Source organism: Neovison vison, chromosome 10 (genome assembly GCF_020171115.1).
Source record: "Neovison vison isolate M4711 chromosome 10, ASM_NN_V1, whole genome shotgun sequence".
Lineage (NCBI taxonomy): Eukaryota > Metazoa > Chordata > Mammalia > Carnivora > Mustelidae > Neogale > Neogale vison.
The window spans coordinates 63730101-63799804 of record NC_058100.1 but is presented as its reverse complement, the minus strand read 5'-3'; the positions used below and the strand labels follow the sequence as shown (position 1 = coordinate 63799804).

At 53.1% G+C, this 69704-nt stretch overlaps 2 protein-coding genes across 7 annotated transcripts in view; one reads left to right on the top strand and one right to left on the bottom strand.

Moving 5' to 3' along the window:
- The window catches only part of CAMK1G (calcium/calmodulin dependent protein kinase IG), a 27721-nt gene extending 5575 nt beyond the window's left edge, over positions 1-22146 (top strand). For 2 of the 3 annotated variants that reach the window (XM_044267491.1, XM_044267493.1), the window contains exons 2-12: positions 4955-5075; positions 9896-10024; positions 13127-13201; positions 15659-15797; positions 16455-16578; positions 17906-17981; positions 18998-19110; positions 19884-19962; positions 20783-20870; positions 21115-21530; positions 22022-22146. In XM_044267491.1, the coding sequence (XP_044123426.1) occupies positions 4984-5075; positions 9896-10024; positions 13127-13201; positions 15659-15797; positions 16455-16578; positions 17906-17981; positions 18998-19110; positions 19884-19962; positions 20783-20870; positions 21115-21530; positions 22022-22112 (1422 nt within the window). In that variant the 5' untranslated portion in view covers positions 4955-4983 and the 3' untranslated portion in view covers positions 22113-22146. Of the gene's footprint in view, positions 1-1097; positions 1142-4954; positions 5076-9895; positions 10025-13126; positions 13202-15658; positions 15798-16454; positions 16579-17905; positions 17982-18997; positions 19111-19883; positions 19963-20782; positions 20871-21114; positions 21531-22021 lie in introns of those variants that run through there. The other variant, XM_044267492.1, reaches the window with a different exon arrangement.
- A 2161-nt stretch (positions 22147-24307) lies between these two features.
- Positions 24308-63605, bottom strand: LAMB3 (laminin subunit beta 3). 4 transcript variants are annotated; one of them, XM_044267487.1, is made up of 23 exons: positions 63588-63605; positions 61489-61573; positions 60197-60351; positions 48650-48764; positions 48058-48131; positions 44151-44342; positions 42801-42864; positions 42304-42497; positions 40081-40201; positions 39135-39323; positions 37847-38002; positions 37311-37507; positions 36845-36956; positions 35654-36032; positions 34306-34466; positions 33956-34176; positions 33477-33674; positions 32995-33139; positions 29660-29867; positions 29099-29240; positions 28493-28669; positions 27616-27769; positions 24308-24811 (listed from the first exon to the last, which is right to left on the bottom strand). In XM_044267487.1, exons 2-23 carry the CDS (start codon positions 61514-61516, stop codon positions 24675-24677), a joined length of 3519 nt encoding a protein of 1172 aa, XP_044123422.1. In that variant the 5' UTR covers positions 61517-61573; positions 63588-63605; the 3' UTR covers positions 24308-24674. The 4 variants fall into 4 exon arrangements, with proteins under 4 accessions (XP_044123422.1, XP_044123420.1, XP_044123421.1 ...); XM_044267485.1 differs by lacking the exon at positions 63588-63605 and adding an exon at positions 62893-63137; XM_044267486.1 differs by lacking the exon at positions 63588-63605 and adding an exon at positions 62893-63128 and having other exon boundaries at positions 61489-61594.
- Between the last annotated feature and the right edge of the window lie 6099 nt (positions 63606-69704).

Below are 69704 nucleotides of genomic sequence, written 5' to 3'. Positions count from 1 at the left end.
TACGACTGACCTCTGCACGGCTTTGGCCCCAGGCAGAGAGCCGCGTGCATGTTCTTTTGAGAAATGTCCGCGTTTTGTCCAGTGGGGAACAAAGGAGTGTTATCTCCACACCTCAAAGATGGCCTCATGAATAAGGTCGTCTCCTTGGCCGGGAGTCATTTCTGCAGAATGTCCTCAAGGGCCTTGCCCTGTTGAGGAGTGGAGGTCACAGGTGCCAACGCCCACGGCGTCTCCTGAGCTACACCTGTGAAATCAGCGGTATCTCGGCTCTTCCTGCGCCTGGAAGCCCAGTGGAAGTGGAGGCCGGAAGGAGAGAAGTGGGAGTACTTTGGGAACAATGACAGCAATCTTGGGGCTGCAAGCTGCTCAGAATGTGTTTTCTTTTCCTCTGAAAGAACCTAGATTACAGGAGTCATGGGAGCAGGGGGGAGGACTTTGACAGAAAGAAACAGGATGCAGAAACACTGTGGGCTGCCCCTCTGAGAGCCGATGGTTAGATCTCCACCGTGCTGGGCGTGGGGCCTGGGGACCTCTCTGAGGTCAGGGAGGGGTGGGAGTGACTGGGGGTTTCAGATCTGGGCCCCCGAGTTCTCCATGTTGTTCTGAAGATAGAGCTAAATTGTTGGTACTGAGTGTATGGGAGGAGGGGTGGGCGGGAAAGATGTTTTCTTATAGCCTAGCTTAGCTAAGAATACTATGTTTTTAAGCTATTTAAGAGAGATGGGAGAGAAGGAACAGTGAGTACAGAGCTGCTAATGAGGTGGTCGTGCCTTCAGGAGAGCAGCCCGTCATTCCATGGGGCGCCAGCAGGGGGAGTAATGAACAACCAGCTGATGGTCCCCAAGCTGGAAAGAAGTCTTGGCGGGGTCCTTACCTGGAAAAGCGTCATCTGCAGCCCTGCCAGTCTGGGGGGGGGGGGGAGAGACAGAGTGGAAGAAACAGTGGGACACAGACTGACCCTGCTGATTTGACTTCTTTTAACGTCCACCCCTGTGCCCCCGATCCCCTACATTCTTCAAGACTTCCAGCTGCAGTGTGTGCGCGAACAAGCACTTGGTCCAAGCGCAGATGCCAGCCGCACTGATAAGTGGACATTGCCAGATTTGGGGCTAAGAATCTGCAGAATGGTATCTGGCTAAAGGTAGCCCTTGATTCTAGTATTTCGTCTTCCTCAAAGCAGTCTGCCAGTCAGGGTTCATTTATCTGTGCCTCGTGGACTGCGCCCTCCAAATCAGGGCTTAGGCTGCTGTGGCCTTGCCGGCAGGTCCTCCTCTGGCTAGGTCACTGTGTCGCTCTGGGCCGCCACCCTCCCACGGGAGCAAATTCCACAAACGGGCCTGAAAAGACAAGCACAAAATGCCAGAGCTGTTCTGGAACATACCAAGTGCTAAGGAATTCGTAACTTTTCTCACGTTTTTCCTAATATCCACCCCCAGTTAGTATACAGCGAGGTTGCGAGTTTACACGCAATACGGAAATGAACAAAGAGAATAGAGCATCTTCATCTCCTATAAAATCTTTCTCATTAAGTCCTACCCTCACCAGGCAGCAGAAAAGGGAAATGGAGAACTTAAAATTTGAACTCGATCATTATAGCACCTCAGGTTCCACAGAGTCTCATTGAGCTACTTCAGTTTCTTCAGGAAAACACACAGCCTTGAGATGGCTTCTCCTCCTCTCGTTCTGCTTCAAGGGGGCATTTTATGTTATAAGGTGCTTACTCGACTTGGTTGTCGATAGAGGAGAAGGAGGCCTCAGACCCCTCGGGGACCTCAGATCTCTGTTGTCTGGGAGCTCACCCAAGGATGACTGCTGGCCTCAAGTGGGGCTGGTCCCATCTGGGCTACGGTACAGCCTGCTGACACCCTCCACTGAAAGCCCAGCTCCCAGCCACTTACTTTCTCCTGAGAAGCCCTGATCAATGCTGTCTTCTTCTGGACCCCAGGGAATAGGCCCTCTAGCAGCTCTGTGTCCCCTCACCAGGGCCCTGGGCAGAAGTGAGATGATAAATATTTAAGGACAGAGTTTAAGGATGGGTGGGGCAGAAGCCTGATTGTGGCATTTACTCCCACTGTAGCCAATTTCAAGCTGACAGCGTGAGACCACTCAGCACAGAGCTGGGGAGACCCACACACTGAGCTACCGTGTTCTGGAACCAGCAGGCTCCAGCCCCTCACAGGCCCTGGGGAACTTCCGGAATCTTGCAGGTCAAGCCACCCCCTCTCACTCACCTCCTCCCTCTAGGCCTGCCCCGTGATTATGTCTTGCCCTGTTCAGTGTGGTTGCAATCCGAGTTGCTTAGGGCTTCTCCCTAGCAGGGTCCTGAGAAGCCCCACCCATCTGTATCACCAACCTCCCCCATTCCTGGATGGGTGCAACCAAAGATGTGTGCACCCATCTCCCCTATCTCCTTCCCAGGATCCACTCGGACCAAAACTGTCAGTCTGTCGCCACCTGTTCCTGCCCAGCAAGGCCCTCCCTCAAGTCATGTTCCTCTTACGCGTAGGGACTTACGCCTCACACTTATGTCTGAATGCAGAAGCGGTTCCCTCTATCCCTTACAACCTACGTATGCCATGAGTCCTCCAGACGGGGCTTACATAGACTCCGTATCCCCCCAAATATTATCTCTATCACAACTGTACAGTACACGGGAGGCAATGTGCTGAGTCTCTATGTCCCCATTTTACAGATGAGTTAATAGACTCTAAAAGGTCAATAACTCGCCTACAGCCATTCAAGTGGCAACTAGCTGCAGCAGAATTTGAACTCGGGTTGAATCTGCTCTTTACCCAATGCTAAATTGTGGAGGCACAAACCCCTTTGTGTTGAGGCTATCAGAAGACCATGGATTCTACAGGTGTTTTTTGGTTCGTTTTTTGTTTGTTTGTTTGATGGGGAAGGAAGGGCATTGCCTAAAAGTTGCATCTGTTGGACATATTTTCCTACTTCTTAGTTCCAAGGAGAATGGGGAAAAGCTTGTTGGCAGAAATGTTCCCGCACCCCTCCCAGACACCCTGTGTCAGCCTGTAGCAGAGACTATTAGGGCAGAGAGGGCCCAAAGGTACAGAGAGTCCCCCCAACCCACCCAACCACCCCCAAGAACATGTTTCTGTCGAGTATTCACTGACTCACTAAGGGCAACACCCACCCACCCCCCATCCTCCTACCAGAAACAGGACAGCTAGCCTAGACCCCTATCACCCTCTGTGGGCAGATCGCCTGATTCCATATAATCAGAACCCCAAACTCCTATAATCAGAGTCCAAACTCCTACCAGCCTCTGAGCCCCCTTCTCCCCCTCACTGCCAGCATGATCTAAGCCACCGCCATTTCTGTCCTGCACATCTGTCCCCCACCCATTTTCCATGTACCAACACTTAGCCCCCGCCCCATTCTCCTCAGAGCAGCTGGAGTGAGCTCTGAAACATCAGGGGTGTACCTGCTCTGCTAAAAATCCTTCCGCGTTTTGTCATCTCCTTAGAAGAAAACCCAGTATCTTCAGCAGAGCTGATAAGGCCTGTGGTCTGTCCCCTACCTCCTTCCCTTTCCCACTCACCGCCCGCAGTCATGCAGAGCATACCCGTCCCCTCAAGCTCTGTTCCTGCCCCGCCTCCACGCTGACCTCCTGTATTTCACTGCGTCTGCCAAAATGCTCCCTCACACACACTCTGTCCTCGGCAGGCTCCTGCACACACTTCCGATCCCAGCTTAAACATGACCAACTAGAGGCCCTTCCGTGACTTTCTCTAAAGGTGACCATCCCCATTTTTCCCTCTTACAAACCAAGCTTTTATTCTTCCACGGTTCTCCCACACCCCGTCACTGCATGTGGGGTACTTCCCTTGCTCATGGCATGCCCCCTGGAGCCTGCCGGTCCCAAGACAGCACCATCATTGGTGCGCCGCCGGCACCCGGCGCGTCACAGCTGCTGACTCGGGTGAATGAATATGGCAATTCTGGAACCCCGATACAAAGAAGACAAGGTTCAGTTCAGACATTAATGAATAACTGTTTCTCCAGCCCTGTACTCATGTTGTGGGAGTTTGGGAGGAAACGATGCTCGTTCATTGAATGATGCCTTTCATTTAGCCCAGAATGGACAGGAGAGAGGTAGCAGTAAGCGTCACCAGGGAGGTGGGAGAACAGTTACAACAGGTGGTAACCGACGGGACGTCAGGCTGATTCCGGGGTTTGAAGCAACAGGTTGGCCATCTCCTGGAAACACAGGAAACAGCTCAGCTCAGATCCCCCCAAGGTGGATGTTCGTGTACTAATCCATACGTGTGTGCGTTATTGCCCTTATATACATACATATATATACACATATACATATGTATATGTGTATGAAGTGGACTTTGCACCACTAGACTCTCAACTCCTTGAGTGTTCAGCAAGTACAGTCGGCAGGTAATAGACATGCAACACATTTGTTAGAGTAATTTTAGATTTTTTTTTTAAGTTTTTTTTTATTCATTTATTTGACAGACAGATGCAGAGAGGCAGGCAGAGAGAGAGAGGAGGAAGCAGGCTCCCCACTGAGCAGAGAGTCGATGCAGGGCTTGATCCCAGGACCCTGGGATCATGACCTGAGCCGAAGGCAGAGGATTTAACCCACTGAGCCACCCAGGTGCCCCAATTTTAGATTTTTTTTTTTAAGAGAGAGCACCCAAGTGCGGGGTTGGGGGCAACTTGGGGCTCGATCCCAGGACTCTGAGATCATGACCTGAGCTAAAGGCAGACACGTAACCCACCGAGCCATCCAGGCACCCCTGTTGTAGTAAATTTAAAAAGCAACTGGAGAGAACAGTGTTATTTTTGCCCATTATCCAGGTTTTGCTCCTCATCCTTCGTTCTAGTTATTACGTAAGAGATGTGCTTTCTATTCTTTTTGCCATGTTCTCATCCTCTCTGAGACATTAGTTGATCAGGCCTTTTCTCCCCTTCCTCAAAGCTTCCCCCAAAGCTTCAACTCTGGAGGCGATGGGTCGAAAGGAAGACGATGACGGCAGCTCCTGGAAGAAACAGACCACGAACATCCGGAAAACCTTCATCTTCATGGAAGTGCTGGGATCGTGAGTCCCGGGGCTGAGAGTCGGGGCCGTGGGGCTGTGCGCTGGGTGGGGGTGGGGGAAGCCTGGGAAGAATTGTTCTGGACCAGCAGCCGCTGACACGCTGGGACTGAGGCTACTGGGACATCATCTCAGCAGCTCGAAGGGACTTGGCAGGGAGAGCAGAGGAAGCTGGTTTTTGTACCCTGGGGCCCACAGGGATACCAGCCCTTTCCCTAGGCTCTCCACCCTGCCCCACCCCGAGGGACCCTGCTTCGAGGTCGGGGACAACCTGTGGCTTCTTGCCCTAGTGGCAGGAAGGAGGCATTCTGGAGCCCTTCCAGAGATTCAGTGGCCCTAGAACTTTCCTGGCCCTCCTCCTCCAGCTTCTTTATTTCCTCTGGCAGCGAGCAGGTCAGCCAACCCCACTGTCTTCTGTAGACAGAGGAGAAGGGGCTTCTGGAGCCCAGAGAGCTGACGGGACACACGCCGCAGTCCGCTCCCCACCACCCTCCTCTCTGCTCTGTATTTAAGTGCCATGTTGGAAAAATAAAGTCACGCCGTAGTCCAAACTCCTACCAGCCTCTGGAGTGTCTGCGCCTGCCCCTTGACAACGATTACACGGCTGGAGGAACAGAGACAGCCTGTCTGGAGCTGACTGTCCGCTCAGTCCTGCCTCTCCTCCGGGCGGGCGCAGGCTCTGACGCAGGCTGCCAACGGCTCCAGGCCCCCGGCTCCGTAGCCTCGGGACCCCAGCTGGCCAGCTAATTAGTCTGGGCTAATTGGGCCCCAGGAAGTGAGGGGCAGGGAGTAGGCTGTCCATTCAAGCAAGCTTTCCCTTGAGCCAATTCGGGCTAAGTTTAGCTCCCTCTGCCTTGGCCAGGAGTCAGTGACCTCGGGCAGGGACAGCTGCCCACACTCTCACTGTAGACGCAGAGGAGCCAGGCCCGGCCCCAACACAGACCACCCCAACTCTCCCCGCTCAGGCAAGTATCGGAGTCTGAGCCCCCCAGAAGGATCTCGGCACTGGTGCTGGTCATCACAGTGTTGGCCCTCCATCAAGGACCCTTGCCAAGACGGGGGTGGCTAGAGGGGATTTTTGGCAGGAGAGAGGGATAAGACTCATGCGTGAATCAGAAATGATTTGCTAAGAATCCCGAAAACCAAGAGAAGGACGGGAGAATGCCCAGGTTGACAGGCGCTTATTCATGGTCTGCTCAGACGTGGGCTGTGGGATTGGCAACAGCCAGACACCTGCTGCTCTTGTGGAGCTCGGCCACAGAGGTCCTCTACCTGGAGGGACATCAGAGTCACGGGGGCGCTTAGCTCTCTAACTTGCAACTGTGAAAATATCTAAGTTAAAAAAAAAGAATAAGTGAAATAATAGTACCTGAACCAGCAATATACTCGCCACCTCAATTCAACAATCGTTGACATTTCACTATATTTGTTTTACATACACACGTTACACACACACACACACACACACACACACACGACTTCCCTGAACAACTTGTAAACAGTTGCAAACATCAGGACATGTCACCTTGGAATCCTTCTGTCTGCGTCTCCTAAAAATAAAGGCATTTTCTTCTGTACGCACAATGGCACTACCACACTCAAGAGAGTTCATAACAATTCCCTAGTAGCATTTTAGCCTATGTAGGTCCTCCCAACCCACAAAAAAATACAGATTCCCAGTCCCAGACCTACTGCCCTGGAATTTGAGGAAGGGGACGGGGGCAGGGCGGGGCAGCCAGGAATCTCTATTTTACATGCTTTCAGTTGCTCTAACCTACCCAGCCCCACCCTGATATGGGGAACTCAGGGGACAAGACAGGGGAGGGCAGGTGACCGCTGTTGCAGCAGTTGAACAAAAGCTAAAGAGTAGGCACACCTGCAGTGCCCAGGAGTGGGCCAGGAGACCCCAGGCTGCAGACCCCATGTCGTTACTAAGGGGAGGTGCTGAATGGAAGGGAGCAGTGGGCAGAGCAGACTCCCCTGAACAAGATGTCCCAGAATCTCAGGACAAAGGCTCCTTCTCTATAGCCCTCAGCTCTTCTGGAACAACCCACCAGGGAGAGAAGGCTTTTACTGACTCTGCCCGGAGGTCACCCACAGTTCCAGGGCCCTAAGGGAGGGAGACTGGGCAGGGCTAGTCTGTAGCAGGGAGAATGTCACCAGCTGCCAGCCCTCCTCCTTCCACTGGCAGGAAGAGGCTTTTCTCCTCGAACCTCCGCCACCTCTCCCAGCAAGAGGGGAGAGCTTCTCAGAGCCGGAAAGGCCGACCAAGTTCTATGGCAGTAAAGCTCTCCTGGCTCTAGAGGTTCTACCTGTCTTGCCTTCTGACCCCAGCAACCTTAACTGCTCAAAACTAGCTCTCCGCTCCCTCTGCTCCCCAGTCTGACCAACAGCACAATTAAGTCTTGTAATTGCTCTCCCCTGTCCCACCGCATGTGCCACATGCAACACACACACACACACACACACACACATACACTCGCACACACTCGCACTCACACTATACAAAGCAGCCTGAGGCAGAAGGGCAATAGCACCATTTTGAATTGCCACGACACTGCACAACTCCAGGCGGCACCGTTCACACACACTGAAATATAAATGACACCCCCAGGAAGGCCTCAATTTGATCTCATTCCACAAGAGGACCCAAGGTGGGTGTCAGCTTTGAAATGGGGGGGCCACCTATGTGTACAGGTGAAAGGGGGCCTCTGAACATGGGTCCCGGAAAGTCACAGCCAGCAGGAACCTTGAAGGCTGTGTGGTTCACTTCTCTCCTTTCACACTAGGGAAAGGGGGATCTGCAGATGAGTAGAACACACGGCTAATCCCAGGCCAGACTTCTCCCACATCCAGCCTTCCAGGCTTCCATCCAGCCATCCACCACACATTTCTTTAGCATTTTCCGTATGTGATCAGGCAGAGGACCGGGTTCTCCTGCACATTCATGACTCTCCCCCTTGTTCCCCGTCTCATAGTTCACGAATGGTGCTGGGCCTCAGTAGCCCCATCCCGCCCTGCTCTCCTGTGCCTCCGTGCTAGTCCCTCTCACCGCCACCTGGGACAGCTGTTCCAGCTCTTCACTGGGCTCACTCCCATTCACCCCTTAAAACTGGGTTCAGGGCGCTCTGAAGCCCGAAGGCCGGGAATTAATTACGTGCTTCTTAGCTACGCCAAGCGACCACGTTGTACACACTAGGAAAAAAGCGCCCTTGTTTCCAGCTTGCTATCTGCTGGGCAGAAGTGTTGTGATAATTATTGTATGAAGATGAGCAGTGGCTCCAAGGTGACCGGCATCTGCTGATAGCAGAGCCGAGCAGAGACCCTGTCTGCAGCGTTCATTGTCTGTGGTCTCCCAACACCCCCTGCTTCTCCGTCCGTGTCCATCTCACACACCAGACTCTGTGCTAGACTGATACTCGACCGAGGGCTAGCGCAGAGGGTCTGTCAGCTGAACAAGCATTCACTGAGTGCTTAATAACAACTTTCACATCAAATGTTAATGGCTCATTTGTCTGTGTTCCTCACTTGTCTACAGGCCTCTTAAGACCCGAAACACTTACCTTTTTATTTCCAGTGTCTGACTCAGTAGGTGCTCAATAAATCTTGATTGAAGGGATGAGTGAAGGAATGAATGACTGGATAGAGGAAGCTCTGAAGGCTCTGATTAACTCAGCTGAGTGCAGCTGGGGGAAACAGGAAGCTCAGACCCAGGAAACACCAAGTATTTTCTAATGCAGATTCTCAAAGTCCTTGCACAAGCTTCACTGCTATTGGGCCTCCATTCTAGAATCCCCAGATGGCCTGGGAGAGGATGGTTCAGCTGTTTCCTCCCTTACACGCTATGGCCTCTTGTCACTACCAGGTGTCCTCCCTAATGGTATTCAAATAATAATAGTAATAACAATAATAGTGTCTGACACATGCAGTATAGCAGATGTCAGCAGTGCTTTTAAGCACTTTACATATGTTAATTCATTTAGTCTTCTAAACAACCCTGTGAATCAGCTACTATTGACACTCCCCCTTTTCAGATCAAGAAACTGGGTTTATAGAAGTTAAGTGACTTGTCACCCGCAAAGCTGAGGTCCTCACTTACGGGCACTTGGGCTCCAGCAACCACTGCTAGCCAACTACAGCTCCAGCTCTAGCCTGGCCTCGGAGTCCCTTAAAAACAAAACAAAACAAGACAAAACAAAAACGCTGTTCTTTGGAATCTTACCCTGTGTTTCCATTGGATTCCAGCTTCTCCATCTTCAGGAAACCTGCCCAGAGCTGCTGGGGTCCTGTCTTTCTTTCTCACAGATCCTACTGAATGAGAGGGTACTCAGCTCCCCTTAGGATCTGATAATGAGTTCAGGGTAATTATCGCCATCGAAAACAGAGATTGGAGTTTTTTTCCATCCCTGCCTGAGCCCTGTCCCCAGTGCTACCTCCAGCTGCCTTTCCAGGGTGCCACACTCCACCGTGCTGGAACAAGCAAAGTAAATTGGCTCTGCAGTGGCCCCTTTTTAATGGTTCGGCCAGATGGAAATTTCTCCATAACCAAAGCCGAGTCCCTGGGAGTCCTTCGCAAATTATAGGATCAGGAAATAGCACCCGGCTAGTCTCTGTGTCTGTAGTAGAAACTTTTCCTTCTAGAAAGAAAGGACCCAGGGCTTGTCAGATGGGCTCTGCCCTCGATACAGCTCCTCAGGTCCCCGCAGTAACAATGGAAACTAACTACCAGCCACGCCCTCCTTCATCTACCCCTCGGTTTTGCTTCTGATAGTGTTCCAGAGCCAGCCAGTACTAATTGTTATTTCTTGGTGTCTTCTACGTAGAGGAGCTTTTTCAGAAGTTTTCCTGGTGAAGCAAAGGCTGACAGGGAAGCTCTTTGCCCTGAAGTGCATCAAGAAGTCACCTGCCTTCCGGGACAGCAGTCTGGAGAACGAGATTGCCGTGTTGAAAAAGTGAGTGGGTCCTAGTATTGGCCGGGTACAACTCTGAGATCACAACATTTCCTTCACAAATTACCTTCGAGAAGGACTGAAGCTGATTTCCACACCTAAAGGCATTGCTTTCTTTCATCGCTTTGATGGGCCTGTTTGATCAGTGGGCTAAGTTTAGCCAGACAGGTGTCTTGACTGATTTTGGAGGGGGAGAGGTGGGCACGGTGGGAAAGGCATACAGCAAATTGATTAGCAAACCAGCTGGCGCCAGACCTGGTTTGTGCATGTACACCAGAGAGTAATTAGCTAGAAGGCACAAAAATCAATTGAGGGCCAATACCAGGAAGAATCAGTAATTAAGGAAGCAGAATAAGATTTGGAAATTAGCCTGGATTGTACCAAAGCAAATGTAGGTTCAGCACCCAACCGTCATGACGGAGGCCACACTAACAAACCATCAACTGGTAACAGCAGGACCCATATAATAAAGCCTTGTGGTCCCCCGTAGTGTGCCAAAAGTGTATTGGGCATCAGGAGCACAAGAATAAGGCTGCTAAAATCCGTTACCTTCAGAAGCTCACATTTTCTGGGCATGGACAGAAGTGCCCATAACAAATTCTAATCCCACTGAGCATGAGCCAGCGGTAGCAGAAGGCAAAGTCTAGAGAAGACAGATTTGTTTTGCCTACATTTTTAAAAAAATAAGTATGGGGTATTAGGTACATTTTCAAAGAAAAGAAACCTTGATAGATGAGAAGAATTTGATGGAGACAGAAGAGACAATGCAGGAAGGGAATTCAGGCTGAGGGTAACATAAACTTTAACATAGAACTGTGAAAGTACAGAGGACGTTAGGGGAGAGTCAGTGTTGGGACCCCCTGAGCTTAGAGTGAGGACCCTCAAGGGGCAGGAGATGGAATCAAATGAGACCTGATGATGAAGGGTCTTGGATACCATGATAAAGAGCGCTGACTCTACTCTGTGGGCAAAGAAAAGTCATCAAAGGATTTTAAGGAAAGGCTCACATGATCAGATTTCTATTTTAGAGCCATTCCTCTTAAGGATGGTGGAACATGGATTTGATGAGCGCCTAGAGAATGGGAGACCAATTCTAACACTTCCTCAAGTGACTGGGTTCAGGTAGACCAGTAAGAGTATAAAAGATAAAAGTATTAAAAATGATGCAGGTGGTTCAGTTGGTTAAGCGTCTGCTTCTTGATTTCGGCAGGTCATGGTCTCCTGGTTTGTGGGATTGAGCCCCATGTTGGGCTCTATACTTGGCATGGAGTCCACTTGAGCCTCTCTCCCTCTGTCCCTCCTACGCCCCCCTCTCTCAACGAAATAAGTCTATTAAAAAAAAAATGAAGCTGAGATTGAGCAATTCAGTGGATAGTGATATCATTGCTTGGGAAAGGAAACCAAAAGGAGGTGTAGGCTTGGAGGAAATAGAAGGACATTTGCTGGAACATATTGAATCTATGTATTCCCCAGTCACTACAGGGAGGGTGCTGGGGATACCAGTTTGGGCTCCAGGGAGGTTAGAGCCGAGACAGATCATGAACTCATTGAGAGCAAGGACTATGGTGGTCCTGCTTACCACTGCATTTATCAGCATCCCTAACAGCACAGGTGCCCCGTCAGTATCTGTTTGTAATGAACCATTGATAAACTACGTTAGCATTGTCGGCTAGTGAATGTGGTTGAATCCATCAGGTAACCATTGTAATAGGTCTTTAATTTTTAAAAATTAAACTTAAACATGATAGCTACTGTTTATTATGTGTTTGCTATTCCCCAGGCACTGTGCTTAGCAGTTTACATGTATTCTCTTTTTCAATCTTGATATAACCCTATGAGAGAGATGGACTTTACAGACCAAAAAGTGGGCTTTAGAATATTTGAGAAAGCCAGCCAAAGTCACCCAGTTCCTGAGTACCTTAGCTAGATCCGCACTCAAGCCCAAGTGACCTTAGAGTCCAAGTTCTTCACCCATGTGCTGCACAGCCATGAGTTAAACTTCCTAGAAATGTTCCTCCTGGGGCACCTGGATGGCTTAGTCATTAAGCATCTGCCTTTGGCTCAGGTCATGATCCCAGGGTCCTGGGATCGAGCCCTGCATCGGGCTTTCTGCTCAGTGGGAAGCCTGCTTCTCCCTCTCCCACTCCTCCTGCTTGTGTTCCTCTCTCGCTGTGCCTCTCTCTGTCAAATAAATAAATTAAATCTTTTTAATAAAGAAAAAAAAATGTTCCTCCTGGAAAGGCATGCATAGAATTGCTACCTACGAGGCTAGGCCCACCCCAGTTAATATGATTATTCTGCTTACCTTAGCCCCTAAGTAATCCCAGGCAGAGGGAATCTAGAGCAAATTTCCCCGAACACTGTGCTACTGATATATTAGCCGAGATAATTCTTTACTGGGTTGGGGGGCTACTCTGTGTGCATTGTAGGATGTTTACCAGCATTCCCACCTCTACCCACTAGATGCCAGTTAGCGCCTCCTCCCCAGTCACAACCACAAAAATGTCTCTAGATATTGCCAAATATCTCCCGGGGGTCAAAAGAGCCCCTGGTTGAGAATTACTGATCCACAACATCCCACAGAGCTGACCCCAGAAATCAGCACCTTCCTTGCTCCTCACAATATTCCGGAATAATAATTTTACAAAAACTCCTTCCATGGTCACCCATGAGGAGGCTTAGCTAACTTGATTCTCTTCTGTTGCAGTCTGCTTTCTTCAAGGATGTCTCTGAAGGAAATCCAATACCCATTTTGTAAAATAATTTCATTTGGGGTGTGTTCGTAGCCTTCTTCGGTTCTTTTAACTTTCTCTTTTGGTAAAGTCTGAAGAGGTTTCTGGGGAAGTGACAAAATGTTGGTTCCCTGAAGGCAGGATGATCAATTATCCATTCAAAAATAGGGATTGAATACAACCCTGGGATCTTTTCTCTAGGATTTCTTTGTGACTGCTTTTTTATTGAGAAGGCTTCACAAGGATCTGCTCTTCCTAAACGTTGTCATCAGAAGTCTCTAACAGAAGTAAAAGTCCGGTGGGCTGGGTGTCTATTCCTTGTCTGACCCCCTACACCACATACCACTCACCATGAGCCTTGGTGTCCCCCCAGGATCAAGCATGAAAACATCGTGACCCTAGAGGACATCTATGAGAGCTCCACTCACTACTACCTGGTCATGCAGCTGTAAGTGAAAGGTGACCCACTTCCTCCACAGGTGTCTTGGGGGCCTGGGAGGCCTAGAGGTGGTGGGGAGAATATGGGCATTCAAAAGATAAGATCAAAAATTAGCTAAGGAAGCTCTCACATGCCAAGAGTTCTCTCAGGCTAAGTATGCTTCTGGTCACAAACATGTTCTGTGCGGACTGAGGGGTAGATCTAGGACTGATGATAGAAATGGTCTGTACCAGTACAGCCTTACCAGTTATTAAAAAATATTTTCTACAAGTCAGTGAGTAGCTGTGACTCCATCTCATTCATTTACCCCTGCTGTCCCAGCCACCCCCATCAGACTTTCTGGGATAACCCCAGCAACAACCCCACAGCTGAAGGGATATGCCTGGCATGGCAGGGCACCTCTAGAACCCTTCTCTGGCACCATGGCTTGAGTCCATTTTGACCAGTCTGTCTGTGTCCATCACACTGAATATTAAGTGTCTTAATGCCAGGGCACCTGGGTGGCTCAGTCGGCTAAACGGGCGACTCTTAATTTCCGCTCAGGTCATGTTCTCGGGGTCCCGGGATCAGGCCCCCTCACTGGGCTTCATGCTCAGCAGGGAGTCTGTTTGAGGATTCTCTCTCTACCTCTCTCTCTGCTCCTCCCCCTGCTTGCTCATGCTCTCTCTCTCTCCCCCTAATAAATAAATCTTTAAAAAAGAAATAAAAATAAATGTCTTAATGCCACTCCAGGGTAAAATTACTGTGGGATTAAAAACCATAGGTACCTAGATTTCAATTTGATATTTAAAGAAAAGACCTTCTCGAAAGAGATCCATTCAATGTTAAAACAAGCTGTGACCGTGTGTGTGCCCATCTTTGGGACAGAGATGGCACCTCACTAGAAAAGGCTGCACATCCCCATCACGTATAAATAGGAGTTCTGCCTGGGAGTGAATGCTGTAGGAATTGGTTGGTGCTTCTGAGGGCTCAGCCTTGGACTCAGAGAAACTTCTATTTATAAAGTACACACACACACATACACACACACCGCTCTGCAATCTCTGTAGCTAGATGCAGTATTTTTGACCGACAGGCTGATTTCTCAGATACTCAGATGAGCTAACTCAGGCCTAAGCAGCCTTTTAACTCCTCAGCTCACCTGAGGCGCAGTGACTAGAGGGAGCAGGTGGCCAAGGGAGTGTGGTGAGGGGAGGCAGGGAGGCAGAACAGCACTAACAAGTGAGCAGGGACCATGTGGCACCTTAATGAGGCCAGTTCAACAGGATTAGCCCACACTGAGACAGTAGGGGAGGCAGGGAAGCAGGCAGATTGAGCTGTCCCCAAAGAGTGGCAAAGCCAATGAGAGTACCAGCGCTAGGACCCAAGCTGTTCCAAGTCAGGAACTCCACCTTGTGCATAAAGACTATCTTTCCCCTGGGCCTCTAGCTCCTGTGGCAGAGCCCAGAGCTTTCGATAGAAACAAAGGAGTGGGGTGGTATGCCTTTTGATTAGAGAAATTCTCCTTCTTCTTTACCGCATGGTCCTATCACACACGCATGTCCGTAGCCAGTGTCCCGGGACAGTGAGAAGGGGTCCAGGCCTGTGACAGAACTGGAAGCCCTGGTTCATGGTTGACATAGGCTGAAACGTTTGCCTGGAGAGGGCCTCAGCTGAGCCTTCCGCTGCCTTCACGTACTGGAAACGATTCACGTGAAAGGATTGTATTCTTGTTCTGTGTGGCCCCATGGGTGGACGTGTTGTCCCCAGGTAGAAACTGCAAGGAGTGGATTCCATCATAATATAGAGAAATACTGAGAAGGTGGTGAAAGATAAAGCAGTCTTTCTTAGGAGGTAGTGAGTGGTCTCCCTCTGTGGTGTCCCACTATGGACTACAGAACTTTTTGGCCAAAGCAGTGTAGATGGCATTCAAGAGACAGGGGCAGACTGGATCTTAAAGCCCCTGAGTCCGAAGGTGCCATACCACTAGAGTCTCCAAATACTGCTACAGCTCCGTCCATGATTCCGGCTTTAGGTAGCCCAGCTTTCCACGATGAGAAAAGAAATCCCGACAGAAGCACAGTTGGTCTCCTTTGTACACCATCTCTGTCCTGCGTTGGCCTGATTTCAGTCTCACCTCTCCTTTTCATCATGATTCCCTGGGTCCTAGGGCCAGGAGTGTAGGCAGCTAAGAATGTGTTCCCAAAGGGATTATGGGCTACTTGCTTGACTCTCACCAGGAGCATTTTGCATTTTAAGGAAGGGTCCAGGGAGAGGGCAATGGTTGGCTCGAAGAAATGACTCCTTCTTGATATTACTCCAACACCCAAAGGAGTTATTCTCAGACTAAAGTAGACCTCCCTGCCCAGGCCATGGGCACCTGCCTCTTCCACCACAGCTGTGTCTTCATGGCTACAGAGCAACACACTTACGTCCCTTTGACCTGAAATAAGACCTGGATTCCTGCGCTTGCCCCTATGCCCACAGTGTTTCTGGCGGGGAACTCTTTGACCGGATCCTGGAGCGGGGTGTCTACACAGAGAAGGATGCCAGCCTGGTGATCCAGCAGGTCTTGTCAGCAGTGAAATACCTCCACGAGAATGGCATCGTCCACAGAGACTTAAAGGTGCCAAAGTGGGAGCCCTCAGTGGGACACAGAGAATGACCCTTTAGGAAGCTTGCCTGGGTCATGGGCAGCCTAAGCCTTATAAAATGAGAGAGTAGGAGCAGTAGAATCCTAAGGTCCCTTCTGCCCTCAGATTCCTTAAACAAAACTTAAATGACTGAAAAATCATTGCTAAGTTTCATCTCACCCTTTTCCTGAACTTTTCATGGGGCCTCACCCTAGCAGGATACCAAGATAATCCACATGTTTCTCAAACCTAGCCACAGTCAAAATCAAATGTAAGAAATCCTTAATGGGGGGTGTCGATGTTGCACCAAGCATGTACTAGACTTTAGAGAAATCAGAGACAATTAACCATGGTTTGATCCCCTCAAGAAACAGTCTTAGGGTAGTTGGGGATGCGGGGAGGGTGGGTGTAGTAACTTAATGGCTAAAGCTGACCAACATGAGGGCCATGAGCAAAATACAGAGTGATTGGATATGGAGTAGGGGCTATAGATAGGAGGAAGGAGGAAAGAACTGGGGGAGAGAAGCCTGACCTTGAAGTCAGAAGCCCAGAGCACAGCTTCCTAAGAAATTATATATCAGGAGATGAAAAGAAATCTGTATTTCAGATGATTATATCCTACATTACATGATATCACTCTTCTCCCACAGCCTGAAAACTTGCTGTACCTAACCCCTGAAGAGAACTCGAAGATCATGATCACAGACTTTGGTCTGTCCAAGATGGAACAGAGTGGAGTCATGTCCACTGCCTGTGGGACCCCAGGCTATGTGGGTGAGTCTGGGAGGAGGACGAAGGTTGACCAGTTGGCTGTGTTCAACCTCATGGATATTATTTCATGGGGAGGGGTGGTTATCGGGAGACAGGGTTCAACTTCAAAGGCAACCCAAGTAGAGCACTAACTATGAGGTTTAGGGTAGATCATGTATCTCTGGAACTACCCCTCCTGCTCCCAAACCCTGCATCTTTAGAGACAGCCTACCCCTGAGCCATCCACAGCCCCTGCCTATACTTAGCTGTCATTTTTACAGACAGACATCCTGCTTTGTCTTTCTGGCTAGATGAGGGGCAGAGACAAGAGCATAAAACCAGAGATGGTTAGATTGCCAAAAGGTTGACACTAGGCACCCCTTTTCCTTTCTCCCATGCCGAGAAGAGACCTCAATGCCCCAGTTGTTAGTATCCTGGAGGAATAGTGTTGAGCTTGAAGCTGAGGAACCCAGTGTGCTCCCCCAAATATATTCCCTAAGAAACTGGTAGAGATGGGGCCTCCTCCCTAAACAGGAGGCTTTGAAGGTCCCCCCAAAAGTAAAAGCCATCAAGTTACCAGGTGAAAACATTCCTGAGATCCATGGAGAGAAAACTAATACTCAGAGCATCCCCTCCTGCCTACTTCCCTCTTAGCCACTCATCACCTGGTTGAGGATGGCACACAGAAAGGTTACCTCTAGCATAATAGAGGAAATACCTACTCTCACCCTCAAAAAGAGGTCAGTCAGTAGGTGTTGAGTCCTACCGAGTACAAAGCCCTGGTATCTGAGATGAATTCAGAAGATAGCTCTCTACGCTCCCAGTCAGGGGAAGACATGGCTTGTTTTCTCATGGAGCTCTTGATCTGATACAGCAGAAGTTACCTGAGATGGATAGGACAGTTATCACTTCCCTCTAAGGGCTCATCATTTGATGTGGAAGACTCTGTCTCTTCCCTTAGGGAAATCCCAGTCTAGTGGGAGAGACTGCCTCTACTTCACATATGTCCCTGTCTGAACAGAGACACACAGCCCCAGCCCTGGGACACACTATCTGCATGGGGAGACAAAGACCTGCCTTCAGAGAGTACTCAGTCTGATGGGAGAGATGTAGCCCGGTCTGATGTAAGAGTCATAGGCCCTATCATGGGAACCTTCCAGGTTGACAGAGGAAGATTCAGGATGATGGGAGAGCCCTAGTCCCTGCCCTGGGAAAGCTTTCATTCTTACAGAAACACTACCATCCCAGGAGCTTCCTCGTCTGCTTCTCTAATCCTCTTCCTGACCTTTGACCCCACCTCTCAGCCCTCTCTTCTTGTTCCATCCCTGACTCTACCTTTTATTTGCTGCAGCTCCGGAAGTGTTGGCCCAGAAACCCTACAGCAAGGCTGTGGATTGCTGGTCCATTGGCGTCATCACTTACATATTGTGAGTAGAAGCCTGCATTGGCTCAGTTCCTGGGAAATCTCAGAACAGCTCATCCTTTTTCTTCCCTCCCCTATCTTAGCTCCTCAAGCAACATCCACCTTCAAAGCGTGTGCGTGTACACATGTGCATCCACATACGTACACACACTCACGCACACACCCACACACTCACACTTACCATGCACACAGCTCCAAAGGTTTCCGTCCTGGTCTCCACCAGGTTATTACAATAGAGCTCAGTGTGAACCCACTGTTCAGCCATATGGTTCTGTCTCTTCCTGCACCCCACCTCCATTTAGTCTCTATAACTGCGTTGAGTCCTGCTCTATGGAACGAGCAGTGAAGAAAGGAAAGGTCAAGCCAAGCTTAGAAGCCAAGTGGGCACAATGTTCCCATCTCAGATTGGGCAAGTCTGCCCAAGGCAAAGTGATGGCCTGAATGAACCGGGTCATAGTTCCTGTTCACATCGCCTTGGCCTCTCCTTTCCAGACCTATTCATCACCCTCCCCCACCATCCCTCCTCACCTCCAGATGACTCTGCTCTTAGGAAAATACCATATCTGTCCCTTAGCAGGGACTCAACTCCTTATTTACTAACCTTATGTTGAATAACTACTCTCATTTATTCATGTACCCAACAAAAATCCATTGACCGTCTCTTCTGCGCTAATCACTGGTGTAGGTACTAAAGAATAAAGAACAAAATAACCTTAAAAATCCCTCACGAAACGTACATTCAAGCAGATGTTCTGTTATCTCTCTTAAAGGTATTTTATACATTCTCTAAGTGTCGGGGAGGTATAGCAGGGGCAGTGTGGCTTTGGGGGGGGGGGAAACAACGCACAAAGGGGCCCTCCAGAGTTGCTTGATGGGGCCTGCATCATTCCAGAATCAGGCAGATCCTGTTCCTACTGCTGGTTGGGGGTCCTGTTTCCTGCCTGTGATCTGCAGTGGAGGCCGGGCAGAGGGGAGAGACTGGGGTTGTTAGCAGCATAGCTCCTTCATGTTTCACTGCAGGTTGTGTGGGTATCCCCCCTTCTATGAAGAAACGGAGTCGAAGCTCTTCGAGAAGATCAAGGAGGGCTACTATGAATTTGAGTCTCCATTCTGGGATGACATTTCTGAGTCAGGTAAGGCTAGCAGGTGTGAAGGACAAGACAACAGGCTCAAGGCAAAGGCTGCCAGGAGAAAAAGAGCTTAACAGCGGATGACAGTCCTGGCTCTTGAAAGTCCCCTGGGAATGTTCTAGAACAGGCTGCCAAGGAGAGTGGAGAAATCTTCATCTGGCTCAAAGGCCAAATAAATTATCCGCATCTCAGGTTCATGCTTTTGTTTTCCTGGAGACAGAACCACAGGATGCAAGGAGAGGGGGGCGGAGTGCGGGCGAGTTCAGATGAGGAGCCAGGAGGGCAGAGCCTGCCCAAGGGAGTGTTCCAGGCACGAGTGGCAAAACCAAGGCCAAGTTTTGCCTTTATTATATAACCAGACTGAGAGCCTGTGACATCTGCGTGTGTGAGAGGAGGCAGTCGTTACAAGTCATTGGGTCCATTAAGTGGAGATCCAAGGAGGGCTGCGGCTGCACTCACGTGTGCCCACTCGTGGCTGCCGGCACCTGGATGGTGCAAAGGCAGACCCCCGCGACCTGCAGGCACGGCGGGGCCTCGTGAGAAGAGCTGTATCTGCAGTGCTATGTGGGGGAGGCCATGGAGAGTCTCTCCTTGGTGGTTTATGGTGGGCTGCTGTTAGGTGGTTTGGATTTTTTTTTCCCCTCTTTTAAGAGTCTTAAAATTGCCTCTTTGGAAGATTAGCTAAGGATGCATTCTCTGCCACCCACCAGCCCGAAAGTGAGTTTCCATCAGTCATGAAACCTGGTCCCTATTGTGTCTTTGATTTCTCCCCTTAGCTAAGGATTTTATTTGCCACCTGCTGGAGAAGGACCCGAATGAACGGTACACCTGCGAGAAGGCCTTGAGGCACCCGTGGTGAGTGAGGATGGACTGAGCTCCGGCCACTTCCGGCCCCTAGCCTGGTGGTTCCAGGCTGTGGTTATTTATAAAATACACATAGAATTGGTCCTGCAGGCCAGGCTCACCTCCTTACCTCCCTCTGGCAATTACACAGATTACTATGAATTACTCAAGTTCATGGCATGGAACAAGGTTCCACAGCTCCACTGGAAGACCCCAGGGATGAGGGCCCCATCTGTTACTACTCTGTGTCCCTAGTATCTAGAAAGTCCTGGACCATGTAATGGCAAGTATCTGAGGAGCACGTAGAGATGGATGATCAGGAAGAAGGCGGCCTGTATCGGGAGGCCTCACTGAGGAAGTCTTCCTGGAGGAGGTGCATTCTGAGGAAAGTTTTGAGCTAAAGGATAGTGATAACCCAAGCACCCTCTGACACAGGGCCCAGAAAGCCTACTCTCTGAGAAGCCAGAAAATAAGTCTTTTAGGCTTAGCTGGCCGTACGGTCTATATGGCAACGACTCGGTCTGCCCTTGTGGCATGGAAGCAGCCACAGCTCCTACTTGAATGAACGGGTGTGTCTGGATCCCACTGAGACCTCGTTACAGGCCATGGGTAGATCTGCCCCACAGGTCATAGTTTGCCCACCTTCTATAAAATAAGACTTCGGTTTTGCCAAAGCATGGAACCCGTAATGACCTGCCCAAGGGGACAGAGGAGCCCTGGTTCCAGCCCATTCCTGCCATGGGCCACCCTTCCTCTGAGGCACGGCACTCAGCTTAACCTAGTCCTACACGCACGGCCCCCAGTGAGCCAGGCTTCCCTTCTACACCCACAGGATTGATGGGAACACAGCCCTCCACCGGGACATTTACCCTTCAGTCAGTCTCCAGATCCAGAAGAACTTTGCCAAGAGCAAGTGGAGGGTAAGTGGCCCTTTGCAGGAGGCAGGTGGGCTGTTCTGGGCCCCAGGAGGCTGAGCTGGGGCAGGGCTGGCTAGGGGCTTTCCCTGGGCCTTTCCGGCAGCCACTGGGCCTCCCTGGACCCTCTCTGAAGTAAGATGTGAGCCCATCAGTTTCAAGAGGCCGAAGCCACAAGGCGGAGGGAAAGCTTGAGCCCCGTGGCCTGCAAGAATGCAGAAGGTCAGAGGTGGGTCTCGTGTCTCCTCAGCAAGCCTTCAACGCGGCCGCTGTGGTCCACCACATGAGGAAGCTGCACATGAACCTGCACAGCCCAGGCCTCCGCCCAGAGGTGGAGAACAGACCACCCAGCACCCCAGTCTCAGAAGCCTCCAGATCCAGCTCCTCTGAGATCACCGTCCCCGAGGCCCCGGCCCTGGAGCAGAGCGAGGCCCTGACGCGGCTGCCCTGCCAGCTCGGTGCCCGGCCAGCAGCTCCCGGGGGCCGGTCCCTCAACTGCCTGGTCAACGGCTCGCTCCGCATCAGCAGCAGCCTGGTGCCCATGCAGCAGGGGCCCCTGGCCGCTGGGCCCTGCGGCTGCTGCTCCAGCTGCCTGAGCATCGGGGGCAAAGGGAAGTCCTCCTACAGCTCCGAGCCCGCGCTGCTCAAAAAGGCCAACAAGAAACAGTACGTATCCTCCGCCAGAGACAGAGGCCTCGCCCTGCTGGGGTGCTGGGGCTGAAGGGAGCCGGCTCCGCAGGGCGGGAAGAGCTCTCAGCCGGGGGGTTAGGGCAGTGCCCGCAGTCCTGTCCCTGCCCCTAGCTGTGTGGCTGCTGTCGGATCAGTGGATGTCCCCATCTCTGGTTTGCTCATCTGTGAGAGCACGCTCGCCTGCTCCGCCCACCTCACAGAGCTACCTAAAAGCTTAGTGAAGCAACGGGAATTACAAATGTCTGCAGAAAACTGCGCACGTGTCCGTGGTGGGCAGTCGATTTCTTGTGTTTTGGATGGCGGGGGGGAAGCGGGGCTCCATTGTCATCTCCATCCTCTCTGCAAGGGCATGTACTTTGTGAACCTGAGGGAGGGAGGGCCGAGCGGAGGCCACAGGCACAGAGAGCTCCCCCTGCTCTTGTCCCTTCCCCGAACACGTCACAGCCCCCACCGCGCTTGCTTTCCAGGAACTACAAATCAGAGGTCATGGTGCCAGTTAAAGCGGGTGGCGGTTCCCACTGCCGGGCGGGGCAGACTGGAGTCTGTCTCATTATGTGATCCCTGGAGCCCGCGTCTGGGTCGATTTTCAGGTGAGGCGACACAGGTGGGAGGGCCAAGGCAGGGGGCTCAGGGAGAGCTGCTGTCCCAGAAGGCCAGCCCCCTCACCGTCTGAATGAACAGGTCTGAGGGCCCCCGGGAGCCACAGGCCCACAGCCACCCTGAACCCCTTTCCTCGGCAGGAGAGGCACGCGACTCTTCTCTGCCTTCCCAGCCCGGCGTCCACCCAGCAACGGGAGGAAGGCGGAGCAGGCAGAGCAGGGCCTGGAGGGAGTGGGTGACGGTGAGAAGCAGCAGGCTGCTGCCGCCTGGGGCAGACCCTTCCAGAAGGCCCAGGAGCGAGCCCCCAAGGCGCGGAGGCCTCGTTGAAGCTGTGGGCAGGAGGAGCCGGCGGCCACCCACCCCTGGGGTCTCCCTGGCCTGCCTGCTCTGTGCCCCCACACCCTACGTGCCGTGGCTCTGTGCAGTGAACTAGGTAGCTCTCGCCCGGGTCTGTGTCGTTTGTGATGAGAAGCTTCCTGGGCTGGCCAGGCTGTGTCACCTTCTCTGAGCAAAGCCATATGGAGCCTCCACCCCCGACTCCTGCTCAGCACATGCTCCTGCCTCGAGGCCTTGATGCCCGTGGCCAGCACGGGCTCATTAATGTAGTCACCTGCCCATCTGCATGAATGGCCGGGGGCTCCTGCTCTGCCTGTGAGCTCTCAAGTTCCAGTCCTTGACTCCATGATCAGCTCCAACTGGCCCAGCATACCTCCCGCCCTGCCCCAGGCCAAAAGCAGAACCACAGCCTTCCAGATGGAAAAGAAAGAAATCGGTTGATGAGGGGCTGGAAGGAATTCTCATCCTGGCCGGATGCCTCACCCACACCCGATTAAGTAAAAGTTGGAAGTGGACTGTTTCCATTTCAGCTGGTAATTCTCATCCTGCTTCTGCTCTTCTCTCCCAGAAAATCAGAAACCTTATTCTTGTCCCTCCCTCGTTTTTCTTGTACCCCCGTCCCCTCCAGCTTCACGTTCAGTGTTGTGCTCAATAAAATGGACATATTTTTCTCTATGAGACTTCATTTGGTTATTCGTAAAGTCAGATATGGCTCTGGGACTTCGGCGCCTGTGCGGAGTGGAGAGTGTGCTGGGGCCTTGGGGTCTGGAGGAACCTGGCAGTGTAGAGGCGGACACAGACTGAGTGCATGGTGTGTGCTCGCTGGTGGTTCACATGAGATACCGCTGGTGACTCATTCCCTCCTCACCACCGCTCCCGGGGTAGCTCTGTCGGAGCCCACACAGTCCAGTCTCCTAACAATGATATTAGATGATCTAGATGATGGTGATTTGAAGCCCTGCCCTGCCCTCGGCCCTGCCACATCTGTGACCTTTGGGGAGTGACACAACAACCATCTGTGCCTTGGTTTCCTCACTTGTCAAATGGAAGCAGCGTCATGAGATAACGCAGACAACGTGTCTTGCACAGTGCTCAGTAAATAATCAACATGATTAATAATGTCAAGAAAATGTAGGTGAAATGCCTAGCATGGAGTTCCTGGGGGGCTCCAATGGTTAAGCGCCTGCCTTCTGCTCAGGTCATGATCCCAGGATCCTGGGATCAAGTTCCACAATGGGCTCCCTGCTCAGCAGGGAGTCTGCTTCTCCTTCTCTCTCTGCCTCTCTACCTGCTTGTGCTTTGTTTCTCTGTCTCTGTCTCTCTCTCAAATAAATAAGTGAAACCTTTAAGACAGTTTTTCTTTTTAAATTTTGAAAACACCTAGCACATGGCACAGGCTGTGGTTAGCACACACACACCCGCGCCGTTTCCCTTATCTGCTGCACACACAAACGCACATCTATCTGCAACTTCTCTTTGAGATCCCAAGAGACACAGATTCTGCCTCTGGAGCTGTGAATGTGGACACAAGCCCTCCTTTCTCTGGATTTCTATTTCCTCATCTGTGAAGGAGCAACTGGGTCACTGCTCAAAGATGAAAATCATCGGGTCTCTCAAGGATGGGTTCCATTAGGTCCTGGGACAAAGGGGTCCAGTCCCTCTAATTTTGGGTGACAAGCAAGCTGTACTGACACGTGGGGCAGCCTGTGCGCCCTATACCACTGGGCCTTGGGCTTGAGCAGAGGAGCGTCCCGGAACCCCAGGTGGGAGACAGGAACAAGTGACAAAGGTTTACTTATGGGACACAGACCAATTTCTCTCTTTCAACCTCCAGACTTCTTGCCAAAGGTTTTTATTGGGCTTTTCATTTGTATGTCATTTTTTTGTTCAGTTTTTGTGTCCATGGAAGCTGAAGGGCAAGGACGCCGGCCGGCCAAGTGCACCTCCACTTAGAGCTCCTTGTCCCAAGGCCACGGCCCGCCTCCACCCTCTCCGCCTCTCCAATATAGTTTCCCATCAGTTCAGGCTCATCAGCAGCGCAGAAAGATCTTACCAGTTGTGCCCGGGGGGGGGGGGCGGTTGCGCTGTGCTTCAAGGCTGTAGAAAAGTCTCCTGGAGCCAGGATGCAATCCAGCCCAAATAAAGAGGGCCGATGAGCGGGGCCAGGGGCTGGAGGCTGGCACGTCACTTACAGGTGGCATAGTAGAGCACACGCCCATTGATGTGGTCGCGGATCTGCTCCACGCGCTTCTCCAGCCCCGTCAGGTCTGCCGAGCGGAGCTTGATGGCCTGGCTCCCCCGAAGCAGCTCGGACTCCATGTCTGAGGGCAGATGGAGGGCAGGGGTGGGTGTGGAGGAGCTGGTGAGACACCCAGAGCCTCCCCACCCTTATTCTTCTCCCACCCACCCAGAGGCAGCACCTGCAGGAGAAATCACCTGCTTGGGGGGGAGCAGCTGGACACGGAGGCAGCTCTTGGCTCTCCACCCCTACCCCACTCTTACGGAAACCAGACCCAGGAAGCCCCTACCCTTCTCCTCTGCTCTATGCTCTCTCCGTTGTCCTAGACTGAGGAAGCAAACCACTGGCATCAAGGTTAGCAACCTATGACTGCTGGACTCAGCGGCCGTCCCCCCAGGGATCCTCCAGCAGGCACCACAACCACAGAGCCAGCTGGGGCAGCAGACTTCCCCTGCACTTTCCCTTCCCTAATTACCACTCCAGATAATCTAGTGCCCCCGCCCCCGCTCTGGTCCATTCTGTATGCCACCACTAGATTATGCACAGAGGATGTGGGGGACTCCAAAGTGACCAAGTGCAGCCGGACCATCCTGTCAGCCTAGGCGAGAGGCCTCTCTGCCACACTCACGGGGACTGGCCCTGGTCTCAGCCTGAACCCCCCAGGAATAGGGAGGGAGCGTGTGGCCTCACAATGCTCCAACTTTAGGCAGCTCTAGCTGCTCAAAGTCTCATGAAGCCAGAATCTGACCACTTCCGCTTCCACTCAGTTGTCTCGGGTCCGTCTCCTAGGAGTAAATGGGGAATATAGCTCTTCTGTCTCCCACGTGGAAGTCTTAGAGATGTCTGAGGCCACACCTTCTCAGATGAAATCTCCCTAGTTCCTGATTCTGCACCCATTCTGCACCTGATGTCACTACGAAGTCTCTCGACCTCCCAGCCCTCGTGGCGCTCCCTGCGATAGGCACAGACTTGTCAGCCCCCCGCTGAACACCACCCACCAGGTGAGATCCCACAGGCATTGGGAACAGTGGTGCTGCTGGCCAGACATTCAGCCACTGGCCATCTCTCCAGGCCTGCGGGCTGATCAAATATTGAAATTTTCGCAGCTACTGTTGTGTTCCCTGGTCCCCAATCCCAGGATCCCCAACCCCCACACATGATCTTCCCCAAAATCCTGCCATGAAAGGTAAATTCCTGCCAACAGGTAAATGCCTGTTCCATTGCTACAATCTGAACCTTTTCTGATTCATAGGTGTGTGACACACCAGTTACTAAAGATTTCACATGCTTTGTATTTATCTGCCCTTTGGGTGGTAGCAAGACACCCCCGACTTCCATGGAGCTTAAAATCACTCGGAACCCCTGGGTTTTTTCCAGGTGACTAACAATTCATATTTGCTTCTCACTCATCAATTTTGAAATGTTTTATCATTTGAGCGCTTATAAAATGTTTTCAGGTACGTGAGCCACTAAGAAGCCAGGCCTCACCCGAGCTGTATCAAGCTGTACTTGTGAGCCTGGGCCCAAATAAGGCCAGAGTGGAAGGTAACACTTCTCTTTCATGTTACCCTGCTCGGTTCAGTGCATCCTCTCAACCTTCTGAGACAGCCATAGAATGACTGGTTCTCTTACCTAAAGGATTAATGACCTGTTGTCCACAGGTCTGATGAACAAATTCTTTATCTTCGCATAAAACACGGATGGACGAGGGCAGGGCGGGCACTGACCCAAGCCTGGGCAACCCCGTCAGGCTCAGCAGCTCACCCTTCTGGGACGGCTGGCCGCAGCCTCCAGCCTACCTCATCAACTCACCCGCCCAACCTTCCCCAGGGTGTCCACCTGCCGGCCAAACAGATTCTTCTCTGTTTTCTCTGAAATTCAGAGAAATTCTGTTTGTGGCGTTTGCTGGGCACACCAGGGCAACGACCCGTCATCACATCTTAGAGACTGAGCCCAGTTCCTGGAAATTCCTGCTCTCACATTGGAAGAACCTCAGAACCCTTTTCCTTTTTTTTTTTTTTTAAGATTTTATTTATTTGACAGACAGAGATCGCAAGTAGGCAGAGAGGCAGGCAGAGAGAGAGAGAAGAGGAAGCAGACTCCCTGCTGAGCAGAGAGCCCGATGCGGGGCTCGATCCCCGGACCCTGAGACCATGACCTGAGCCGAATGCAGAGGCTTAACCCACTGAGCCAACCAGGCGCCCCCTCAGAACCCTTTTGACAACAATTTTTTATTGTCCCTGCTATATTCAAAACCTTTGGATGGTTCTCCACTCTCTCCCCTCTCGTGCTGGCCCTGAGGCCAGCCCTGTGGACCCAGCCACACTGACCCCATGCTGCTTCTCTCCCAACCATTCCGACCCTCTTCACCCCTCCTCTCCTGCTGGGTGCTCCTGCCCCCCAGCCCCAGAACATGTCTTGTTTCTTCCCCCTCACCCTGTCTTAAAGTCCCTACTTTTCCTCACAGCCTCCCCCAGGCCTACGTCAAGTCTTATCTCTCCTGAATATTCCCTTCACCGAGCACTTCTCTTGGACAGAAACGTCTGTCCACAGAGTACTGATCATGTGGGCTCCCAGAGTACTGATCATGCGGGCTCCCATCACAGACCCCCTTGTGCTGCTGGGTAGTTCCAGGCATCTTGCAGGGGACCGGGAAGATGGCCCCGTCTGGACTGCAAGCTCCTGAGGGCAGCACAAATCTTAGAGCATCTCCTCAGTCCCCACAGCCCCATCAACGTGCCTCCTAGTCCCTGAGCACCTGGGGAAGCCCCATTGCTCTCGCCCCCTCAGCACGGCCAGCTCTGACAAGGCCGGGCCTCAGAAGCCCTGGGCTGGGACCTGCCTCCCGGGATGCCAGGAGTCCACGCCCCAGCAGCGTCCCCTCACCTTTCATCCTGTCCATCATCTCCATGGTCTCCCCAAACAGCTCCTCGGCCTCCGTCTTGACGCTCAGGATCCGGCTGCCCTGCGCCCCCAGCATGGGGCTTCGACCCAACTGGTCCTTCAACTCAGCATATTTTTGCTTTAGTCTGTCGAATCCCTGAAAAAGGGAAAACCATCTCAGGGCCATAAGCAGCAGCACCCAAAAGTCCTAAAGACCGTTAACTAAAGCACTCGACAACACTCAAATCCACATGCCAGGGGGTGGCTCTGGCCTGTGAAAACCCCGAAACCCCAGGCCGTATCTTACTTCATCTGCACGTCCCTCCCTCCATCTGCTCCTGTCCTTTCCCACCCAGCGCCGGGCACCTAGTGGTCACTCGGCAGTGTACTCGGCAGCCAGACCGCTACTGACCCTGACCATGAATGCCGAAGTTCCTGGTACACTGGAGACCCAGAGAAGGGCCCTCTCATCGCCTCTCTGACACAATTCTGACAATGGTGGGGGCACAGGTTAGGTTAAGTCAAGACTGCCTCTGGGCTGGGAAGCCACAGCAGGGGACAGGCTCTGGATTGGATGTCAAGGGACCTGCTTTGTAGGTGAGTTTGGGGCCAGACAATGTGACCCCTCCCTCTGGAAACAGAGAGGGACTGGACTACATCATTAGCAACACCACTGAACTGACTCCCCAGAGGTGGCCCAAGGTGGGGTCCAGATGCCAGGCCAGGTCCGGGTGAGTCCTGAAGCCCTTTCTGAGGATTCTAGAATAACATGTTCCAATCGCTTTTGAGCCCAGGGTCTCAGATAGCATACAGAGTCCTCTCCTGCTCAGGACCCTCACCCTGGCTGGTTCTGCCCAGGATGACCTCCACCTGCCCTCACCTCCTGGGCGCTCAGTGCCCGCTGCTCAGCACCCTCCGTGAGCTGCTGGGCCCTCGCTGCCTGCGCCCGCTGCTGCCTGGCCCTACGGCTGAGCTCCTCCATCCGCGCCCGGAAGTCTCCCAGCTGCGACGTCATTCCAGCCACCATTCCTTCGGCCGGCCCCAGGACCTGCTGAACCTTGGTGGGGAGAGAGACCTGGCTTGTGGCAGATCTCCTAAGCAGGGGCCTTGTCCTTCTCTGGCCCAGCTCATCAGGTAGCAAAAACTCTCTCCAAGCAGGATACCACTATTGTCCCCTTGCTGATCCCCTCTCTCTCTGTCCCCTGGCGTCCAGGCAGCCCCCTCCCTCCCAGCTCAGCCAATCCCTACACACACACACACACACACACACACACACACCCTGCTGCAGCCCAGAGCCCACCCTGGCCTTTTCCATCAAGCCTCACAACCAGAAAACCAAGGACTCAAAGCCACACCCATAGGTCCATAGCTCATAGTCTTCCCTCTTTACGTCCCCTTCCAGGTCACTTTCTGGCATTTTCTGTATCTTGGGCCTGAATCTGTCTGTTCATCCCCAAATCCAGTGTAAGGAAACCACACCCCTCACCTCCGCAACCCTCTCCTGAATAAGCCGAAGGGAACGGCTGGTGCCTTGCATGGTGTCCTGAGCTTCCTGGAGCGCCACCGTGCCCTGCCGGAGGTTCCCCACCACATCCTCCACCTGGCCCTCCACCGCGTGGGCTCGGCTCCTGTGGCGGCGGGGGGAGGGGAGCGGAGATGAGAGAATGAGAGACCAGCGAATGAAGAGATGCGCGGCTCCGCTCACCAACGAGCTCAAGAGACGATCCCTCCCAGCCCAGACTAGAAAGGGAGCCCTAACACAGCAGCTTTTCCATCCCAGGATCTCACCAAGCAGACCTGGGCAGTGGGAGCGTTATGTCAGAGACCCCCTTTGGCGTCACCAATATGGAAGACAGGATGACCCTGGACACCGTTTCTCACTTCACCACCCCCACCATGGTAAGCATCCTCCTGTCCCCCAGCCCTCCACACCCCTCTGACGTGTACAGATTCTTTACCCTCTGCCAGCAACCCAAGGAGTCGGGGAGCAAAACCCCAGTCCAGCCCCGGGCAGGGAGAAGCGCAGGCCCAGGGCCTCGAGCCATACCTGGCCTGCTCGGCCTGCATCTGGAGCCTCTGGGCCCGAGCAATGTCCTGCTTGGTCTGAGACAGCACCAGGTCCACGTTGGGTAGCCTGGCGGCAATGGCCTGGATCTCATTCATCTTGCGCAGGACCGTGGCCGAGTCTGTGGGCAGCCACAGAGCCAACACAGCCTCGCTGACCTCCTGGATGGTGGCCGCATCGGTGTCCGAGTCTGAAAGACAGCCATCCATCAGATCCCGGAGCCTCGCCACCTCCCCAAAGATCAGGGGCTTCTCCAAGCGGAGCAGCTCCATGGGAAGCACCCACATGCCTCTCTGCCCCCGGCCACCCGAGGAGCCGCCGCAATCCTGCAGGGACACTCAGGGGCCCGTTCTCAGAACTTCTGGGAACGCTATGGAGGCGGTGGGGGGTGGGGTGGGGGGAGAGTCTGTGGGCACAGCTGTGGCAGCTAAGTGTCTGATGCCACAGGAAACTGCTGGCTGGAGAGAAGGAGGAGCTGCCAGGCAGCTGGGACTGAACAATGCCTGCAGCGCAAACAGCAGCAGCCCTACGCTGGGGAGAGCGGCCAGAGCCGAACTGCTTCCTTGGCAAGCAGACTCCTTCCACACACCCCTCCCCAGGCCAGTGTGCTCCTTTGTGCAAAGGCAGAGAAAGAACATCGGGTCTTTGCTCCCGTGTCACCTCTCAGAGAGGCCAAGCCTGGCCACGCGATCTAGAATCACAACCTTCCCCTTCCCGATACCCCTTACTCTCCTCTGTCTTCTCCCTAGCAGTTGTCGCCTCCCACACGCCGAACCCTTGCTCGCCTATCTGTCTCCCATTACCCCGCTAGAAGCCCTTTGATGGCAGGGACTGGGCGTCCTCCATATCCTCGGCCCTGGCGGCAGTGCGGATTCAAAGACCTCCACACCCAGGCTTCCCCTCTACTCTTCAAGCAAACTGGCTTCAAGTCAAATGGCTCCTCTGAGCTCACTTTGCAGACCTGTGAAATGGGTAATGGTCCTCAACCCGAAAGGACAAAATCAAACAACCGGTCAGCAAGGATTTTATAAGCCAACTCCGGCTCAGAGAGCAAGGTCAGAAGTACAGATGTGGCATCTCCTCCCTATCTCTCCTGTTCACTTTTACAGATCAAGGGACTGATGTGGTAGGGGAAGGGGGCACCTGACCACCTGGGTGGTTTGTCCTGGGACTTGAGGCCGGCACGTGGGGAACTGAGACTGAAAATCAAAACAGACTCAATCCCTGTCCTCATAGAGCTCAAAACAGACAGGCACATAACCAAGGTCGGCCAGCCTGAGTGCCAACGGCGAGCCCAGGGGCTCAGAGGACTACTGGAGGGGCGCCCTAACCCCGTCTGATGGGGGGGGGTGTCCTGGAGAATGGGTCATCTAGAGGATCCTTGGGGGGGGTGGGACTTAGGTCTGGAGAGGTGAGGCAGGGAAGCAATCCAGAGAGAGGGAAAACTTAAGCAAAAATTTTGTGTGTGTGTGTGTGTGTGTGTGTGTGTGTATCCATCTAACAGTACAATCATCTAGAGTGTGGACAGCAGAGTGAGAAGACTCCTACCTGTATTCCCTCCAACCTGGATGCCCTTCGGCAGGTTCCTTATCCTCCCTGTGCCCGAAACCCTCCTCGGCAAAGTGGTAGGCAACCAGGACTACATCATGTAATATCCATGAAGCACTTAGAACGGGGCTGGGCACTTAGGGAGACCTCAATAAGCCTGAGCGATGATTCTGTGAACTCCATTTGAGTTCAATGAAAACTCAAAAAAGGAAAGACCTTTCTTTTCCTTTCGTGGGAAAGACCACGTGTCCTCCTTCCCCCACAGGCCTCCCACATATACCCCCACACTGACCCTGTACAGCATCCGGTTAGTACCTGTGCCCCTGCACAGTTCTCTGCACACCAAAACCCACTGCCGTGGAGACTGCTAGAACTGTCCTGGGCCCTTCACAGGCGTCAGGCCTCCCTCAGACCCTGCTCCTTCTCCCTTACCTGGCCCCGTCAAAGGACCTGACCTGAGACACACATACAGTTTATAGGACAAGAGGGACTCCCCGCCGATCCATGTGAGCCCAGATGGGACTTCCTAACCTGCCTCCCACCCCCTGGTCAACAATGATGTCATTCAGCATCACTAGGCTCTGCATTGGGGAGGATTTCCTTATCTGCGAGTCCAAGCCCCAGACTTGGGCCTGCCCCTTCGTCCTTGTTTCCGGAGCACCATCTCCCTGCATCCACTCTCTCCCATTCTGGGGCTCCCCGGGAGGCTGACTCCAGCCTGGCCTCAGACAAGCCACGGCTGCAGACCCTCCCCACCCCTCTCCAACCTGCCCCCCACACCCAGGCAGGAGCTGGGGCTTGCTGGGAGCAAAGGCACCGCAATAGTAGCAAAGAAGAGCCTTGTCCTCACACCAAGGCCTCGGCTCCTAGGAACTGGGCTCCCGGCCAAGTAAATTCCCGGGCAGGGACCAGAAATCTAATAATATCAGCTGATATTCCTGAGGAAACTTTAATTTTTCAAGACACACTTTACATCAGTTACTAGGTCCCCAGAAGAACCGTGAAATACTACCATCCCAGTTTGCAGAAGCGAAAGATGAGGCCAAGAGGAAAGCAACTCGCCCTGAGTCCTGTCCAGGGAGCTTTCCACTCCTGGGTCAGGAAGAGAGGGGATCTGCTTCATTCATCCCTTCAACAAGATGGGGTGCTTTTCTGTGTCTGGCTTATGCTGGGTGCCAGGGACGCAGTGAACAAGGCAGACAGCCATCCCTTTCCCCCTGGACTTTAGAATCTAGTGGAGAGACTAACGATACACTCGTACACAAATGGATTCAACCACCACAGGCTTGGAGCAGTGTGAGGAAGGTTAGACCATGAGGGTCGGATGCTGGAGGGGCGGGGGGGAGGAGGAAGACCAGATGGTGTGGTCGGGAAAGGCCGTTCTGGGGAGATGGCCTTCCAATGGAGCCATGAGGGTAAGAATCAGCATCCTTGGAATGAGGATTCCAGGCTGAGAAAGCACGTGTCCTGTCTCTGAGGCTGGTAAGAGTCAGCTCGGTCAAGAATGGACAGGAAGACACAAGGCCACACCCAGGAGGGGCACAGAGGCCACAGTAACTCCAAGAATGAGGGAAAGGCAGGGAGGGGTTCGGGATGAGGAACGAGAACACCTGAAGGGCTCTGGCATCCAACCAGGGAGCAGAGGGGGACCTGGCCAGGTGGCCTGGAGGCGACGGGAGGAGGTAGCTAGCTCGACGGAGGGACCGGAGGGTCCAGCGCCAGGCAGGAGTCCAGACATCAGGCCAAAGGAGGGTAAGGGCCAGGCTCACCTGACAGGAAGTCCCGGACCTGCTGGATGAGGAGCCGCAGGCGCCTGACGTCCTCCTCCATCTGGGAGCGGCTGGCGCTCACCTGGGTCTCCAGGTGCTGAGCGTCTGACTGCACCTTCGAGGCGGCTATCTCAGCTGCCTTGATCTGCCAGCACACGCCATAGGTCAGCTGCGGTCAAGGCCCCGAGAGCGCCTCCCAGCAGCCCTCCGGGATTCTGTGGACACCCGCTACCCGCGATCTACCTGGGAAACATGGGCGCTAACCTGGTTTGGCTCTGGAAGCAATGCTGTGGAGTCAGGTTAAAAAGCCCAAATCACTGGCCCCCCTCCTCGACCTCTCACTTGCTGTGGGCCTCAGACAAGTTACTTAACCTCTCTGGACTTCTGTATCCTGACTTGTGAAATAAAAACTGACTTGCCCTGGGGGCTCTATCGCCTTAGCCTTGACCGACGTGTGCCTGCCCTGCCGTGGCTTCACCCACCATGTGCCGGGTCTGCTGGAGCTGGGCGTTGAAACCCTGCAGTTGCTGGGCCACCTGCCCCGCCATCCGGAAGGCCCCACCGGCTCTGGGGAGGGCACCTCTGCAGTGAGGGCCACATGCTGTGCCATTGTCTTGAGGACACAGCTCTCCAGGGCACGCTCCTGGGGTACAGGCCGCCTGCCTGGAGCCCCCACAGAGCTGTGGAGAGAAGGGGGCATCAAAGAGGGTACCCAAGGCTCTTCAACCAGCACGTCCAGCCCACACCCAGGGAACAAACAGCCAGACGTCTCCATGGCAACCAGGCACCAAAAAATGTGTTTCCTTAGCAACCACTGAGCACACCCTGAGGGGCCCAAGGTCAGGATGGGTGGGGGCGTGGGGCAGGTTCACACTGCCCCAGGAGGAGGCACAGCAGCAGCTGGCTTGTGACAAGCTGGAGCAGGGAGACCCGGGACGTGGGGTTCCACGCTTTGAGTCACCTTGTTGATGGTGGGTGTCAGATCAGGCAAGGAAGCCATCTCCAGCCTCAGGGCCACAAGTTGGGAACCGCTGACTCCGGCTCCTCCTCCCAGCTGACCCTCCAGCCTCTCTGCCTCTCTCCAGCTGTCCCTGAGCTGTAAGAGCAGCTGGAAGCTGTCGGAGACCTGCTGGTGAGCCTGGGAAGACCGCTCGTAGGTTGCACTCAGCATCCCGAAGGCCCCTGCGGGAAGACAAGAAGGGAACTGAGCCGCCCGGGCCCCCAGGCCTGGAGATGGAGAAGCAGCAGGTGCAGCAGGTGCAGGGCTGAGGCGGGGCTCAGCCTCCCGGGCACCTGGGCAGCCCTCCTCACCCAAAGGATTCGCGCCACTTATCCTCTCAAACTGGTCCTTCTTGCTCTGATACGTAATGAGGAGACGATTGAAGCTTCTGTCCAGATTCTTCACGTCTTCTGAGAGGGACAAGGCCTCCTCTTCTCCAGGCAGATCAGGCTGCAGGCCCTGGAGAGTCTGCCTGTGATAGGAGAAGAGATGTCACGAAAATTTGGGAGAGGGCCTGCTTCCCCAGAACCTGCCAGCCCCTGGAGAAAGCTCTCTGAGTCAGGAAAGAGAGAAGTCTTCAGCAAAAGCCACAGAACGTAGACTCCACAGGCTGAGGAGGATTCTGCCGGACAAAGGCCAAGAGAGCCGGCCCAGGTTCCCTCCATCCCTCGGCAGGCAGATCAAAAAAACCTCTCCTTCTCCGACTTGCGTGACTCTACCATCCTGAGCCTGCCGCACCTTCCCAGAGCTGGCTTCCATGAGCCCCTCCTCCTTGAGTCGCTGCAGGCTGACATCGGCTTCCCCCCCATACCACCCGCTTGCCAGGCTCCTAGGTCTCTCCTCTGTAGCCCACACCTCCCCATGAGCACCCACAGCTGTTGGGGGGGGGTGGTCTCCACCCAAATGGGGTCAGGATCCACCAGCCCTGGCCCACAACCATTCAGCTCTCCTCTCTCCCCATCCCCTTTGCTGGTCTACCAACCGCCAACTCCCTCCCACAAGCTTTGCCTTCTTTACCCACAGGCTTTGCTCTGGCACAGAATGTCCCTCCATGGACACCCTTCCATGCCTGCTTTTTCAGCCTACCAAACACCAACTCAGTTCTAAGACTCAGGTCAATCCCACACCTGGATGGTTCTGGGCACTGAAAAATCAGCTAATGCGTGGGGAATGCAAACTAATTATAGAAACTTCCAGAACCAAACCTAAGAAGGCGCCTCTGCTGGTAGGAAGGAGGCGTGGGTGGGACCGCTCCCATTCCAAAGGCAAATACAAGTTATTTTTAGAGCCCCTGCCTCTCAGATGCCCTGCACCAGGGTGACTAATCCCAAGCTGACTCTCTCCCACGGGCAGCACCGGGCACTTGAAAGAACACTGGGGCGCCTGCCCGCACTCAGAGTCCCAGCTCTGGCCCTTAGTGGCCACGTGACTGTCCCATGCCTGTCTGTGCCTGTTTCCCCACCTGCAAAACGGAAGTAATGGCACCCAGCACACCAACCTCACAGGACTGCTGTGATCGTTCAAAGAGAGCGTGCATGTGAGAATGTTCTGTAAACCGTAAAGGGCTGTGCCGGCGGAACGAAGGACCAGCGTGCGCCACTTAGGTGAACCCGCACGACGGAATTCTTCTGGGTGCTGGGCAGGGAAGGGGAAGTTTACCTGATAGAGAAAATGGTGTTGGCCACCTGGGACACCTCCTGCTCGGTGACGGAGGGTCGGGAGAGGATGGCTTGGATCTGCTCCATCTGGCTCTTCGCATCTGCGATCCAGGAGGTGAGGCCAAGATCCTCCAGGCCCTGCCCTGGCCACAGGCCGGCGGTGGCATTGCGGACGCCACTGAGGCGCAGGGCCTGGCTCCGGAGGTCGGCATCGTAGATCTGGAAGCAAGGGTGGCAGGCCACGCACACCGGGTAGCGGTCACAGTAGCCTCGCTGGCACTGGTCACAGCGGGGTCCGGTCAAGCCAGGGCGGCAGAGGCAGCGGCCTGAGGCCTTATCACAGCCTGGGCCCTCGGTTCCCCGGAAGTCACAGTCACAGGCTAAAACGGGAAAAGATGGTGGTCAGGGTGGGGGCTCAGGAACCAAAGGCACGTGGTGGGGAGAGCCTGAAGCAAGGTCCGACCTCAGGGCCCATAGACAGGACTTGGAACAGCAGACAGTCAAGGCCAGAGCAAAATCACGGCAAGGGCAGCAACGAAAGCATGCCCTCACTTAGCACCTACTGTGTGCCAGGCACCGCCCTCAGCTAAACACCCGCCAGCTCGCACAGCCCCTCTGTGACAGAGTCAACCACGCTCCCTCCACCACACATGTAGACAGCGACAGGCACAGGGATATTAAGTGCTACGGGCCCTCAGGAACCCGAGGCCATGGGGACAGCTGCTGGCCCAGCCACTTGGCAAGACAGAGGCTTGCCAAGTGGCTAAGACCAGACCCGAGTCTGCACGCTCCGGGTCCCACGCTCCTGTGGCTTCTTGTCAAGCAGACTCTGGGGAAACCACACCTCTCCCCTCAGGACTCACTTTCTCCATCTAGGAGGAAACTCTTCCCCTCCCTGCTGCTGCCCCAGAGATGGCTTCTGGGAAGTGCTGTCTCAGGGAAACAAGGAGGGAAGCCATCCCCTACCCTCCAGTCAGGAGGACTGGGTCCGACCTGACACCAGGGGGCCCTGGGGCTGGCTGGAGCAGTGGCGGGAAACACACGCTCTCAGGGGGCTGCCAGGGCCCACCGCACACGCTCCAGTACAGGATGTCCTCCCATACCACAGACCCTGCCGCACGCCCTCTCGCACTGCCCACCCACGCGCTCGCCCCCGGAGCCCCCGCGTCCCCCCACTCAGTAAGGCACCCACCACGGCACGTTGTACCAGCATCTCCGTACGTCCGGTCGGGACACTGGCGTATGGCTGCGGCGCTGCACGTCAGGCCACCAAACCCTTCTCGACAGGGGCACTGCCCTGTGAACTGTGGGGGGAGCACCGTGAGGGAGCGTCCCTCCAGGCCCGGCCGTGTCCCGGTATCGGGGCCTGGGTCCTAGATCCCTGCTCGGCACACAGGGTCCAGGACGCGCTGACCGCCCGCAGAGAGGGTGTGCCTCCAAAACAAGGGCACCTACTGAGGGATGGGCTGGGATGTCAAAGCCCCAAATGGCTGGAGGAAGGCTCAGATCCACACCAGGAGGGAAATCCGGTGGCCTCCCCAAGGAGAATGGGGCAGAAGCAGCCCAGTCTGACTCTCGGCAGCATGCAGGGGAGACAGAGGCAGGTGGGCAAGCCCGCTTTCCCGTGGAGGGACCCAGGGGACCACCCCCTCCTATACCTGGTTGCACTGGGGTCCGAGGGAGTTGTGAGGGTCACAGGCACACGGCTCACAGCCCCGACCGCTGGCCAGCTTCCAGTGGTAGGGAGCACACTGGTCACATTTGGGGCCCACCACATGCGGCAGACACAGGCACTGCCCACTCTCCTCATCACATGGCATGTCCCGACGAGACCCCAGGACACTGCAGTCACAGCCTGCAGGACAGAGGGTTACTCAGCTCACAAGCCCACCAAAGCACACCCCTAGGGGACACACATCAGGGAGAGGACCCGGCCTGGGGAAAGAACCAGGCAGGGTTGTTCTTTCCAGATAACCTGACTGACTCAGGAGGCCTGCCTCGCACCTGACCACCAGCCCGCCCTCCCTCCCTCCCGCTGACTGTACCACCTTCCAAACCGGTCCTGCGCTGCCACCTGCTGGACGCCCAGGACACGGCACCCGGCCCCCAGCATACAGCCTTATGAGCTAAGTCTGGTGGCTGGGGGCCCACATCACCCTCCCCTTACTATCCCAGGCTGGGTCCCCCTACTCACGGTGACAGCCCTGCGGGTTGGCATAGGTGAGTCCTGTAAATCCTGGCTTGCACAGGTCACAACGCTCCCCCTGCACATGCTCCTTGCACACGCACTGCCCGGTCCCTGGGTCACAGGGAGCTCCCGGCACCGCCCCATCGGGGTCACACTCACAGGCTGAGAGACAAAAGCAGCCACCACAGTGAACATAAAGAGGAAAAGCAGAACGTGAAGAGCAGACTGTAGAAGCCAAACTGCCTGGTTCAGATCTTTATTGCACCACTTACAAGCTTTCAACCTTGGTCAGGTTACCTAACGCCTCTGGGCCTCAGTTGCCACATCTCTAAAATGGGCACAATGATACAACTCTCAGAGATTCCCTCTGAGGAATAAATGAGTAAATGAAAAGCAGGTAGAACAGTGTTTGGCACATGTTAAATACTATTGACGTTCTTTCCCAAACGACTGCTGTGCGCCAAGCGCTGAGCTGGGCACGCTTGCCTGTTGCTCTGTGTCACCCTCGTGACAGCCCGGAAAGGTGGGGACACACTCCAAGTCACACAGCAAGTAACTGCGGGAAACAGAAGTCGGCTTGCCTTTCTCACTCTTTCCATACCCCAGCGACGGCAACGGAAGCAAGCCAGCGCTGTTCCTCCGCACACCCAGACCTCTTGCAGGCCTTGCAAAATGCAGATTCCTCTTCTATCAAAAAAGTCCTTTGTGATTAACCTCGCCTGATTCAGATCAGTTCGGTCCACTCTGCTCTGTGTGTGAACACACCGGCCTCGTGGACATGCTAAGTCACTCCTGGCTGTTCCACGTTCCTTCGGGAAACATTTCTTCAGCATCAGCTAGGTGATGGTCATGGTGCTAGAGCCTGAGGATAGAGGACGTAATCCCTGCCCCAGAGGAGTTCTCAATATTGGGGGGAGGTGGGGAGAAAAATACAGAGCAAACCGCACTACCATATGGTAAAAGCAGTCTCATAAATGCGGACGAAGGGCTTCGTCTGCCTTTGTCGTACGTGTTTCCATTGCCAAACAGTGTGTGTGTTTCCTGACAGCAGGAACTACCTCTTCTATTTACTTTTGTCTCTCCGATGTCCAAAATCAGAGCTACCTAATTATCAACTGATGACTGCGTGACGACCCAGAGAGGCTAAGTGATTTGCTTAGAAGTGCACAGCTAAGTCAAAACAACTGCCCCCAAGTCCTGACAACCAAGCAAGGCTTCTTGCTTCCTGAGGGCTCATGTGTTCCCAGGGAGAGTGTGGATGGACAATACCTGGGTCCCCAGAGCCCCTACTCACGGATACAGGTCTCCTGAATGGGCGCGCCAGGACGCCGGTTGCGGAAATAGTGCAGCTGACAACGCTCGCAGTTCTTGCCCTCAGTGTGGTCCCGGCAGTTGTCACACACACCTCCATGGGTCCCCTGGCTCGCGGCAAACACAGCTGGGTCGAAGTGACAGGTCTCCGAGTGCCCGTTGCAGTCACACCCTGGAAAATGAGATTTCCGGGGCTGACCCACAGAGCAGCCCTGCTTCCGTCCACAAAGCATGTTCCACACTAACACACTGGCATCTAGCTCTTGCAACTCTGCAAGATGTTCGGGTCTAGAAAATGGGGAAACTGAGGCCCAGGGAGGCTTATGTAACCCATTTAAGATTATATGCCCAGTAAGAAAGCAGACTAGAGTAAAACCCCAGGCCTCCTAACTCCCAGTGTGGGGACTAACCCAAGAATAACACCCATATGGGGACAAAAAGGGAGCCCTTTGAAAGATCCATCCCAACCCCCAACCTCCACTGCTACCACGGATCTCCTCCTGGGTCACAGCCTCTCTCTGGGACCCTTATTTCTCCCAATTGTGCAGAGAAAGGCCCTGACTCCAGGAGGCCCTCTGAAGTAAGGAACAAGATACGTCCTACACAGGACAAGGCAAGTGCAGGGGACAGAAGAGGGAGGATCTGGGAGATACCATGAAGGCTGTGTGGCATCAGGAGCACAGACCAGCCTTGGTCCCTCTGGACCTGGCTGAGAAGAAGGTTTGGGGAGGCAGAGAGTGACTGCAACCCAAACTCTCCATCCCCACCAAATAAGGAGAGCTTCCCTTACAGGCATGCGATCAAGGTTAGATTTAAATAGTAAAGAACAGTTTCTCCCAGTGTCCAGGTGAGATCACTGAGGCCCAGAGGGGCCAGCACCACCCCCCGCCCCAGCCACTACAGGGGCAGGTGTGAGTCCAGGACCCTACGCTGGCATTCATGGGGGTCCTGGTCATCTGCGGGTCTCCAGGGCTGATCGTTGTAGAAGGGTGCACAGCGTTCGCAGTTGGGGCCGGCCGTGTTGTGCTGGCAGACACAGACATCATGGACCTGGGAAAGGGGCCACCAGTTAGCAAGAATCATTCTCAAAGGAACATCCCAGCTATGAGACATGGGAATGTCCCAGCCAGCTCCCCGCCCCCTCCACCCCCCACTACTCAGGGTCCAGACTCCCCACCTCCTCCAGTCTTCACTCAGCTCCAAGGACACTCCCAGCTGCCTTCCTGTGTGCTGTTGTGTATGTGTGGCTGTGTGTGTGTGCGTACATGTGTACATGCATGTGCCTGCCCTTGTACTCTAACTAGGCTTTTTAAAGTTCATTCCTGGGGCACCTGGATAGTGCAGTCAGTTGAGTCTCTGACTCTTGGTTTCGGCTCAGGTCCTGATCTCAAGGTCGTGGGATCAGCTCCACATTGGGCTCCGAGCTCCGGGCAGAGTCTACCTGGGAATCTCTCCCCTTCTCCCTCTGCCCCTCCCCCTGTGCTCTCTCTCTCTCTCAAATAAATAAATACATCTTTAAAAAAATAACTAAACAAAGCTCATTCCTTGCCTTTGGACGTCCCCCTGATGCCCAGTCCAAAGCAGCACCTGGAAGGTGCCCAGACACCCTTATTGGCAAACTCTGATTCCAGAACTTTGTGGGCCCTGTGGAGATTGATGTTCTAACAATCTTTGACCACGGCTGCTTGGCTAATGGGTCTGTTATGATCAATTGTTACCAGACTCATTAAGATATAAAGACAGAATAGCTATTACGTGCTCACTGTCTTCTGAATTAAGCCCGACACCCTCAGCCTGGCAGGAAGGACTTGGATGGCGTCTGCCCCAACGTCACTGCCCCTTGGAACAGCAGGGCTGAGCTGCACCTCCAGCTGTACCCCGCGCAAGCCACGTTTCCCCACCTCTTGGCCTTTACTGATGTTTTTCTTCCCGCCCGGAATTCCCTTCTTCCTCCCCTCACCAGCGAGATCCTGCCAGCTGGAAGGGCACCTTCTCCACCGGGCCTCCCTGGTTCCTCCACTTCCCGTGGATCTCAACCCTGGATGTAACTCCAGAGTCATGGGGGGGGAGCTTTTTTAAAAAATACCATTGCCGGGCCCAATTCAGATCCACATCTCAGGGACAAGGCCCAGACATCGGAACACTTTAAAGCGGTGATTCAAGGGATGAGGGTGCGGCCAGATTCGAGAGCCCCTGGGGCTGGGCGTGCCCCGCCCCTCCTCCTGCAGCCCCCAGAACACTGTATTCCTCATCTGTCAGCACTGAGTCCTCTGCCGCCTGTGTTCTGCTCCTTCGTCTCCAGGCCCTAACGGATGACACATTCCTGGAGCTGGTCCCCTTCTGGCCTCCTCTGCAGCCCTGGGCAGGGGCTGGCCCAGCCGTGGGAAGGACGAAGCTGCCCAGGGCTCCCAGCACCTGTGTTGCCCTCGCAGGCCATTTTACCATGACTGCCTTGTGCCCCTCTACCCCCAGGGCAAATGAGCTCTGGATATTAACTGAAGAACGAAGAACCGATGCTCCAGAAAAGCAAAACGACAGTTTCCTCCGCCTCGGAGCCCAAGGTTCTCTCCCCTCTCTTGATGGTTCTCACATTTCCTTTCCTAGCAAAAGCACCAGGGTTGCTGGTGAAGCTAGAGCTTCCCTTCCCATCTCCGCCGCATCTGAGTCAGCGGCTCTGGGGTAGACTTAGCAAGATGGGAGACTCTCTTCTCTCACCCAGCCCCGGACCTCACCACTAGGTGGGACTAGAGTCCCCAAATCAGTGCCTCTCCACCCTGGCAGTGCTGAGAATCCCCTGGAAGCTTTAAAAAACCAATTTTTTTTAAAAAAGCAATATCTAAGGACAGAGGCTCCCCAGGAAATTATAGCGTGTAGCCAGGGCTGAGCAGCATCGTCTTAAGCTCCCCGCGAGACCCACAGATGTGCTTACAGGTGACTGAAAATCAAACTGTCCCAAGCCAGATGAAAGGCTTTGGAGGGGCTACAAAACTCTGCTCTTTGAAGGAATCATTACTTAGACTTTTTTCCACTCTCACTAAAATGTTAAAGACCCACGTCTTAAATTGAGCGCCCACCCCTCTTTTATAGGGGCCCCAGAATGTCCGCTGTGGTCTGGCTCTCTCCCCTCAGCCCTTCCCACCAGGGGCTGTCACCTGCTCTGCAGGGGAGGGGCCAGCGGAGGCTCCGGGCTGAGGGGCGCAGCGGTCGGCGTGGCCATGGCAGAAGCAGCTGCCTAGCAGACGCAGCTGGGACACGGCGTAGTAGGCGCTGGGGGGGTAGTAGCCTCTCTGGGGCACAGGAGCCAGCCTGGTGAAGTTGACTCTCAAGTTGGTGATCTCCCCCAGCTCTGAGAGGGAGCAAACAGTAAGGGGGAGGGGATTGGGCAAGGGAAAGTAAAGAAAGGAAGTTAGATGCACAATCAAGTCTCCTAGGGCAGGATGAATAAGGAAAGGAATTCTGATTTCACCACCCCATCCGCTCAATGGAATAAACCGGGTGAGTATTACATCCAACCATGTGACAGAAATAAGAAAGACCAGGGGATTTCTGCCATCCAAGTTCCAACCGACCAACCGTTTCAAGTCCCAAGTTTCAAGTTTTGCTCCCTACCCGTAGTCCCACCACAAGCAGGAGGAGTAATCACACTGACCTTGAATTTTTTGACTGTGAGTGGCTGGAATCCCAGAGGCTAAATCCATAATGTTAAGTTGAACCTACAGAGAAAGGGGAAGGGAAGATCTGGGGAAGAGGTAAACTTGGGATACCCCAAGCTCAGAGGAAGGCTACCTTCCCACCAATATTCCATTCCTGTCTCATGGCTCAAAGATCCTTCTCGCCTAGAACCCTCAACAGACCATGGATGTGAGGCCCTCCAAGCACCCTGAGGGAGTGAGATGGTCACTGGGCCCTAAATGTGTGTGTGTGTGTGTGTGCACACAAGTGTAGATAACTTCTCTCCACTGGAAAAAAGGGATATCCCAAGAATTTCCTGATTTCCTTGGGTCAGAAATAATAGTAAGATGTACAGTGTCCACATGAGGGTTTAGGGGATACTAATTTTGCAAACACCTCGGATGAATGAGAAGGCCCCGGGCCCAAGGATTCATGGATGTGGTCACCACCGCTCTCCAGACAACCCCGATTTCCACGATGCTTTCCCTGTTTCATAAAAACAGCTCATTTTGTGGGACTCCAGAGTCTTTATGAGCCCTCCACGAATCGGGAAAAAGTCCTATGTTCCGCTCTGGAGTCTAGGGAATGTGGTTAGTTAACATGGGTGTGGGCTGGGCTGTAAGTCAGGAGGCACCATCCACAGGGAGCTGAGCACTGGGTGCGGGGAGAGAGCCTGAACCAGAGAAGGGAAGTCAGAACCTGCAGCCTCCCACAGGGGCTGGGGAGGGGAAAGGCAGCTAGGAAAGAATCCTACCCCAGGTGCCAGGCGTCAGGGAGAGACTTCTGAGCTGCTTCTAGAGGCAAGTTCTCTGTTTCTCCCTCGGGGCTTAAGTTCCAGTGACCCGGACCTACGGCTTGTACCTGAATTTCCCCAAGGGCCAGATGGAGGGATTATACTGAGAAAGCGCCTTCTTATGTTCAGCCCTATCCAGGTGAAATCAGAGCTCGAACTCAATTTGTGTAATTTGCTCACCTGAATCTAAACTAACCATCTCCAAATCCTCCCACTGCAGCAGAATGGATTTTACCCTCTCCACGATGGGCCATGCCAAGGAGATGGGGGCAGCGGCTAAGGAAGAGGGCAGGGTTGGGTGACGCAGTGCCCTCGACATGTTTTTGAAATATTCCTCCTGAGCACCAAAGGGGACAAACAGCAAATATTCCGGGAGTGGTCAGGGAGCACAAGAGACAGCAAGGCGCCCCGAGGGGCCGTCTCTTCTCCAGGGGCTGGGGGACTGTGGGAGTAACGTGGTGTCAGGGAGCCCCACCGCCACCCCGCCACACACACACAGCCATGTGCCTATTTTTCAGAGTCCTCTCTACCTACCTTCCCCCCATCCGGGCGCCCACTGGGCCTCTGGGGCAGGGACTGGCACCGGACATCATGCCAGCTCTGGGGCTGGCCCTGGCGGACCCGGGGAAAGGCGGAGGTGCAGTCGGCCGCCAGGTACTGGTACACCTTCCAGGTGTTTCCGAAGTCCGAGGAGCGCTCGATCAGCATCCCAGCGGGCATGGGCCCCTGTGGAGACAAAGACCAGGTAGGGGCCTTGTGGACTGGCCGGAAGGGGCCACCAGAGACACCTCACCAAAATGGGCAGGGAAATGCACAGGTGGTTCCCCCGAAAGAATCACAGTGAGGGAAGGAGAAGGGGCGCGAGAGGGGCAAGTGGGCTTCAGGGTTTCCGGGTCCAATTCTCCTAACAAACACTGGCCCCCTCTGATTTCGCCCATGGGAACCGTGGACACCAAGAGAAAGGTGATCTACACTCCACAAGAATGTGATCCTTGCACAGCCTACCACCCAGAGGTCAGGCCAGAAAATTATGTCACAGCCAAATGTCCGGGCCCTCCAACCCTCTCTGCCCACCTCAACTGACAGGGTTTCCTAGCTGACTGTCTGACCCCTGCGCCCCCCAACCCGGGTCTGCATTACGTAAAGATGAAGGACAAGACGCACAGGGGTCCTTCCTCCCCCGGGGCAGACCACCCATGTCTGGGGCTCTCAATGCTGTCTCTACGCTGATGGCTCCCAGGTTCGGAAACCCAGTCTCCAAACAGATCCCACACCAGCTTCACCGCCCATCCCCCTCACCTCTCTCCTGCAGTGCCCCCCCCCCCGCCCCACCTCCCTGGCGTTCGCTCTCACCTTGGTCACACCCACCGCCACACACCACATGGACAGCGTCACCCCTCTGAGAAAAAACCTAGACCAGCTTCTCACTGCTCTCCTTTCTCTAGCTTTATTGAGAGAGTATTGACATATATGTAAGTTTCAGAGGTACAGTGTGATGATTTGCCCCATGTACGTACCGCAAAGTGATTATTGTCATAGTTACACATCCATCCCCTCTCGTAATTCCCAATTTCTGTGTATGGTGGTGACATGTAAGATTTCCAGTTTTCTAAGACACTGTTCAGTACAGTCCCCACGCTATACACTAGATCTCTAGGACTTACTCAAGTTATAGCTGGCAGTTCGTACCCTTTGACCAACATCTCCCCATCCCCTGCCCCTGGCACCCACCCTTCTAGTCTCTGTGTGGGTTCAGTTTCTTTAGATCCCACATATAAGTGAGAACACCTGGTGTTTGTCTTTCTTTGACTTATTTCTCTTAGCGGGATACCCTCAAAGTCCACGTATGTTGCCACAAAAGCCAGGATTTCCTTCTTTTTTATAGTTGACTATCCCATTGTGGACAGATGTATGGACGGGTCTTACATTTTCTTTGTCCGTTCATCTGTTGGTGGACACTTAGCTTGTTTCCATGTCTCGGGCTGTGAATGCTGTGACAATAAACAGGAGGGCACAGATATCTCCTCGAGACAGGGATTTCATTTCCTTCTGAGATATACCCAGGTGGAATTGCCAGATTATAGGTTTGTGGAGGAACCTCTGTATTATTTCATTATTTTCATTGGTGGCTACATCAATTTACGTTCCCACCCACAGTACACAAGGGCTCCTTTTTCCCCACATCCTCACCAACACATACTTGTGTCTTTTGCATCGTAGCCATTCCAACAAGGATGAGGTGATAGATACATGCAGTTTTGATTTGCATTTTTCTGATGATTAATGGTGTTGAGCATCTTTTCATCGGCCTGCTGGCCATCGGTATGCCTTCTTGGGCGAGATGTCTATTCAAGTCTCCTGCCCATTCTTGAATAAGTCTGAACTCCTGACCAGGTCCTGTGCTATGTGGGCCTTTCTCCCCAGCACACCTCGGGCCCTTTGCACCTCCACCTTTCCAAGCCCTCAGCTGCACCATGCTCCTTCCCTCCTCAGAGACTTCGTTCAGGTTGTTTCTTCTGCCTGGAATGCTCTTCCCCCTTGTGGGCTCCTTCTCATTTTCTGTTCTCAGCTTAAATGTCGCCTCCTCCCAAGATTTTTCGTACCGATCTAGCACACATTCTTCTGCCCACACTCTGCCCACCTTACCCCATTCCAGCATTTTGTTTGTTTCCTTCATAAATGTCACCACAATTTGCAATCATCTGGCTTGCTGCTTCTGATTCCTCTCCCCCTAGACCAGGGTTTCCCAGCCTTCGGCTCTGTTAATATTTGGAGCTGGCTAATTCCTGTGGGGCCGTCCCAGTCATCACAGGACAATTAGCAGCAATCCTGACCTCTACACAGGAGGTGTCAATAGCATACCCATAGTTGTGACAACCAAGAATATTTCCAGAAATTGCCAAATACCCTGTTTGAGAGTCACTACAGTAAATCACAGGTCCCTGTGTCTGTCTTGATCCAGGTGCACCCCCAATATCTGGTACATACGAGGCACTCAGTCATTCATTGAATGAAGGCACGAAGATTTAGTCCACTTCCCTCCTCCCCATTTATGTCTGTAAACTCATCTCTCACCAGCCTGCAGCTTCCCACGTCCCTACTTCTCACCACCATATACACACTTCCCCCTCCAGACCCTATATATGCATTCCTTTGACCAAGCCGATCCCCCTACCATTACATACCTTCTTGCCTCTTGCCTCTCCCCTCCAGGCCTTTGCACTTTATGGGTGGTCCTCTTTTGCCAAGAATGAACTTCGCCCTTCGCCCTTCGCCTGACTATCAGTGTCCTACAATGGCTCACATTTCCAGGGCATTCTGCGACTATCCCCCCCACCACCACCAAAGACAGACCAAGTTGGACACCCCTCTGTGTTCCCAGCCCCATTTCCTACCAATATCAGAGCACCTATCATACCTCCTCATCAGTCCTGTCTTCCCAATATAAACTAGAGCAATGTGAGAACCATGACTTAGCTTTGTTCATCTTTCCACCCCTGGCATCTGTCCCCCGACCTAACATACAACCAGTGCTCAGTATATGTGTAGCAAGAACGGACAAGTAAATGAATGAGTAATGCACACACAGTGTAACTAACAATATCCATCCAGATGAATGCTGCCCTTCAAAGGTGTCCCCTTTAGACACGGCATTTATTCAAGTGATACTGTCATTTCTCAAAATACTTTTGACCTTTTCTTGAAGAGAGGATCTCAGTGCTAACTTTCGGAGCCAAGAAAGAAATCAGATCCTATCGCTTTTTATGCACAGCTCATTTTAGCTCCTGAAAATGATATCACCCTTCGTGTTCACCCAATCTTATTAACTGAGCTTGATCCTTAAATATTTGACTATTTCTGGAGAAAGAATCAAATCAAATCTTCTCAAAAAAAAAGGCAGGAGGGTGGCTATGACAAATGAACAAAAATGTTTCCTCCCAAAGGAATATCTCAGAAGGCTGTTCTAAAAGCAGAATCCAAAAGTTACTCTGAGATGTGACAGCAGTGAATGGCCCATCAAGGGTGCTGCTCCAAAGCACATCTTTCATAAGGATGGGCCAGTCACTGGCTGTTTGTTAAACTCAATCTCATCAACAAAAGTTATCTGCATGATAACTGACCAGGCCCAGTGGAACTTGTACTTGGCGAGCTGAATGAATCAGATGGGCTAAGGATGGAGGATACAGAGAGAGAACAGATCCATAACCACGGCATGGCCAGGACATGGGGCCTGGAGGTGCCACTGTGCTCCCAATAGTGGGCCTCTTCTGTTACCTCGACCCAGACTCAGGGTTAAGTGTCCCCTCAGTGTGGAGAAGCGGAGCCCACCTCCTCATCACCCAAGCCTGGGGAGACAAGGACACTGTGCTCTCCCTAAGCCCAAGCCCACATGCCCCAGGGTCCCCCCTCTTCTACCCACTGCCATCCCCAGGAAGCAAACCTTAAAATCCATCATGATGTCTTGAAGCTGGAACCTCCTGTCCAGGTCCAACTGCAGAGAGACAGGGTTCACATCTGGAAGGACCAAAAGTAGAACCTTTAGAGCAGAGAAATTCTACCTTCCCAGCCCAAAAAAGGCTCTGGACTCTACTAGCCCTGGGAATTCAGAAATGCTAACATCCATCCTCTGGTTTCCCTTTTGAGAGGAGTGGTACCAACATGCTTCTCCCTGTATTTCCTACTCAAGATCCCACGTGTCCTTGGCCAAATTTCCTTCCCATCATCTCTTGATGACCCTAACACACTAAAGGATTTCAACGTGTCTGTTCTACAAGCTCAACTCCTACAACAAGCTCACTGCAACTAAGTAGGGGGAAATAAAGGCATTCTTCACTCTTCTTACCCTTTCCTCAACTTCTAGCAACTTCTTCTACCTACAACATCAGAGAGGCAGAAGGTCTGTCAACCACGCATGTCCTACCGCCGTAAGAAATGCCTGGGACACCCAAAAGGGCTCCCGGGTACCCCCCAACCACCTCCCACACTGTGGGACCTCCCATAAGTTTAGGCCCCTGGAGGTGGCCAGAGCTCACCATTCTGTGACTGCCACCAGCGCATGGGGCCAGAGGATGAAACCACATTCTCCACTCGGTGACCGTTGTAATTATGAGGCAACCTAGAGTCACACTTGCAGCATTTCATCTGCCACTGTGGGAGAGGGAGTCAACAGAGTCTTGTAAGAGAGGTCCAGACAGGATTCCCCCCTGCATCCTGAGAGCCTAGAACCTCTCCTATGTAAAAATCCTACCCCCAGGGATCCACAGGTTTCATTCACACCATTGGAAGGATTAGCATCTTAAAACAAGGCTACTGGTCATCTTTGAATATAATTCTTTTGTGTTCCTCCTAACATATAGATAAGTGAATAATGAATAGGCATTATTGCCAGGAAAGAGGTTTTGGGTGGCAAAAAAACAGTGGTACCGAACATTGCCTCAAAGAGAAACTGGAGGGGTGCCTGGGCCTGGGTGGCTTAGTCAGTTAAGAATCTGACTCTTGGGGCGCATGGGTGGCTCAGTGGGTTAAAGCCTCTGCCTTCAGCTTAGGTCATGATCTCAGGGTCCTGGGATCGAGCCCCGCATCAGCCTCTCTGCTCAGCAGGGAGTCTGCTTCCCTTCCTCTCTCTCTGCCTGGCTCTCTGCCTACTTGTGAACTCTGTCAAATAAATAAATAAAATCTTTAAAAAAAAAAAAAAAAAGAATCTGACTCTTGGGGGTGCCTGGGTGGCTCAGTGGGTTAAAGCCTCTGCCTTCTGCTCAGGTCATGATCCCAGGGTCCTGGGATCAAGCCCCGCATCAGCCTCTCTGCTCAGCAGGGACCCTGTTTCCTCCTCTCTCTCTCTGCCTGCCTCTCTGCCTACTTGTGATCTGTCTATCAAATAAATAAATAAAATCTTTAAAAAAAAAAAAAAAAGAATCTGACCCTTGGTTTTAGCTCAGGTCATGATCTCAGGGTTGTGAGATCAAGCCCCCCATCAGGCTCCATACTCAGCACAGAGTCTGCTTGGTAGTCTCTCTCTCCCTCTCCTTCTGCCCCTCCCCTCGCTTGCACTCGCTCTCTAAACAAACAAAGGAATGAATGAATAAACAAAATCTTTTAAAAAAGAGAAACCTGAAAAGGGTATCAAGAGCCAAAAGAAGAAAAGATGAGGAACTCACTTTAATTTAGCATCTGCTGTGTGCTAGGTAAACGTTAGAGAGCTTTGTATCTCATCTCACCTCATCCTGGCCACTCCAGGGTAAACTGAGGTTCTGAGCACCAAGGAGATGGGGCACAGAAAAAAAAAAGACAAGGGAATTTGGGGTTCCAGTTCTAGCTCTGTGTTACTCCATTTTCTAGGCTCAGTTTTCTCCTCTGTAGATTGAGTGGAGGTTGGATGAGAGTCATTCATTCAAACATTCAACAAATATTTGTGGAGTGTGTACTATGTGCCAGGCCCTGCTCTGGGCTCCAGAGTTATAACAGAGAACAAAATAAAGACCCTGCCCTTCCTTAGGGCGTCAACATTACAGTAACATCTGGATGATCTCAAAGGCCTTCCAGCCCCAATGTCTGGGACTTGAGGACGCTTCCCAGGTTTGGTATTCCCTACCCACAGGAAAGAATCTGAGGGTCCCCCACCAAATGAAGCTTTGTGGTTAAGGAGTCCCAAGGCCAGGAATGCATGGGACAGAGGAAATCTGCAGGCCTGAGGCTGATGGCAAGAGTCCCTTCATGAAGATCAAGGCCAGGGTAGGCAGCCGAAAAGGAAACAACCTCACTGGGGAGCTTCCCACAAAACCACAGCTCCCCTGGCCTGCCCATGCCCTGGAGTGAGACAAGAGACAGAACTGAACCCCATGGGCCCCACACCAGGCAGAGATCCCCAAGCAAAAGAACAGTGCCCAAGTACACGGCCCATGTTCTCTTAGTTTGTATGTGTGTGTGCCCACAGCCCCCCCAGGGACGGCATGACCTTGCCTCAGCTCCCCCATGCAACACAAACAAATTCTGTTTTCTCTGAGTTACCATGCTACCAGATCTTGTGCCTGGAGTAAAGAGCACTGTTCAGAGTGCTCCACAGTCCCCTGCAAGTAGAAGCCTGGACAAGAACCTCACTGGCCCGTGGCTCCTTCGGGGTGGGGACAACTGTACTCCAAATACCCAAGCCTCTGCCTCCCTCTAAAGCTTCCACTCACCAGAACCAGGGGAGAGCTCTGGCCTCTCCAAGGCCTTCCAGCCCCTGAACCTCTGCCCTGTCCCGGGAAGGTGATAAGCCAGTAAGGCTGATGTCTTAGAAAGGATAGTGTCTGCGGAACTGATTAACAGACAGGTTTGTCCCAAAGGGGTTGAGTTGGTATGTTGAGCCTGAGCCTGGCGTGATGGAAACTCCTTGCCCAACACCCATCGTGCCTCTCCACGGCCGACAAAGCTTGGGGCCGTGCAGAAGCAGGAGCAGAATCCACAGTCCTGGCCATTGGAGCCTCTGCTTCCCACCCCACTTTCCAGCTTTCACCTCCAAAATAAGAGAATCGTCACCCTTCCTGCTGCTTGGAGGTTTCCTCATCAGGTCCAAAAGTGCTTTATTAAACAATAATTGTATGATATTTAATGTTCAATGTGCTGGCCTTACAGGCCAGCACACGTGCCCTGTAAGGAACACTCGCTTCCTCCCTTCCCTTCCACTGTCTCTCCCTCCCCTTCACTGTACCTCTCTCTGCTCACTGCCCCCCCCACACCCTGCTCATCCATTCTTTGCCCTGCTCCCCTGGCCTGCTACATGTTTATTCTTAGTACATATCTCCACTTGAAATACCATGAGTTTATTGTCCATGTATTTGCTTATATTATCGGTTTACTGTCTGCTACAAAAGTAGACTCCACGACGGCTTCCTTTCCTGCATCTTCCGTGCTTAGAAAAGTCCCTTGCACAGAGTAGGCCCTTAATACTTATTGAATGAATAGCAAATACTCAGTAAGTGCTAACCGTTTAATTAGCCCTAGACTTTCTCTTCCTGCAGTCAGGGAGTTTAAAAGGAGGGATGGGGGAGGGAGGTAACAAAGCAGCAACATGACAGGACAGAGAGCCCATGAGGGGCCAGGTACTGCACTAGGAATTTGAATATGAAAGCCTACTGAAGCCTCACAACAGCCCTAGGTGGTAAGGCATATTATTCCCCTTTTATATATGTGAACTCAGATCAAAAAGATGGGGCTCAAAAGGGTAGTGACTCTTCCACCGACTGACAGCCACTTCAGCCCCAGCACCAACCAACACTCGAGAGGGTCCCTTCCCACCTCCCCCTTCTCTCTCCCTCCCTCCCCCTCCCTCTCCCTCCCTCTGGGTCATCCTCTCACTTGTGCTAGGAAGCCCGGTGGGTGCACAGACATCCCAGGAAGCACGGTAAAGGGTGACAATGTCTGTCTCACTCAAAGGGCTTGGCCTGACCCCGCTGCTGACCATGGGGGAGCCTGAGGTGGAGAGAGCACATTGGGAGAAAAGCTGGCTTCTCAGGCTGACCCAGCTCAGTTAACAGAAACTGTGGATGTGTCAGTGCTGGAATAAATACCTGAGCACATAAAATAATCCTTTCTGGGCAAGAGAAGCCTTTGGCTGGAATCTGACTCTCCTCCAGATTCCTATTTTGGTCCCTGGCAGGGAGCGTGCCCTTCTCCCCACTCTGCACAGCCTCTCGGGGGCAAACTTCACCACCAGCCTCTGTATGCACTCAGCACATGTCCCGCCGAGAGACAAGGGCCAGCTGCCTTCCGGCCGCCTGTCACCAGAGCTCTCTCCCCAGCTCTGCTGGGACCTGATCCCGGCCTGTTCCCTGGCCAAGACAGCGCCAGAAACAAGGCTCTTTCTTTCCTCAGGCCTGGGGCACCGGACCGAGAACGCCTCAACCTGGAACTGGAAATGACCTTGATGGTCCCCAAAGGATGAAATATTATGTAACTATTAAAAAGACTGCTCACAGAAAGCCTTTCATTACTTGGGGAAAATGCTGACATTCTAGTATTTAATGAAGAACAAAGAAAGGATGAGCATAAACATGTATCTGTCATGTTCTCAAATATGTAAATTGAAAGGAACAGAAAGTGTTTGGAAGGAAACAGCCCCAAAAGATTAGGTTGAACCATATGAAATGGTTGCTATTCAGCCAATGTGACCTACAAAAATGACCGCCACAAGCAGCTGACCCTAATATCTCTGGGTAACAGGATGACAGGGAACTTTCTTTCCTTATTCTTTAATAATATTCAACTTCAATACCATGGATATATACTCGCTTTTATACTCAGGAAAATAGACATTATTATAAAGTAAAGAAAACTAAAAAATGTCCATATGGGCTTTTCACCCTGCCTCCTGGCTCAGGCTTCCCAGTGAGCCCAGGGGTGCCCCATGCCCGCCCCACCTTCCTTCCACGTGTGCAGGCACTGATGGACGATCAGATGCCCTCGTGGGCTTAAAACCTACGTGCTGCTTATCATAGAAACACAGCTGAAGGAGGGATTTACTGCCATCCTTAGAGACAGGCTGAGCCCACAGGCTGGGGACAGGTATTTTAAGTGGCTCTGCTTGTCAGCCAGCCAGCTGGCTGGAGACCTGAAGCAGAGAGGCTTACGGCAGGCGCCCACGGGAAGACAAGCTTCTTTCTCTTTCCCTCCGGGCCTCAGTTTCCCTTTCTATTTATTCTCGTTTGCCTGCGTGAGGATGTGTATCAATGCGTGTGCGGGACTCTCCACACAAGGCTCTTCCCCTCCAGTGGGCTTCGTGCCTCCGTCCTTCCCAGAGGTGGAAGCCCTTGGTGGCGGCAGGCCCCATCTCTGGGGTCCACTGGCCAACGGTTCTCCCGGCCGTGCTACCTCAGAGACGCGGCCTTATTATCAATTCAGCCTGTCAGGCCTCCAGCCAGTTTGGCTCCTACTTGCTCTCCATCTGGAAAGGCTGGGCCTCTTCCCTTATCCTGGAGCCTTCTAGAAGCTCAGCAGTCTGGCCGGAAGACAAACCCTCCCAGAGAGCTGGGGGAGGGCAAAGAAGAGAGCGAGAGCCAGCAGGAACCTGAATCACAGTGAAAATAGGTGGGAAAAGGTAGGTAAACACGAATCGAAGCTCTGTGCCTTTGTAGAGCACGGAGCTAACTCGAGAGGGAAGTGGAAACAGCCTCTGGTTTTCATGGCCCAGCTCCCTCCCATGAGCAAGCCAGAGACTGTGTCTATCTAAGGAGATAGCATCAGGGTCATGGCCGCCAGCCAGGGCCTAAAGAAAGGAAGCCAGGACCAAAAAAAAAAAAAAAAAAAAAAAAAAAAATCCAGCTGCCTGCAAGAAAAGGCATTCTCTCCACTTCAGCTTCTCACTGGTAATACGCAGGCGTGGCATAAGATAATGAAGTTCCTTCTTGCTCTAACATGCTATTCGAATTCTCCCCTACTCCAGCTTATCTGCTCAGAAGTTTAAAACACTCTGAACAAGAATGCAAAGGAAGGAAGAAAAAAACCCAAAAGGACATTACCCAGATGCCGTACTGGAAAAATGCACGTCTCAGCTAAGTGAGCAGAAGAAGGAGCCCGAATGGCCCTCGGTCAGCAAGACCTCCATTGGTCCCCACTGGGATTCACAAGCCTCAGCCCTTCTAGATCAGTGGATATTGGCGGCGAAGGTCAAAAGTCAGGTTCCGCTGGGGAGCTGAGGAGGAAAGCCCCAGAGCTATCAGGCACTTTCAACTTCATCTTCTCTCTCTCTCTCTCTCTCTCTCTTTTTTTTTTTAAGATTTTATTTATTTATTTAACAGGCAGAGATCACATGTAGGCAGAGAGGTAGGCAGAGAGAGAGGAGGAAGCAGGCTCCCGCAGCGCAGAGAGCCCAACGCGGGGCTCGATCCCAGGACCCTGGCATCACGACCTGAGTGGAAGGCAGAGGCTTTAACCCACTGAGCCACCCAGGTGCCCCTCATCTTCTGTCTTGGCATGAAGTGACACCTTCACCAAAGCCGTCACTCCGTGCCGCCCTCTCACATCCAGACTAAGCTCAGGAGGCTGACTGTGAAGCTGGTCAGAGACGATGGGCACCACACACCCAGAAATGACACTGCACCAGGCTCTCTCCCGGGCACTGCGCATACATTATCTCATTGCCTCCTCCCCAAATCTCTGAGGTCGGTATCTTCCATTAAAATATGCAGATACTCATTTGACAGATAGGAAAGCAAGTCTTAGAGAAGTTAAGAAACGTGTCCGAGTCCATAAAGCTGGGAAGAGACAAAGCAGGGATTTCTGTCCCAGGATGTCTGCACCTAAATCTTCTTGGCCGGTTCTAATTCAAGGGACACAGAGGTCACTTGGCAGCCCCTGGAAGAGACCGGAGCTGGTTGTCAGGATGCTCCCTCCCTTCTTCCCTGGGAAGGACAGCCTCCGCCCCAGCCTGGACCTCTCCAGAAACAGAGATATTTCCCTAGACCTGAGTGCAGAGAATTGCTTTGCTTGTCTGGACCCCTGCAGGCTCTGCCTGTGACAATGGTTCCTACAGCTCCCGAGGACAAAGAAGCAAAGAAGGTCTGCAAAATGTTACCAGGACTTCTGGAGACCTGAACCCCAAAAGCAATGGGCCAGCAAAGTTTGAGGCCACTTGGGTCTGTCTCGGCCTTCCCATTACAGCTTTCCCAACTCTCCAATCCTTTTAGCCCCACAAGCTGTATCCCCCAGCCATAACAACCAGGACCCAAGATTCTCACATGCCACCAACCCAAGTTTTGCTTCCTTTTGATGGTAACACTTTCCCCCAATGTCCCTCTCCATGAACTTCTATCCCTCAAAGCTTACCCACCTTGGCCTTTACTCTCTTGGAACCCTTCACAAAAGCCACAGCTAGTTTTCTTTCTTTCTTTTAAGATTTTATTTATTTATTTATTTAACAGAAAGAGAGAGAGAGAGAGATCACAGGCAGGCAGAAAGGCAGAGAGAGAGGGGGAAGCAGTCTCCCTGCTGAACAGAGAGCCCAATGCAGGGCTCGATCCCAGGACCCTGGGACCATGACCTGAGGCGAAGGCAGAGGCTTAACCCACTGAGCCACCCAGGCTCCCCAACACAGCTAGTTTTCTGATAAGCAAACCCTGGTTGAGATATAGTGGTCTATGATAGATTGATATGGTGTCTTTCTCAAGAGAGTTTGTATTTCAAACAAAGAACACAACAATGCTTCATCCAAAAGAGTGGCCCACCAATGGCGGGAGCTTTGGAAGTTTTAGAACTGCTGAGAACTTCTGGGGAAACAGGGGGACAGACAATTTAGTCAGAGGCAGTCTCAAAGTACAGAGACATAAGGAGCTCACACATCCCCTGCTTCCGTATTAGCCCTGCCAAAGGTCCAGAAAACAGATAACCATCGAACAGAGAAAGACAGTGGTTGTCGGGGGGTGTACATGTGGGTGCACTGACATGCGTGTGTCTGTCTGTCTGTCTGTCTCTGTGTACCTGTGTTGGGGTGGAGGGCATAGCAACTGGCTACTGCTCCTCAGCTTGTTTCCAAGAGATGAAAATGACAGCTGTTGGATTTATACAGCTAATTAACCTGAGGAATGCACTGTGTAAAACTATTATTAAGACAGCTGGGTAATTAAGTTTTCCCCCAGAAAGGGAGGGAGTGGGCGATAAATAAAGCATTTAGGGGAGCAAACACAACATTGGAGGACACATTGTCAGAAGCAGAAATCAGGGCTGGAAAGCTTCTGGGCAAAACGCACTGTGTCTTGGGGAGCCTGAAGCAGCCCAGAGATGACCGGAAGGGCACAGCTCAGCCCCTGCCAGTGGAGAAGCCCCTGCCTCACAGATACCATGCTGAACCCATGGGGTCACACACAGCCCAGCCATCTCTGAGAGGTAGGCAGACATGCTAGAAGTGAGCAAACACAAGGGCCCACTAACCTAACTCCTTCATTTCATACACGGGGTCACGATGGTCTAGAGAGAACCCAGGAGCTAGCAAGGTCCCATCCCTCATCTAAGGGTCAGACCACGATCAGACCCAGAGAGTCCCCACCCCCTGGCAGGACAACCTCACCGACCGGGATTGCCTCCAGATTCTCCAACAGTCCACTGCAGACCAGACTTGCAGCGGCCACCTTGAGAGCAGAGTGGGCTGGCCCAAGGATGGGTTATTTCGATAAGTGTGCAAGTGCATGTCCTAATCAGGGGAGAAATGCTCAGGAGTGTGATTCGCAGATGGGGTGGCCTCTGCAAGCAGACACCGGTGCCAGAAGGTGGCTGTGTAAGGGGAGGGGGATGGAACGTTCAGCATCTTGCCGACACCAGCCTTGGTCAACTCTGCTCATTCCTTTACACGCTCCTCACACGCTCACCGGGCTGGGGGCTGCCGTGACTCAGGTTTCAAATGAGGAGTCAACGCTGAGAGAAAATACAGAAGAAGACAAGGACAAGGAGGCACACAGACATGCCTCAAGCTCTAGGGAACAGTGACTCTGCCCAGATGTTAGTTAGGACCAAAGGAAGGAGAACAAGGAGACAGGGCCGTTTTGGTAAAGAACAGCCTGGGCCCAAGCTTGGATAGTTAAAGGGCAGTCAAGGCAGGCAGTCCTACGAAGGGCAAAGTTGGGGGTGGGGTACCCCAAGGCAAAGCTGACCAAGCCCTACGTCATTGCAAGGATTGCAACCTGGACCCCAAAACCACAGAAGCAAGTCCTCGAGGCTGATAGGACTTAGCCACTGAGACCAAATCAGGCAGAGGAGATAGCAAGGGAACAGGAGCCACACTCTGACACCGGAAGCTGGGAGAGATAATTCTGGAACTGGAAGGAGTCCCCATGGCTCCTGCAACTCCCATTCCACTGAGTCCTGCTGGGGTTAAGAGAGGAGGAATGAGCAGTGTAGAACGTCCCAGAGTCGTAAATCTCTGGTGCACTTGCATTCGTGCCACGTCCGTGGGCAGACGGCAGGTGCGGGATGAAGTCGTGCTTGGCTCAGAGCTCACCATGTCACAGAAATAGAACAGAGACACTAACCAGAAGCTTCAGCTTGAAGAAAGTGTGTATATGGGGCCAGGAGCTGGTACGAAGGGGTGAAGGGAGATGAGAGAGGGGCGGGCACCAGGAATGCAGTTCTGCCTCATGCCTCATCTCTGCCTGGGGCTCCCTGCTACACCCACCCTCCGTCTCTAACTCCTCGGAAAACTCGACACCTGTGTTTCCATCAGAAGTATGGGGCCCCGGCACACACCCAAACCCTCCCAAAGGCACACAGAGATAACAAGCACCCCCACAGGAAGCACCGTGCAAATTAATTGAGATAATTTCTGTGAAACTCTTGAGTATGAGGCCTGGGACATATAACATGTGCCTAATAAATTCTAGCTGCTATGCCTATCATTTGATAACAGAATATATTAAACGCAAAAACTGAAACTGGAAGCCAGCAGAGTTAAAATATTGATTCCCAATTGTCATCACACAGCTGCCACCGCAGCCTGCGAGGGTGTAGCTCTGTGCCTTGGGGGTGTGTCTTCCTTGCTGTCCACCAGTAGCCTCTAGGAAGTAGAAAGGGAAAAGAGGGAGAAAGGGCAAAGGAACAAGGGAGAGGTGGAAGGTGGGGGGCTCTCCGCAGTCGGCTCATTCCCAGAGAAACCTGAGGCCAAGAGCAAACCTTCAGACCCTTTCATCGAACACTCATGGAAGAGGAAGTTAAGGCTTAAAGAGGGGGACTGTGTTGCCCAAGATCACACGCATTCAAGATGCCCCACCTTCTACTCTCCAGAAGAGGCTGCCTGGCTTTCCTCCCCCTCATAGAAAAGAGGGGGAAAAGCCAATGTGTCTCAAGTTTCAGAGCAGCCAAAATAGCTGGGATGTCTCCATCCCCAGGGTTGCAAAAGTCTAGACTTCCCTTTTGCAAGCACCGTTCTGTCCTCAGGGGGCTGCTTACAAGCAAGGAAGGGAGGCGGTGGGCTGCGGCCTCTGACAGAGGCAGAGGGCAGGCCAAGGTGAAGTCAAAAGGCCAAAGCTTTGGGGAAAGAGGCTGTCCAGACAGAGCAGGGCCTGAGGGGACATCCCAGCACCGGAGCTCTGAATTTCTCCTGCTTCCCCCACGCCAGAAGGCAGGTCCGCTCAAGGAAGGAAATCAGCAGAAGCCTCCCTGCAAGGTTTAGACATGGCTTAGTGGCACCAGATATAGGGCATATGTGGGAAGGGAGCAGTGAACACCATTCCGTTGCCTAGAAAGCTCAATACGGCCAGGCCCCCTGATGCCTGTGGAGAAATCTGGGTCCACAGGGAGGCCTGGCCTAACATGGCCATCTGACCCAACACTGTCAGACTGGCTTTCCCACATCCAGCTGGGTGAGAGGCAGGAACCACAGCCATCTCTGCTCTGCACCTCCGAAGCCACTACTCAGCTCCATCTGCCATTAAAAGTAGCAAAAGAACACGGGACTAGAAGGGCAATAGCGCCCAGCGGCAGTAGCCGATGCCACCTCCATTGTCCCAACTACAAGGACAGTTTGAAAAGAGGACCACAGAGGACCCAAGTCTCCTTCATGCAGTCAGTCTCTCTCACTCCCCTTTTTTCTGTATTTCTCTCTTTCTCTCTTTTTCTGAAAAGACTAGAAGACTTGGGGAACACGCCTCCCTCACACATTCCTTTGTTCAAACCTTTGGTTTCAGGGCAGAAAAATGGCCAAATGAGACATGCGGTTGGAAAACAAGTTAACACTAAGTGGTTTCCACTTTGGTAAACACAAGGCACCGAGAATGACCCCCACCTTGTTGAAAAGAAAAGAAAGTAGGTCAACATTCCTCCAGAATAGGTCCAGAGGTGTGTAGAAGAAAAATCCCAATAGCTCTTTGAAGAACTCAGTTGCCTAAACAGGGAATGTTAACTGACCTAGGTCAAAGTGTTTGGGTTTCTGGATTGTTCAGCTCAAGCTCTTACTTATCAGCTGAGTCAATGAACCCCCTCGCTGGCCTCGTCACTTCTGCACCTACCTGGTTGATTTATGTCCTCTTAACAGCAGTTGGGCTGTTTCCCACTTGCCCGAGGGGACCAACGAGGCTGAGAGGTAAGTAAGTTTGGCTCTTCGTACTCTAGCCAACAATCAACTATTCTGCCTTTAGCTCTGTCTACACTCACTTCCCAACACTGGCCAGAGCGACGGGAGCCAACAGTGACCATGGCACCCCTCAGCTCATCTCATGGCAAGAACACAGCCCAGTGCACCCATCCCACCACCTGTGCTCGGTCAGCCTCGACTTCGTCCCCCACAGACGCCACGCCGGCTCTCAGTTCTAAAAGATCAACATTCATCTGATTGTCTGTTCCCAAGACTTGAAAAACCATCCTGCCCATACCCAAGGACTGGGGAAAGACTCCAGCTTTCCCGAGCTATTCAGCTGATTCTGAAGATGTTTTCTCTCGCCCAGTGAAGGAGAAAATTTTTTGGAGGCCGAGATCTGGCCTTAGGCTTTTCTTGTACTCTCCACAGCACGTGGAGCTGTGGCTATCCCAAACACACTTCAGGCATTCTGTGAACAAAGGGCGCCCTCCCCCCGCCCCACCTCGTCTTCTCCAGCCCTGGAGGCCATGGTGCTAGGACCTACCTCGCCATACTGGGTGCAGTAGGTCTCAGGTTTGGTCAGTCCGCAGGTGGATGAAGCTCGGAGAAACCGGGTTCTTCCGATGAGCAGGTCCCCAACAGGTGGATAGCAGGCCCCACGGGAGCAGGTTTGCTGGGCACACAGGAGGCCGGGCCAGACTAAAATCACAGGGGTGATGGGGAATAGCCTAGCGAGAGGAGGGCCCCCCAGGCCACCCCAGTATCCCCCCAGGGAAGCATAAACCAGCAAATCAGCAAGCCTAGACCCTTTCCCTAATGTTCCCACCCATTGGTGACTCTAAGGACTGGAATCCTGACACTGTTTGGTTAAAAAAAAAAAAAGAAGAAGAAGAAGCTGATTTCATGATCAGTAACCTATAATTTAAAAAAGAAAGGAGGAGGGCGCCTGGGTGGCTCAGTGGGTTAAGCCTCTGCCTTCCGCTCAGGTCATGATCTCAGGGTCCTGGGATTGAGGCCCGCATCGGGCTCTCTGCTCCGCGGGGAGCCTGCTTCCTCCTCTCTGTCTGCCTCTCTGCCTACTTGTGATCTCTGTCAAATAAATAAATATATATATATATAAATTATAATAAATAATAATATAATAAAATAATAATAAAAATAATAAATAAAATAAATAATAACATGATAAATAATAAATAAATAAATAATAAATTTTTAAAAATAAAATAAAAAATAAAAAGGAAAGGAGGAGAAGCACCGGCTACCAGACCCCCTGGATGATCCTGAAATGTGGCCTCCATATGTGACTCTGAGGATCCTGCTGCAGGCCCATGCTCGGCCACTGGGACACATGCCTCCGTCCCTTCACCAGCAGCCGCCTCGGTCAGCGGCCAGAGCGGGGCTGGCTGCTCACCGCTCGTGCACCGCCAGGAGTTGCTGGCACTCCTGCTGCTCCTTTACCCGCCAAGGGGACCCAGCCACACTTTGTGAACACCCAGCGACAGTCCCCTGTAAAACCCAGCCGTGATGGCTCTGGAACCCACGAGAGAGTAAAAGGCTGGGCCATCAGCTGTGCCGGGCACCTGGGGAACCACAGCCACCCTCACACTGGAAGAAGAAGATACTTGGGAGCCTCTCAAGAGAGGCCATCGTCTTTCCCAAAGGCCCAAAGAACGGGGAAACGCCACGGGGGCCCCAGGAGACAAGTGTTCCAAACTGAAGGACGACGGGGTGACCGAGGGATGATACCCACCCTTCGGTATACTCTCCTCCCCCACGTAGCTGTCCCTTCCCTGCCACACAACAGGGCCTGGAAGGATGGGAAGGGAGACTTACCAAAGCACAGGAGAAGGAGTGGCCTCATCTTCAGCCAACAGGGGACTCCCCTCAGAGGACCTCACCCGGGACACAGCAAAGCAGCCTGGATAAAACAGTACAAACCCTAAGGGACAGCAGCCCCCTTTACTTAGGGTCTTGACCTAGGATACTTGTAAGCAGCAGGTTCATTTGTCACCAAAAGCTTGCAAAATGCCAGAGCCCTGGACCCCTGTCCTAGCTGGCCGGTGATGCATACTGTACCCTGGGAAAATGCCATCCCCTCCCAGACTTCATCTTCCCCCATGGAGATGGAAGGGAAAGAGGCTTGGCCCTCCCTGGCCCACACATTTGCAAGGACAATGTGGGGAGCAGAAAAGGGCTGGGCCTTTTGCAAGGGAGGAGCTATTAAGATGTCCAAGGACTTGTTGCTCCCCCCACCCCCCAGAATTGGCCTTTCTCAGGCCTGCAGACCCAAAGGTGAGTGCGTCAGAGTGGCTGAGGGCCTGGAGGCGAAGCCTCTCGGCCACCCGCATAGTCTCCAGCACCACCCGGGGCCTCCCTGAGGGGGAGGCTCTGGTGACCACAACTTAGAGCTAAGCAGGCCACTGGGACACAGTGGGGAGAAAGAAGAGCCTGGCAGAATTTAAGAAGTGAGTGAGGATTTCATTGAAACTGGAAGCATCTTAAAATGTCTCCCATTATGGTCCAGGGCTGTGCAGACCTGGGATTCTGGAAGCTGAGGCTGGATACTAGACCGCGGAGGCAGGCCCCACCCCTGCTCCTTTGGGGTCCACCTCTGACTCGGTTGGGAAGAATGCTCTGCTCCAGAGACAGCCACAGAGCCCTCTGGCTGCGGGGAGAGAAGGGAGAGGGTGGCAAGGCAGTTGCAGAGAGGGAGCTGGGGCCCTCCCGGCATCTACATTCCACAGGCTAGTGCCTGGGAATCATGCCTTCCAAACCTCTCCTGGAAGAGTCATGGGCCCGGGGAAGAGACAGGTGGCTGAGGTTGAACAGCTAATCTTGGCCCAGGAGGAAGACCCACTTCTTGGTTTTCATCCAGTGCTCTCTCTGCACTCCTGCCCCCAGGCTGCAATCCCGCACAACCAAGTACCAAGGCCCTGGGAAGAGCTCTAGCCCCGCCAGCCCACACTTTCCCACTTCTCTTTGTCCTCAGCCCAGATCTGAAGCTGCTTCCTCCCCAGTCACTGAAACACTTACCGATGTGAAAAGGCAACCCAAACAATGGCAGACATTTAACCTAGACTTTGCAGGTGAGTGCGCCTGCTCAGTGCCCTCCCGGGAGGAGGAGGAAGGAATCCAGAATGAATCGGGACCCTGCAGCCAGGCCCCAGGCACCCCAGACACAGACAGCCCTGCTCCCGCACCTGGCCTCCACCACGCGGGGGAAGGCCGGTCCCGTACCTTGCTCCGTGCTGCTGCTCTTCGTTCTCCAGGTAGGCTCTAAGAGCACCCCTTGAATGTGGGGTCTCTTCTCCTGGCTCCCAGTTTTTAAAGAAAGGCCTCACGTCTGGAGACTCCCCCGCTGGGCGTCACCCACTGCAGGGCGAGCCTCAGGAATCCAGCGTCTGGCACGCCCATGTGCCGTCACGGCACACACACACACCCCCCGCCCGCACCCCCAGGACAGGACTGGGCAGGTGGGTCCGTCTCAAAGGCCTCACAGCAAGCTCATCAGTCCCAGCGGCCTGTGGGTGCCTGTGGGGGTGGGCAGGGGTGGGGGTAGGGGTAAAGGGAGCCACTGCAAACTGAAAGTCCCAGGCGTTGAATGTCAGTGACTCCCAGGGGCCAGGGAAGGGCACCCACTTTTGCCACAGGCACTGTACTTGGCACTTCCCCAAGGCCCACAGGGGTCAGCTTCATCCTATGTCCTGGGCAGCCCTGGACAGAAGACTAAGCAGAGGACACAAAGCTCTTATATAGGCTGTTACTGCCCAGACCTGCACTGGGCTGCTCCAGACCTGTCACTGGGCTGCAAAGCACCCTGGAAAGCACCAGACCCCCTCCCGATGGAAGACTAAAAAAGTGGAAAATCCCTGCTTTGGGGGAATTTGCAGGAGCTTTCGGTTCATTGGGAAGGGGGTCACAGCCCAGCTCACCCAAGGAATAAACAGGAGTAAACTCCAAATGTCTCCCCTCCAGATCCCTCCGCAGGTTGGCAGGGAGCCCTGGGACAGGTAACTACCTGTGAGTCATGCCCCCAGCTTCCTAAGGGCTGGTCTCCCAGCCCTGCCCTCCCCTGGCAGGAATGCTAGCCCAGAGGGCTAGAAAACAGACCTGACCTGAAGCATAACCAGACCAACTTCCTGTGCCCACCCCCATCAGGCCTGAGAACACAGCTCCCTGTGTGGGGCTCTGGGGGCACAGCTGCCTGAGGGCCACCTGACAGGGTGGCAACAGGCCTAGAACAAGAGGCTGGTCTCAGAGGACACTCGTCCCCAGGTTAGGATCAGGGGGCTTTTAGAGAGAGGTTGGAAGGTCCCCCAGTCCCTGTCTTGGCCCTGCAGAGCAGAAGAGCCCCCATGGTTGTGAAACACCACTGCCTCCGAGTTTCTATTTAAGGGAGACTCTTAACTACCCAGTCCAGGCTTCAGTGGCTCCCAAGCAGAAAGTTCTCTATGGTTTGAGGGTTAAGTCCAAGAAATGGTTTGAGAACCCTTAAGAGGAAAATGGAGGATTTTTGTGGATTCAACTGGGCATTTCTAATCCTTAGGTTCTAATTTAGTCCCCTAGGTTTGGATGGGCAGAGGAAGTAGTGTAATTAGCAAGTGGGCATGAAGTTGTTTATATGCAGAAAGGACAAGCCACTAAATGTTCGTGTCTAGACCCCCTGTAAGAATTCCAACGAAATCTGGCTGAACTCAGCCAGCCCCAATCAGCACAAGCCGCTTTCCTTCATCAGCCAGCCGCTGCAACAAGACCGCAGAGAGACCCCATCCCATCCTCCGGAGAAAGATCACTGCTGCCAAACCCACCCCCCACCCCGGGGTTCTGAGCCCACCAGTCTGGTTTATTTCTCTCCATGTCTCCAGCTCCCTGAACTCAAGGTCTCCAGGAAGCCTTCCCCCTCCTGGAACTGCCCCCCCTTCCCAGCCCACTACCAGGAAAGAGGATATGACAAAGAACTCATTAATAGTTAACCAGCAGAAGGAGCAGGTGTGGCGATCCCAGATCCGCAGACGAGGCGGGGCCTAGTGTGTGGTGGGCCTCACGCTGACTGACTGGAGCCCTTCAAATCCCCCCTCCTTCTCCTCTCTCAGGAGGCCAAGAGCGCAGGTAAATAAGCCTGTAGTGTCTTGGACTTCACAGGTCAGGGCAGATCCCAGCAGGGGTCTGGCTTCACAGAGGAAAGTGGCAATTGCTGTGTCTGGGCCTCACACACACACCCTGGGCCCAATCGGGGACAGTGACAGCATTTCTGCAGACCCCAAGGCTAGCCCAGTCAGCCCCCTTCCACAGGGATCCTGAGCACTCCCCAGGAGGTGAGGGAGAGATCTAGACACATCCCACACCCCCCCAGGGATGTCATGGCCTCAGACGCAGGCTTTGAACCTCAGAACCTAGTTTGTTCGGAGACAAGAAGCCTAAAACAGAGCCAGAGGCTGGGTTAGGACCCGGCCAGGGCTAAAGGCCAGGGTGGGGGCACCACGACAATGCCCACCCCCACTCTGGTCTTCCCATCACCCCGTTGTGGAGCCCTCAGCGTCAGCACCACCACCGCCAGCCCCCAGACCTGGCTCATCAGAACTTGTGCTCAGGGAAGTGGCTAGTCAAGTTATCCCTGACTCCTGCTTCTCTCGCACCCCCTCATGCTACAGGAAATGTTAGTTCCCCTTCCCAAGGCAGCTTCCACCCTCTGGGCCCAAGCCTCTCTTCCCCCGACTTCTGCAACATCCTCCAACTGGTCTCTAGCAGACCCCACACAATAGGTCATATCTTTCCTCTGCTTGGAACCCTGCACATGCTCCCCGTTACAGTCAGGGTCAATGCCAGAGCCCCTGGAGAGAGTCCGTGAGGCCCTGTATGACCCAAGTACCCCCATTATTTCTCTGTCTCTGCCCCTTGCTCCCTTCACCCCAGATGCACACCCTCCTGTCCTCGGGCTTTGGCCCCAGATGCCTTGGAACACAGTATCCCTGGGCCCGGAGTGGGCCTGGGCATCTGCTTCTGCAAGGCTAACTATCTTACCTCTTCCAAGTCTTTGTCCAAATGCTACTTTCTCAATGACTCTGACCCATTTCCCTGCCAGATCCCAGCTCCACCTACCCTCATTGTGGGTAGGCTGGATCTTTTTTGCTGTTGTTTGCAAAACGTAACCACCTGTAAACCAACTGTACTAACTTACCTATTTATCCTGTTTACTTCCTGACTCCTCCCTCCAGAATCTAACGCCCAAGAAGGTAGAGACTCTTGTCCATTTTGTTCACTACTGTTTTCCAAGGCTGGGAGTAACGCTGGGCACATAGTAGGTGCTCCCACTGGGCACATAGTAGGTGCTCCCGCTTCATGCAGCGAAGAGGTTCACACTGTGGGATAAATAACTGAGGTAGTTTTAGGAATCCCCATGCACTTCGGGGGGAACTTGCGTTCTCAGAGGGGACAGGCTGGGCGTCCCGTCCCCAGAACGGGTGGCTGAGCGCAGCATTTCCAGCAGCAGCCAGCCGCAGAGAGGGGTCGTTTGGGAGACACCTCCCCTCGGATTACAGCCACCATGCTGCTAGAGGCAGAATGCCATACGCTTCTCAGTCTTTCCTGGCAACACGTGACAGGGCGTGGGAGTGGCATCAGAAGCTCCTGTCTCCGTCATCCATCTGCCCATCTGCCGGGGAGATCAGCCAAGATCTGATCAATGAGATCAAGGGGTAGAGAACAAGGAAAGGAGGGAAGGTGAGAGGAACGGAGAGGAGAGTTTAAGGAGGCCAGGAGAGCCAGGGCCAGGCTAGATCGCGGGTGCTGGAGGAAGGGGCACCAGGTGACTCAGGCCCGGGCACCATCTGTGTACTGTGAGTCACACCTGAGTCCGCGTCTGTAGGACAGGATAGGCTCCAGGAACATCCCCGGGGATTCGCCACCTGACTCAAGCTGGCGTGGCCCTCCACACCTCCACAACAGCTCAGCAGCCCAGACACTGGCCCCTCTTCCGCACTCCTCTTCAAAAACCAGAGGGGGAAAGTGTATCTGTTGTGTGACTGAGCACAGACAGGAACCCAGCCTGGGGCAGAAGCCACCAGAACGGGAGCCTGGGGAGCATGGCCTGCCATCATCGGGGACTCCATTCGGTGCCCTCCTCTGTCCCCCAACCCTTCACTCCTCAACCTGAACATCCGCCCAGCAGACAGAGGCACACATCAGCTTGGGCCTGAGGTCTGGGAGGAATGAGACAGACAGCCTGGATGAACTACAGCTCACATTTTACCTGGTGCTCCGGGGTGTGCCCGGCACCATTCCACTACTGTGTATGTACTGATTCGATCAATACTCACTACATCCCTGGGGGGTAACATTTAAATATCCTCACTTTCCAACTGAAGAAAATGAGGCACATTTTCGGTAACTTCGTTCCAGCTACGAAGGGGTCACCTGAACCCAGACCAGTTTGCTCCTGCATTCATAATTTTAACCACCACTTAGATACTAACGTTGCCTCCAGGTCCCCTTTTCTCCCTTTGCTAATCCTTGACCCGAACCCACCAGACTCTGAACTTCATGTTCCCCAAACCTAACCAAGGCCCAATCCCTGAAAAGGCCTCTTCGAGCTCTTGCTCCAACTCTTGGAGGACTGGTGTCAGCTGGGGACTCCTGGGGAGACATTGATGCTGTAGGAACATCCAGAAGATACCATTAGGTGTCTTCTTGTTTGTTTTTCAAATTGACAGTCTCTCTTGCGTGGGCAGAAATGGGGGAGGGGCTGGCCTCCAAATGCCCCACCTCAGAGGCTCAGGAACCTACAGGCAGGGGTTCCCCGTCACGCTGACTGGAGCTGCTCTGACTAAGGACATGACCGCCTCATAAGGAACGGAAAGAGAAGGTAGCCCGACAAACGTCACAGTGACCTAGCAAGATTAAACAAAGCGTCTGTGACAGGATGACACAACTTCTGCCTCACCACAGGAAGGGGGAATCCCCTCCCAAGGTCAGCCTCCCAGGTCACCTCAGGAACCTCAGCTCCTTCTACCTCCACGGCACACCCCCAAATGCCCCACCCCCTCCCTCCCGAGGGGTGCAGCCCAGGGTACTCTGCGGCTTGCTGGAGGAGAACACTGGCCCATGGTTGGCCCATTGTTGGCTGGCTTCCCAGAGCAGACTGAAGGATATGCTGCATTTCTACCACCTTTACTGCCCTCCCAGATTCCTGCCCTTCCTCCAGCAGACAGGCCAGCTCATTCTCATGCACCCTCCTCCAGCCCTGACCCCCTCTGCCTCTCTCCCCTCAGGACCCAAGTCCAACCTCTGAGACCTGAGTCCAACCTCTGAGGCCACAGAGTTGCCATGTGAGACTGGCCTTGTGGCCGTGGCCCAGCCTGAGAGGTGAGAGAGAGATGCCTGAAGGGGGCAACCTGCAGCCACACGGCAGGCCAGAAGCCTCTGGAGAAGACAGAGGAATGGCTGTGAGGGACGTGGGCACTTGCACCCGGAGATCCCTGAAAGGGCCAGTCGAATGACAAACTAAATACCCAAATGTTCAAATCAGTGTCTGTTGTCGGAGTCTGGGGCAACGAGCACCTTGTGGGTTGAGAGGAAAGGGAGCGTGGGGGTATCTGGCTTCATGTCTGGAGTCAGCCCCCCCTCATGGCTCTTAATCAGCACCTCCCTACAGTGCTCATGGTCACACGGGGTCCACGTATGGACTTGAACATCCTGGAAATCCTAGACCTAGCTCCAGGCCTGCTATTCAATAAAAGCATCAACAAGCCCGTCACTGGGTTGCATTTTCATCATTTATAAATAAAGGTGTTGGATTTTACTGATTCTTAATGCAGGCTGCCTCTGAGAATTACTTGTAGAACCTCCAAAATTGTACGCTTAAGCCAGGCCTCATTCAGAAATGTAATTGGTAGATAGAGCAGCTGGCAGATTCAATGTTTTTGAATCTCCTCTGAAGCCTCCTCCAGTTCCAGAATGTTCTGCTCTCCAAAATGGACAGTGGTTAAAGCCTGGACCTCAGAGTGAACATGGTCAAGATGAAGGTCTTGGTTCTCTACCCACCGGCTGCGTGCCTTTGGACAAACAAAGCTATTTGCCTCCATGGGGGATACTAGCCATCTATGTCATGGATCCTTGTAAAAATTGAGGGAAACAATGCAAACTTCTGGCCCGGCTAGGTGTGTCCTCCATAAAGGGTGTCTGTACCCACGTGTGCATCACACGCAAGTGTCAAGGACACTGATCAGCAGAATCTGCAGTTGTTCTTATCAAAACACAAATATCACCCCCACTCCAATATTCCATAGCCCACTTACCAGGAAGCGAGCCATCCGTGGAGGCTCCAGGGCCCAACCGAGAATGCTTTGGGCACTCCCCTCTATTCCTTAGGGGCCGCAAACCCCTCAGGAGCCATGACCTGGACCAGAAGGGATGAGGGGACACTCTGGGGGCCAACAAAGCTAAGCTCCTGAGAGCAGGGCGATGCTCCCAGCATTCCTGGAGAGGGAAGGACAGACGGTAGGGGGTGGGGAGTGTTTACAAATAGAGGATAGATTGCAGAGGAAAGGCATAAGCAAAACAGACTTATTATTTTATGGCCATCAAGATTTAGTAAAACCAGACAGAGTCCAACACTTGATAAAGATAGGATTCTACACAAATCTGGACAGAAGTTTTGTTCTTAACTTGCCCTGCAAGTCTGAGGGTTCTTGATAAAAGGCACCTACTTTTCCTGGGGTCTTGCTTCAATATCTGGTCCATATCCTAGAAGACAAGGGTGATGAGTCTTTATCCAATCTCATTCCTTCCCCCGAAAACTGAGTCAAAACTGGCCCCCTGCTTACCTAAAACATTGAAGAGAGACTTAATACCAATAAAGAGGGACATGTTTATGGGATACTGTTAAGTGGGAGGCAAAAATTAGAAAATAAATGTACATAAAATCTTCTTAACTGTAAAGAAAACTAATACTCAGAGAGAGACAGGGAGAAAATATCCAACACACTAATAGTTCCCGTCTCCTCCTATTTCTCTTCATGCCCTTGTCTTCCATAATGAGAATTTTTTCCTAG

Bases quoted from the DNA above. Each gene is read 5' to 3' on its own strand.
- LAMB3 (XM_044267487.1), bottom strand. From the start codon at position 61,516: ATGAGGCCACTCCTTCTCCTGTGCTTTG. The intron at 42,865-44,150 runs GTAGGTAGAGAG...CTTTCTCTGTAG, and splicing joins GGCGCCCGGATGGGGGGAAG to GTTCAACTTAACATTATGGA. The intron at 36,957-37,310 runs GTATAGGAGGGG...CTCCCCCCACAG, and splicing joins TCGGACCCCAGTGCAACCAG to TTCACAGGGCAGTGCCCCTG.